The 72089-nt window shown below is 27.0% G+C and overlaps 3 protein-coding genes across 3 annotated transcripts; all 3 read right to left on the bottom strand.

The window, feature by feature from the left end:
* Nucleotides 1-11348: 11348 nt before the first annotated feature.
* Nucleotides 11349-14926, bottom strand: LOC134832368 (sodium channel protein Nach-like). The gene is made up of 7 exons (XM_063846363.1): nucleotides 14436-14926; nucleotides 14080-14379; nucleotides 13388-13794; nucleotides 13264-13329; nucleotides 12643-12761; nucleotides 12423-12564; nucleotides 11349-11440 (listed from the first exon to the last, which is right to left on the bottom strand). The coding sequence occupies exons 1-7, from the start codon at nucleotides 14924-14926 to the stop codon at nucleotides 11349-11351; spliced, it is 1617 nt and encodes a 538-aa protein (XP_063702433.1).
* A 4487-nt stretch (nucleotides 14927-19413) lies between these two features.
* Nucleotides 19414-31645, bottom strand: LOC134832367 (serine protease nudel). The gene is made up of 14 exons (XM_063846362.1): nucleotides 31606-31645; nucleotides 31443-31544; nucleotides 29573-31374; nucleotides 28046-28366; nucleotides 27186-27990; nucleotides 25670-26058; nucleotides 24871-25613; nucleotides 23903-24072; nucleotides 23058-23838; nucleotides 21585-21952; nucleotides 20595-21177; nucleotides 20068-20175; nucleotides 19740-20011; nucleotides 19414-19667 (listed from the first exon to the last, which is right to left on the bottom strand). The coding sequence occupies exons 1-14, from the start codon at nucleotides 31643-31645 to the stop codon at nucleotides 19414-19416; spliced, it is 6738 nt and encodes a 2245-aa protein (XP_063702432.1).
* A 2635-nt stretch (nucleotides 31646-34280) lies between these two features.
* LOC134830272 (zinc finger MIZ domain-containing protein 1) lies at nucleotides 34281-38865 on the bottom strand. The gene is made up of 8 exons (XM_063843693.1): nucleotides 37941-38865; nucleotides 36902-37248; nucleotides 36649-36837; nucleotides 36446-36588; nucleotides 35479-35784; nucleotides 35252-35414; nucleotides 34802-35191; nucleotides 34281-34734 (listed from the first exon to the last, which is right to left on the bottom strand). The coding sequence occupies exons 1-8, from the start codon at nucleotides 38851-38853 to the stop codon at nucleotides 34600-34602; spliced, it is 2586 nt and encodes an 861-aa protein (XP_063699763.1). The 5' UTR covers nucleotides 38854-38865; the 3' UTR covers nucleotides 34281-34599.
* Nucleotides 38866-72089: the final 33224 nt, after the last annotated feature.

Here is a 72089-nt window from a genome sequence, read left to right as displayed (position 1 = left end):
GTTTCGAGGTTGAATTTTAGAAAAAATGTTTCCATTCCCAACGTTTTTTTGTCAACTTCCTGAGAAAACCTTTTTCCAAAATTAAACCTGACACATCCCCATATCATGTCGCAAAACGGTCGTGTGAAATCGAGAACAAGTCCCAGATGTTCACGAAGATGGTAGGTAATTCATCATGTCGAGCTCCGCTTTCTTTGAAAAAAGCAGCAACAACAAAAAAAAATAATGACAACGAAGACATTGTAAATAATAATCCTGTTTTTATTAAAATGCGTAAGTAAACATGAGAAAATTGTCGTTTTGTTCGAAGGAAAAAATAATTCATGTGTTTATTTTGTTTTTGCTTCGTTGTGAATTTAACTCAAAGAGACTGTTCGAGACAATTTAATAAAGAAAGAGGACTGAGTCATTTGTCACGGTGCCCGAAAAAGAAGACAAATTGTGTCCGTTTTAATCAATTATTCCATTAAAAGCCTAGAAATAGCTGAAAATGTAATTAAAAGCTCTTGACAAGATTTTTTTTTGCTTTTTCAGGAGGATGATGATGATGACAGAGACAAGACGCGCATGTGATTTTTTAATATTGATCCTTCATGCCTTTGAGCAAATAACACAATCTGTCGAGAAATTTCCCTCATTTCCCTGAAGGAGTTTCTCGTCATGCCATGTTGTGTCTTTTAAAAGCCTCGTTCATCTTGTTTTGTCTTGTCTCCATGTCACTCGTTCTTCAAGCCAGGGAAAAAGTCACTTCTAATTCAAATTACGTCGAAATTTATCTAGATTCTAGGCAGAGAAAAGGATTAACTCGAGTATGGGTGGCGTACGTGTGTTTATCTTTGAGATTATTTCCGACATTCGTGATAATTTTCTGCCTTGATAACTCGCTCTCGTTATTCTCAAGTGATGCGCGCGATAAAAAGTAATAACAAAAACATCGTGGGAAGTAACAATTCATCGCAATTATCGCTTGTTTATGCACGAAACACGTATAAGACAAAAGAGGACTTGAGGGAATTGAATCCGTCATTTTGTTCAATTTAAAAGTCAGTAGATTTGTCGCAAAAACCACGTTTTTTTTTATCACTTTTGTCGTTTTTTTCGGGAAAGAAACGCCTTAAAATTCATCGCATGAACGATTCTTACAATTTTAAGATGATTTTCTTCTTTTTTTCTTCCGTACTTTTCTTCCTTTTTTTCTTTTTTTTTGTGTCGCTCATTTTTATTTATTTTTATCCGATTTTCTGTAAGTCTTTTACTTGGATAGAAATTTAGCGCGTCTTTGTAGATTTTTTTTCGTTTAAATTAAATATTCATCAAGTTCAAGTTTTCTCTTTGAAAAAAAAAATCAAGTTCTTAATAAAACTCTGTGAGTTTTTTTTTTTTTTTTGAAAAAAAAAAAAAATAAATAAATAAAAAAGTTAATAAAAAAAATAAAAATAAATAAATGGAAAAAATGACAAAAATAAGAAATGTATTCTGAATTTTCTTCCAGTAAAATTGAAATTTTTAACATATTATTAAAAATAAAAAAAATAAAAAATTCACAGTAAAAAATTTAAAAATTATAATAATTTTTATTATAACAAATTATTCTCCCAAAATTCATATTTTTACGAATATTTGAAATTTTTACTTAAAAAAAATTATTAAAAATTGGTTAAAAAGTGCAATTTTTTTATTTTTTGCCTCAATAATTTTTTTTCACTCTTGGAGAATCGAAAAAAAAAATTTGAGTTTCAATTCGACCCTAAAGTACATTAAAAATGTGACAAAAAAAATGAGAAATTTATTCTGAATTTTCTTCTAAAATTCCAGTAAAATTGAAATTTTTAAAAATTTTATTAATAATTATATTTTAAAAATAAAAAAAATTAAATAAAAAATTCAAATCAAAAATTTTAAAACAATTTTTTATTAAAACAAATTTTTCTTTTAAAATTAATTTTTTACGAATATTCGAAATTTTTACTTAAAAAAATTATAAAAATTTGTTAAAAAAGTGAAAAAATATAAAATTTTTAGTAAAATTTGGTAAATTTTTAAAATTTTTTTCTTAAAAAAAAATTTTTTTTACTCTTTGAACATCGTAAAAAAATATTAAATTTCAATTTGACCCTTAAAGTACAATAAAAATTTAATAATACGACAAAAAGCGACTTCAAAAAATTATTTTTCATAAAAATTGAATGAAATTCTCTTCAAAAAAAAATTTTTGTCGAATATCCTGGCCAAACAAAGCTTGGCATCACACACAAAAATATAAATTAAATTTCTCTCCATTTTGTCCCTTCTTGCATTAAATTCACAATTACCTGAGGAACTGTGTCACTTGTAAGCCAGTACAACGGAACACAATGGACAATGGTGGAAAGTAATAAAATTGAGTTAAATTGAAGTAGAAAGTGCAGAAAAAAAATGAATATACGAGAAAAGTTTACCTTTTCCTTCCCGTTTCATGTCACGACTTGGTAACATGATATCTGGCAATAATAACAATTGCTCGTGGAGCAAAATTTAGTCGGCAACTTGGGTAAATTACTCGATTCGTTTATTATGTTTATTACGGGTTTCCATTGCAATTTCGATGACATTTGAAATTTTTTTCGTTAATAAAAATAATTTTTCATTGAAAAAGTAAAAAACTCGAGCAATTTTAAATAATTCATGAGGAAAAAAAATTTGCACCTCTTCCATAAAAAAAATAAAATTTGCCTTCTAGCGAGAAAAAATGTTTTTTGTTCAAGCACTCTCTAGCAAGAGAAGCGAAAACATGAGTTACTTGTGACATACTTAAATCATAATCCAGTACTTCTACTTCTCCATCGTCTCCGGAATGAAAAAAACGTGTGTTGAGGAAAAAAACGAGGCACTTTTTATCATAAATTTACCACATAAATGAAATCAGAAAGGATAAGAAGTTACATTGCGAGACTAAAGGACTTGAAAACAATTCAGTTTGAGAGAGAAAAAGAGGAGAGACAGAGTTAAGAGCGGGACTTGGTTGTAGTACTACCAACAAAAGTAGATAAATGGGTCATTGTTAGGTCAAATTAATGACAAACTTTTTTGTTATTTTTAAAACTTTTTTTTTCTAGTTTTTTTTTTCGGGTTTTGCTTTCGGGTGAATGAGTAAGTTAAGGATTATGCCGGACTTTGTGAAATTTATATGGGAAGTAGCTAATTTATAATGCAAAGGGAGGGAACACGTGAAAAAGATTTTCATGGAATTTTATTTTATTTTCATATATTTTATGAATCTTTTTTGAATCGAATTTTGCCCGGCAGAAATAAGTTAGAGCAGACTATGAAAAGGTAAAAATTGATTTTTCAGTCAGGAATCAATAGATTTTGGGATTTTTTGTGAGGTAAAATATCATGTTGATTCTTTTTTCAATAAAATATAATCCAAAATTAAATTTTTAAGGTTTCTTTAGGAATGAAATTCTATTATTTGGTTCAACATTCGATGCCAATGGCCTTTTAGAGTATATGATATATCTTTTATTGTGAACGGGAGCTTGATTTTAAGAATTTGTTCTGTACCTGTGCAATGGCAAAATGTTTTTTGTATCCATGAAAAAACTCTAAAATCCAGGTTCCCATGATTGGTTTCGTTTTCGCTTATAACGCCGCCGTTAACACGTAACATCTTTAAAGCCTCAATATACGCTCTGGAGAAGACGGGTGGAAATTTGATTTTGTTTTTTCCATTCCAAACTCATTTCCTAAAATTAGATTTTTTTATCCCAAAATATTGAAAAAAAAATCATAAATTTAGTCAATTTTTATTATTTTTTTTAGAATTTCAATTTTCAAATTGTAAATTTTTCCAATTTTTTTCTTGAAAAATTTGAAATTTCGCTATGATTTTTGTAAATTACCTGGTAATAAGAATCTTAGGTTCCCGAATTTTTTCCTCGATTACCAAAGAAAATTTATTACTTTTAAAAAGACATTTTTAGAAAAAAATTCTTTGTTAAGATTTGGTAAGAAGTAAAATCAACTTTCAAACCAAGGGCTTTTGCCTTCTTTTCAGCTAAAGGTGTACTAAAAATACCAAAAATTTGTCAAAAAATATTTTTTTATTGATTTGCTCTTTCCCTCAAAGACTTCTGAAAGTCCTAAGGATTCAACCCTGACTCAATGCACAAAAAAAATTATTTTTTATCGTAGTTTTATTTTTACAACCGCAATTTAAATGAAAAGTAAAGCCATCAAATGTGACTTTTAAAACAATAAAATTGACATTTCATAAAAAAAATGAGAAAAAAATTATATTAGAAGAAAAATTTTGTATGTTTTGGCATTTTTATCGAAAATTTTTCAAAAATCATTAGAAATTGACTTTTTTATGAAAAATTATAAGAATTTTGAACATTTTTATTTCGACATATGTAATTTTAGACTCCGAGACTTATTTTCCAAAAACGGAATTTTAAGAAATTTTGTGTTCCAAAGCCTGTTTTTAATACAATTCGAGGGCCAAATCTTATTAAAAATCTCTAAAGGTCATAAAATTGAGTTCATGGACTCTTAAAAAGACAAAAAAAAAACATTTTAAATTTTATTTAAAATTTTTTTTTAATCATTGCTGAGAAAAAATCCTTAAAATGACATTTTCTAAATCAAAAATTTATGTTTAAATTATAAAATTTAATTTAAAAAAAAAATAAAATTTATTTTACAAATCCATGACATGACAAGCCAACTATAGACAACTTACCTTATTAATTAATAACTCCTAATTTTAATCCAAATATTTTGCTTGATTAATGAATATTTAAACTTTTATAATTATTATTTAATTAAACACTTATTATCCTATCTAAAACACTTTTTCAACTTCTTCAAATTTTTTGGTATTTCTTATAATTTATTTTTATTATTTTTGTCTTGTAACATCATTAATTTATCGACATTGAAAATATTTCTTCTTTTGATTCCGCAACATTTTCACTTATTTTTCATTTTCATTTCGACACAACAAACAATGGAGACGCCCGGCTCTTGCTATAAAATTTCTGCTATATTTTTCACACCCTCATGTGTCGTCGCTGTGTGTGTTACTTCATTCTCTCAAATCACTTTGGCACACAGCAATTTTTTTTTCTTCTTTTCACATCTAGATAAATTTTTATGATTTTTATTGCTATTAGACGACAAATTACTTTATCAATTTGATTAACACTTATTTTATTATTATTTTTATTTTAATTTTAGCTTTAAAATTTTCCAGGTTTTAAAATTCCAATTTTTATTTTTTTTTATTTTATATTAAAAATAAATTTTTATTTGACAGATGATAAAAATAACACTTTTTTGTTTAATTTTACTTTAGAATCTCTTGTTATTAGAATACTTTGACGAAGAATTCTTCGTATGTTGTTTTTATGTACATTTAATTTTTACAAGTTGTATACCCGTTGTTGGCAAAAATTTTTTTTCAAGGGAATTTTTGATGGAATTTTAACTTTGGCGTATCAAAACACAACAATTTTCGGAAATTTTTCTTCGTATGTGACTTTGTAAAGCAAAAGTTTCGCAATATTTTGTGTGTAAAAGTTCACATCGTCACACTTTTGTTTGTTTTTGCAAGAAAAATATATATTTTGGTGTGTGTGTAACATAAAATGTGTGTGTCGCGTGAACGCACGGAAGACGTCTAATTTCAACAGTCGCTCCTTAAGAACTGAAAAAATGTGAGATGTGAAATTTTCATCCAGCTACGATGGAACGTCTCGCGTGCATCGATGGATCTACGCGGTGAACTTGATTTTCGGTACGCAGATGAAAAATGTTGAGGATGTGCGAGAGAGAGAAAAGCGGAGAGAAAATTCAAATTAAAGAGAGAATTCAAGGAAAAAGGATTTGTGAGGAGAAAATGTTAATTTATAGCAATTTTTAGGATTTTGCTCTGAATAAATAAAATCCTTCGGTACGGAGACACGATGATGTTACTTAACAGCAGAGTGAATGCAATGTTGTAATATTTGGAAAAAGTACCTACCCTACACACAAAAAAATAGCAGAGAAATTGCGGTCTATGTTTGTCTAGTCATTATTATTTCTCGTGTGCTTTTTGTGCGGCGCGAGGCACGACAAACGACAACAAGAGGGAGATTATGAAAGTTTTATAGTTATTTCACCAATTTATACGATGTTTTTGTGCAAAAATTGAAACGTAGTTAGACGGATTTTCTTGTGGCGGATTGAGGGAAAAAACGAAGTACTTTAGGGTGAATTTTTAATTTTTAGCCTTAATTATATATTTTTAATTTGATACAAAATTTTTTGAAATGTTTCATATAAAAAATTTAAAAAAAAATAATTACCGAATTTATATGAAAAAGTTTCTTAATAAATTCAAATAATATAAAAGAATAATAATAAAATTTGATTATTTTTAACCACGTTTTTAATTTTATAACTAAATTTTATTAAAATTTTGAATTAAAAAATAATTTTTTTTAATTCTTGGACCTGAATTAGTTCAAAAATAAAAAATTAAATGAAAAAAATCAATTTAAAAAAAATTAAGAAATTTTATCGTTTAATTTTTTTTTAAATCGACATTGAAAATAAATTCATCCAACTTTAATTTTTTTATGATTTAAAAAAAAAAAATTCTTAAAAAACATATATCGTTTTTTTTTTAATCGTTGGAAAATAAATTTTCCAAAGCCTTTTTTTTTTGAAAAATTTTCAAAAAAAATTAAAAAATTAAATATTTCAAAAGTGGATATTTCAAAAGTTGTAAAAACTTTGAAAATTTCAACCACGTAACCAATAATTTTTTCTCTAGCTATCAATTAATATCTCAAAAGAAACTTATCAAAAAAGTTAAAATAAAATAATTTTTATAAAAAATGTAATAAAAACTTTTTTCGATAAATTTATTAATTTTAAAATTTATTACTGACATATTTTTATCAATAAACCAAATTCAATTTAATATTTATTTTTAAATTTTTTATATTATTTTTTAAATTATTTTTTTTTATTTTAAATGAACAAATTAAATTTGAATTATTGAACCAAAATTTATATTAAAAAAAATTTAAATCAAATAAATATAAATATAATTAAATTATTTATAAATTAAATTAAAATTTGAATTTAATTATTAGGTATTTAATTAAATTTATTTTTTTTCTTTTTATACAAAAGTTTTAAAAATATGATCAATAAATCCTTCATATTTTTGAAATATTTACTTCACTTCTTGACATTTACTTTCACTCACACCATAAATCATGACGCTTGTCAATACCTTACTTTCAAGCCCACAAAAACACTTGAATTTCAATTCCCCTCAAAAACTGCAAAAAAAAACTAATGTCGATCGTTACAAACAGTCATTTCCACTAAAAAGTACAAGTGCACTCTGAACAACACTTTTTCTAGTGTTGCCATATCATTTTCGCCCGAATTGGTTTCATTGTGCTGCTCTATTCCAATAACTAAGCAGGCAGCTTGCATCACCCTCAAACACAAAAAAGTCGCACACACAAATCAAGTTCAAAAATTTTGTTACACATTTCATTTCAATAGCAAGTGAGAATTCGCCAAAACTCAACCAAAAAAAAAAACGGGAGAGAGAGGGAAACTGAGAGAGTTATCTCACAATTTTTCCATGAATGTTGAGGAAACGCCCGGTTGTTTTTGTGATTCTGTTCACATCTTCCACTCCACTTGATCCGTACTCGCTCTGAATTCCGAATTAGATTACACAATATATTCCTGTCACAGTCGAGTATGCTGCTCGTTGCTCGAATGAGACAATTTATTGTTCCTTACAATATTTTGTCATGACACGACAACTTCTCTCTTCTTGTGTTCTTTTTCGTCTTCTTGTTCACGACAAAACCAGCATCATGTTCTTTTAAAAGCCCGTAAAAAATAAAAAAAAAGCAAAATAAAACAATACGCTCTCATTATTTTATATCGACACACTTCTTCTCCTCATATCGAGACTACTTCGGTGGGTAACATGGTTTCTCGTACGGCGCTCGTGCTTAATTTTATCTAGAACATCATTGTGTCATTGACCTACATTGCGGCGACCGACCGTAAAAAGGAGGAGAAATTCGGATGTCACGAAAAAAAAGGCGTTGAGTCAGCAGCTTTACGCGACGCATTTGACGAGCGAGATCAGGTGATGAAATGTAACAAGACTCGTGTGAAGTCATCAATCATCATAAAAAAAACAACAACGCAGAGCTTTTGTAAAAAACGAAAAAAAAAATTCATCGCATGATTTATTTTTGCTCATAAATTTCCTGTAATGCCGTTCCAATTTGTTGCAAACATTGAACGATGCCGTTTCCTCCTACTAGATTTTTTTTTTAATTTTTATGATATGAAAATGGGGTATTTTTTAAAACTCCTGGGCTAAAAATTAAATTAATTTAATTTAATTAATTTAATTTAATTTAATTTAAATAATTAATTTAATTAAATTAATTAATTTAATTTAATAAACTTTAATTATTTAAATTAATTAATTTTTTTTTTAAATTAAAAATTTTAAACTAAAAAAAATTAAATTAAAAAAAATCCCATGAAAATGAAGGCTTTTCAAATTTTTTCAAAATTTTTTATTAAAAATTTTTGAAAAATATTCAATACCTATTTTTCAATTTATTTTTTAAAAATTAAAATTAAAAAATTAAATTAATTAAAAATAATTTTTTTTTCAAAAAATTGATAAAAATTTAAAAAATCTAATGAAAATGAAAAATATTCAATATATTTTTTTATATTTGTAGGTATTATTTTTTGAAAGAAAATTAAGAAAATTTTTTTTTTAAATAAAAAAAAATTAAGTTTGTAAGCTTTCCAATTTTTTTTGTAAAAATTTTAAAAATCCATGAAAATTAAGGTTAAAAAAATTGAAAATTTTGAAATTGAAATTTTATTCTCGATTTTATTTGATTAATTAAAATTTTTAATTCTCTTAAAATGTTTAAATTTAAATTTTTATGGGAATTTTATTAATATTATTACTAATTTTTTGGTATAAAATTTTTAAATCGCCGAAAATAAAAAAAAAAAAATTTAAAAAATCTCTCATTTATAATTTTTCTAAATTTTTCATAATAAATCTTTCGAAAATTTTAAATTTTCTAAAAAATTAAAAAAAAATATTTAATTTCTTGTAAAAAAATCTGAAAATATTATATTTTTATTTAAATCCTTAGAGACTTAAAAAATTCTAATTTGAGCCACTGGGCTGCATTTGTTTGACGGTAATTTATGGTCAATTTAAAGGATCGCAATTGAATAATAATCAGGAGAAAAATTAAGTGAAAATTGTTGCATATACAAACATAAATTTTGGCACGAAAATCACCATTCGCCACAGAGAATTGCCTCGAACGAATTTCAATTGAATTTTTCTTGCTTGTATTCTTGGATTGACAACCCAATTTCTCCTTTTTTGTTGTCCCTCAGCCATAGAAAAATAGAATTTTTTCTATTAAATTTGCAAGAAATGCAAGAACAGCATTACAGTTCCACTCCATAATAAATGAGCCACAATCAACAAGATTATTTTATAATTATTTAATGAGAGGATTTTAAAGAAGAAAAATACGTTTTCACAAACTGAGGCCATTTTTAAAACTGAATTTCTTGCTTAAAAAAAATACGTTGGGAATTATTTATTGATTGTTCAAACTTTTACATTCATCTTTTTATCAGACTGTGAATTCAGACGTGAGTCGAGTAGAATTTCGTTTTTTTTTCTTTTCTGTTTTATTTTGCAGACAAATAACGAACAAAATACCTGTTAAACTTTTTTTTTGTGTGCCGAGAAATATTTTTGTTTTGCTTTTATCTCATTTTTCTTCTCCTTTCTTGGTCCATTCGAATTTCGAAGAAAAGTCGAAGCAGCAAAATTTATTTCTTTTTATTATTTTTCGTCGTTCAACTTACTAGCAAACTTAAGGAAAAACAACAACAACAACAAATTATTATTGTTATTATTGAAGCAAGTATGGAGGAAGGATGGAAAAAAGGAAGTTTTTGGCAGACGAAAATGTGATAAATAAATAAAAGTGGCAGCAATTGAAAATTGAATGAGAGTTGGGAGTTTTTTAGTGTCTTTTTAGCTTGTTTTATGATTCATTGGCCCAAAAAAAATTACATTTTCTCAGAAAAAAAAAATAATTTAATATTTTTAATCAATAAAAAAAATGTGTTTAAAATTAGTTAGCTTTAAAAAAAAATATTTTAAGCTGTTAATTTGAAAATTTATAAAAAAAAATATTTATTTTTAAATATTAATTAAAAAAATTAAATTTAATGAAACTATTTTTAAATTTTTACCATTGAAAAAATTCAATTATTTTTTTTTTAACTTTTAACTTTAATTTTTTTTGCAATTTTAGTGATTTTTTTTTTTCAATAAAATAAAATACATATTTCTTTAAGAGCCATAGATTAAAAAAATATTTTCAACTGAAAATATTTAAATTTTTCATATTTTTATGCATCAATTTTAAAAATTAAGAAGAAAAAATAATTTTTTTCACAAAATCGAACTTTTTCACTAAAAATTCGAAAAAAAAAATTAATAGACTTCCAAATTTTTTGTTTAAAATTGAATTTAAAAATAATTCAATCTAAAAATGTTTCCGTCAAGCCAAAAAATTGAATAAAAAAAATCCAGGTAAAACAATAACAATAAAAAATCATTTAGTTCCATCACCAAATCACCTCAATTACCATTGAATACTTACCGATAAAAGCAAAAAACAAATCAAGACATCTTTCTTCGTTCCCTTCGCATTCCGCCAAAAAATATACCTTTTGTAACAAATTTATTGCGGTCTCGATGAATGGTTTCACAACAAAAAAAACTTTGTGGTGTTGTAAAAAGCACCGTTCGATGCTAAAATATGAATATTGTTTCCAGTCACGTTCAGTTTCATTTGATCATGATTAAATTTATTATTGAGTTTGATGGGTTTTCTCCTGCCTTTTATTTTTTTCCTTCTTTTTTTTGCGTTGAGCATCATTATTAATAAACTTACTCCTTCTTACTTTTTAATGCACACCGAATGAGATATCGGGCTGATAAATAAATAAATGGGTTTTGGATTTGTGTGTGTTCATAACTTTTTCCCACTTTTTGTGCTTTTTATTTGAAAAGTTTTGCCAACAAACACTTTTCTCTTTTCCTCTTCAGTCAGTTCAGTAAAAAGTGACAATGAACTTGTGTTGATTAATTTTTGGGTTGCTTGTGCGGAAAGGAAGGCAAAGAGTGCGTAAAACTAATTAATCAAAATGTGGTTAAAATTTTCTTTGTAGCATCACGAGACGACCGATCGCTTTGAAGCGTAACCTCACAAATTGTTTGTGGAGCTGCGTGTAAAAGATGTAGGTCCAAAAGTAAATTGCTTCGAGAATGGAGATGGTAGAGCCGCCCAGACATAGGCTGAAAATGCCACCAAAAACACCTTTTTTGTTGACAGTGAATGAAAGGAAAAGTGATTTGTTTATGGCGAAATGTTGAGGAAGGTTGTCTTACGGACGAAAAATGGGTGAGATTGATTTACATTATTTACATTATTCTCTTAATCGACCCAAAAATTTAATTAAAAGGTCAATTTGACTCCTGAAAAGTCAATTTAATTCATTTTGAGGCGAAAATTTAACCTATTCATAGTCAAAATGACCCCTCAAGAGTCAAAAAGACCCCTTAATTGAATTTAATGATTCATTAAGAATTTTAAATAATCTCTTAAGGGATCATAAATTGGTCAACGACTATTATAGGGTAATTTTTGACTCTAAAGGGGTCAATTTTTGATCAAATTAAAAGATCATTTTTATTCCTTTTGAGATGAAAATTTGATCCATTAATGGTTAAATTGACTTCTTAGGAGTTAATATGACCTCTTAGAGGTCAAATTGACCCCTAAAGTAAATTTTATGATTCCTCAAAAAGATATATTAATCACTTTAAGGATTGTAAATAATCATAAAATTTAGTTTAAGGGTCTATTTGACTCCTGTTGGGTCAGTTTGACCTTAAAAAAGGGTACAATTAGGTTCCTAAGGGGTCATTTTCGGGTCAATTTAACTCTTAAAAGATCAATTTGATCTCTTATAGGAAACCAAATAGAACCAATAGAATCCAAATTGAACTCTTAGAAGTCAAAGTGACCCATAAAAGTTTATTTTCCCTCTTTGGAGTTAAATTGACCCCTGAGAAGTCAAAGTGACCCCTTACAAGTGAAAATGACCCCTTATGAGAATTTTATGATTACTCAAGAAGGTTAGCAAATCTGTCAAGGAATCATAAAATTTACTGAAGGGGTCAATAAAACTTCTAAGGGGTCAATTTGACTACAAGGAGGTCTCAAAAGGCAGCAATCTCACCCGTTTCTCGTCCTTAGGGTAAAAAAGAAACTTACTTAGCAACGTATCCCAAGTCATAAAAATATCACGACGGTATTTGATGCAAGTCAAGGCACTGAAGTAGACATGAACAATGGAGTGGTTGCCGAGAGTGGCGTGTCTCGTTATATTACCGGTGAAGCGTTCGACATCAAATGTCTGAGAGAAAGCGAAAGGAAGAAGAGAAAGATTGAGTCATAAAAAAACCCGAAGATGAGTAATAAAAATGTATCTTACGACAGACGAACAGGTGGGAGGACAATCACATTCCAGACCATTTTTACGAGTTGTGTTCCCGTTCTCCGCTTGTTGTCTCAGGAATTCCTCCGTTGACACTTGAATACTTTGAAAGAGTCCTAATGAAAAAAGAAAGTAAATCATTAAAATCTTACTTTTTTGTAAATTTTTACCGCATTTCGAAGAAAAAATCTCTAATTTATCATTTTTAATTATTTTACAACTCAAAACTGCCAAAAAATTGAAACTGAAAATTTTTTTTCCTTTGACACAGTTTTATTTTGAAAACTAAATCAAGAGCAAAACTAAATCAAAAACTGTGTCAAAGCCATTTTTGACAAATCTTGCTCCAAATGGATAAAAATTTGTCAGAGGGCTCTAATTTATCATTTTTAATCATTTTATAACTCAAAACTGCCAAAAAATTGAAACTGAAAAATTCCTTTGACATGGTTTTGTTTTGAAAGTGTATGAAATTGCAAAATGATCATGAGGAGTACGAAAATGTGACTTGAGGAGTACGATATTGTAAAATGAGGAGTAAAAAAAAGCGTAGATATATAACATCGAAATGCGGTATAGTATGTCGTTCTTTAGGCGACTACTTTCTCTATTTTTTACCTCTATTTTTGTGAAGGCAAGGCGAGTCTTTTAACTGACACATTGGAATTCGAGAAACATTTTCATCTACAAAAAAAAAAAAAAAATTAACGAAAAATAATTTTTTTAAAGAAAATTTTTTTACCGAACGTCGGATAGTAGAATGGAATGCAGCCACAAGTTTTGATCACAATATTCGCTCGACACTCGGACAAACAATTGGAGAAACTGTAATCGTCAGACATTTCTGTCTCACGTTCTTCTGGAAAAAGGCAGATTCGTTGACTAAGAGGCATGCGTTCAACATTTTCAGTGCTTTCAATGACAGTTGGTTCAACTGCGAGACGAACTTCTTGTCCGGGTTGAACGAGATCGATACTTTTCGAGAACTCGGGGTAATTTGAGGATTGATGGATGATTATGATAGTGCCATAAAACGGATAAGCAGGCGAAACATAGGCATCAGTTGAGGAGTTGATCTGAACAGTTAAACCTACGTACTTGCCAGCGCCCTCTAGTTTCATGTTGGTGTTCGAGACGCCAGTGGAGTTTCTAAGAAGTTAACGGAAGTTGTATTGAACGATATAAACGATGGAAGCCGATGAGTCAAAATAAAAACAATCCAATAAGGGTATTATGACGAGCTTTCGATCTTTATTTGAGGTCTTCCTCAAGGGCGAAATTTTTCTTTAACTTCGCCCTTGAAGAAGACCTCAAATAAAGATCGAAAGCTCGACCCAAAACAGGGTCCCAAACGGAAATTGGATTGTTTTTATTTTCAACTAATCGGCTTCCATCGTTTGTTCAAAAATTGGATTTGAATGGCATCCGACTCACAATTCCAAATGATCCCTCAAGGCATAATAATTAAAAGAACAGCAAAAACCCTCATACGTCGTAATTAAACGAAAAATTCTATTACAACGTACGACATCGCCACGAAGCTGACATCGCATCAACAGTCTATTACATGGCTGGGAAACAGTTTCCATAAGAGCCGCAATTGTCAAATTCGCTCCCAGTAACTTTTTTTCTACCTCGAGAATCGTTTTGTCAGTTTCCAGATCCAAAGTTGTCAATTTTGACAAAGATTTCAAAAAATTTGTGTAATTTTCGTGATTGATTCCTTCTTTTTCACTGAAAAAATTGATTTTTCAAGTAAATTTTTCTAATCAATAATTTTTTCTACTCACGCCAACTCTTGAATCATCCTCGTATTCGGTTTATAAACCTTGTTAATGCTGCAAAAGGTCACTGCTGGAAACGGAACTTCCGAAATTGGGTAGTTAATTGACTCAATTGAGGTTGTTGTGAGTATCTCAAAGTAATTATTGAGCGAAATTACCATGAGATACAAACAAAAAATGGCGCAACAAATTACGCTTGTGATCCAAATTATGTGACTTAGAAGCTTAAGATATTTTCCTTGCTTTCCACGCAATTCATTTTCCGCAAATGGCACGAAAAGATGTTTCAATCCGTGGATCGATGTCTCACGACAATATGGATGAAAAGTACTTGCCAAGGCACGACGACATGCAGTCTTGTTAATTAACAATTTCCACGTTATTCGCAAGCGATCTCTTAATTTTTCCCCATTTGAGGAATTAGAGCTGCTGCTACAAAGACGTTTTAATTGCTTGAAACGTGGAAAGAATGACTTGAGCTGATCCGATTTGAACATTTCCAAACGAGAAAAATTGACTGGGTGATTAAAGAGAAGAAGAACGAATGACGACGTTAATGAAGAAAAAGTATGAATTGACGACGGAAACTAAAAATATGCTTGATACAAGATGAATAATTTAGTTTGATAGGATTTTAATTAAGAAGTTTGTTTTTGTTATTAATTAGTTTACTTGCCAGACGTTTTGATGAAGTGTTGAAGGTCATTAACGATAAAAGTAGGTCAAGTGTACGAGAAAGAGCTTCCGTTAAGTTGCTTAGAAAATAAATAAAACTTTTTCTACAGAACTCAAACAGAAAAAAAACGATATCGGAGACATAAAAATTTTAGAATGTGAATTGGGACAGAGTTTCAGAATGTACATTAGGACAAAGTTTCAGAATATGCATTGGGTTAAATTTTTTGATAAAGTGGATGAAATGTTTATGCCTTGATGCACATTCTAGAATTAGGCTCCGATGCAAATTTTAAACTTTGCCCCAGTTCACATTTTAAAATTTTTCCAATGCAAATTCGGTAATTTAGACCTAATGCACATTCTAAAAAATTTTCCAAACAAATTTTTAAAATTTTCACCAACGTTTAAATGTTAAACTTTGTCCCAATGCATATTTTAAAAATTTGCTCAGTGCAAAATATGAAATTTTACCCTACTGCACAGTCTAAAACTTTTCCCCAATGCAAGTTTTTAAACTTTTCCCCAATTCAAATGTTAAACTTTGTCCCAATGCATATTTTAAAAATTTGCTCAGTGCAAAATATGAAATTTTACCCTAATGCACAGTCTAAAAATTTTCCCCAATGCAAATTTTTAAACTTTTCCCCAATTCAAATGTTAAACTTTGTCCCAATGCATATTTTAAAAATTTTCCCAGTGCAAAATATGAAATTTTACCCTACTGCACAGTCTAAAAATTTTCCCCAATGCAAATTTTTAAACTTTTCCCCAATTCAAATGTTAAACTTTGTCCCAATGCATATTTTAAAAATTTGCTCAGTGCAAAATATGAAATTTTACCCTAATGCACAGTCTAAAAATTTTCCCCAATGCAAATTTTTAAACTTTTCCCCAATTCAAATGTTAAACTTTGTCCCAATGCATATTTTAAAAATTTTCCCAGTGCGAAATATGAAATTTTGCCCTAATGCACATTCTAAAAATTTTCCCCAATGCAAATTTTTAAAATTTGCCCCAATTTAAATGTTAAACTTTGTCCCAATTCAAATTTTAAAAATTTGCCCAGTGCAAAATATGAAATTTTACCCTAATGTACATTCTAAAAATTTTCCCCAATGCAAATTTTTAAACTTTGCCCCAATAAAAATTTTAAACTTTGCCCCAGTCACAAAAAAAAAAATGAATAAAAAAAATCTAGAAAGAAATAGATTTTTTTTTGCTGCTTTAAAAACTTTGATATATTTCTGCCACTGGCAAAAAAAAAATAAAATTTATAATTTTCTTTTTGAAAAAAAAAATCCTCTTACCTCTCAAAGTCTTCATTTCGTCTTTGATCGTCGTCATCATCGTTATTATCATGAGAAAAACTGTTGACAGAAGCATCTGAGCAGCAACAAACAACAAAATTGTTGACACAGAAAATGTAATTCTCACACCCAAACACACATTCATCTTCCATCATCTGGTAGATTTCATCCACTACAATAAGTAAATAGAACAACAACGGAAAAAACTTTTGATTAAAGATACTAACAAGGACATGTCCTTTCCTTTCACTTTTCCTCGTAGGCGTGCGGCGGAAAAAAAAATATTTCTTTGAAATCCCTACTCACACACATTTTATTGTGTTGGTGATGTTTATTTTATTATTATTACGACATACAAAGAGATAATTCGTTTATTTACGGCAAAACGTGCTATTATTCTAATTCTTGCAATTAAATCTTCAAAATGGGGTCCTTCTCAAATCCTCCGCAAGACATAACGGAGACCGACAGATAATTTTAATTAATTAAAGATAACATGTCCAATTGTTCAACCACTAAATTCACTACAGCAAAACCACTTATCTGTTTGTCCCTTTTGCTGCCATCGACGTGTGTTGTCCCATTGTCACTTAATTGCTCACTTTTTTTTTCCTGTGTTCGCATTCATAAATTAAGTGGCGAAACGTGAGATAAGTGAAACTGTCTGGGAAATTGGAAGTGGAAAAAAGGGAAAGCACGGGAGATTTGGATCTTTGGTACTCGGAACGCAAAACAACAAAATAAGACAAAGATCGAGCATTTTATTCACCTCTGAAGGACGAGCAAAAAAAAACAGGGAAGGAAGAGAGAAACTTACATACAGAAATGAGATATTTTTGCTAGATTTTTGCATGCCGCAACTAGATAGAGGATGGAAATGGAGAATGAAGGTAAATAGAACTCGATAATGTTATTCAAACAAGAAAAAAAATGTTTGAATAAAATACGCAAACTTTTTACCTCAGCGTTACTTGTGGATTTTTTGGTGAAAAATTGCTTCCCATTAGTCATAAATGTCTGTTGATTTGATGAAAAATTAAAATATATTTTTTTATTAAAATATTTAATTTTTTTTATTTATTAAATTCATTGAATTTTTTGAATAAAAATCAATATTTCAATGGTTTGTCTGTCAAAAAAAATTAATTTATAAAAATGTTAAATATTTCTTCAAAATTAAAAATTTTAGAATTTTTTTCAACTTTTTTTAGAATTAAAAAAATAATTTATTCTCGGATTTTAAACAAATTTTTTTATATATTAAAAAAAAATTATAAATCTTTTTACTGATTTTGCCTTCTAAAATATGGATGTAAAAGATGATCTCAAAAATCATACGTTTCCGAGCATATGTTGCATAGAGAAAAATGATGGTCTTGATGCAAGGAAAGGTTAGTGAAAAAAATTTCAAAAATTTCTGAATTAAAAAAAATAAATTTCATAAAAAATTCTGATAAAAATACAAAAAAATTAGTATAAAAGACAAAATAATACTTTTTAAATTTGGTTTATTTTTACTTAAGAACAGTTCCAATTTTTTTCGATATTTTTGTCCCAAGAACTTTTTTTCAAAATAAGGGGTGCAAAAAATAAAGTTTTGAAATACTTTTTCATACAAAATGACAAAATTTTAACAATTTTTAATCATTAATGAATATTTTAGTTGTTTTAATGGTATCTATATTGAGATTTGATAATTTTAAAGTGATCTGAAAGTATTTCAAATTAAAAATTTAAACAAAAAAATTTCATAAAATTAAAAAAAAAAAATTTAAATATTTCTATAGAAAAAAATTCATGTTAACTTCGTTTTTCAGTACAAAAATTCTTAAAAATAGAAAATATTTTAAAAATTTTTTGAAAATGTATGGGAAAAGACCGAAAAACGATAAATTTGATTGTTCAACTTTTTTCTATATCTTGTCCCATTTAATTTTTGACTTTAAAAATTTGAAGCGGCTTAGTTTTCATTTTTTTAAAAATATTTTCTTAGAAAAAAAAAATATCAAAATTTTTTAATTTATCAATTTATTTTTTTAATTCTAAATTTTCAAAGGCATATTTTCTTATTCTTCCCCTGCTCAATTTTTCAAAAAGCCGAAAATCCTTTTGGGGATAAAAAAAAAAGTTAAAAATTTCATCAAAATTGACCATTTTTTGGTCAGTTTCAAAAATTTTTAAAAATTTTAAAAATATTTTAAAAATTTTTTGAAAATTTAATAAAAAAAAAACGATAAATTTGATTGAAATTTTACTTTTTTCAAAAATTTTGACGGTTATTTTTTAATTTTTTTTTAAAATTTTTAACTTAATACTTTTATCAATTTTAAAAATATTTTTTACCAAAAAAATCTAATATTTAACCAAATTTTATTTATTTTATTTTTATTTAATTTTTATTTTATTTTTTAATTTAATTAATTTTAAAAATTTTAAATTTTTTATAAAATTTAAAAAAAATGTTTTTAATTATTTTTTTAAAATTATTTTAATCTCTTGATTGACTTTTGTAGCAAAATTTCCTTCCAGAGCGTTTTTCCAAGAAACAAAAAAAAACGCTTTCATTCAGAAAAAAATCCTCCCATAACTTTCCCTTTGTCAACATTTTTTGAATATTTATCCAGGTTTTTGTGTGTTGTTCGTTGCTATCATTTTCCACACTCACTCGCACTGACTTGGGTCTTTGTTTGTACAAGAACGTGTCGTAAGAGAAAAAGTGTGTAACACGATAATGCATCTATTTATAACAAAAAAAAAAAAGAGAAAAGAAGAACAACAAAAAGATGGAAGATACCGAGACACAGACAGAAAAGAATCCTAATGATGCCATTTAGTCATATCATCATGAAAAGTTTTACGTTTTTCACGAAAAATTCGACTGACATGTATTTATTAGCCAAAAATGCCGAAAGGAAAAAACATTTTTTTCTCTTTCGACATCAAAAGGAATGAAAAATGGAGACGTCAGGTAAAAAAAATAACTTAATTTATTTTTACTTCTAATATTTCGCGCCACAATTGATTTCCACTCTAAAGCAGTTCTTTTCGTCATTTTTGTCCCATTCCACGAGACTCGCCAGCGGTCTGCTCGGCTTCACGTACAACTTGATGTCATCATTCACTTGCAACGTCGAGAATTTATTGCTGATAATTGCCTTCGTGGCTGGTGCCAGATCATGGGTGGTATTAAGTTTTCGTTCCTCTCTCACAAATTCCATCTGAGAATTATCGGAATTAGGGAGAATTGCCATCACTACGGAGAAAAAAAAGATGCAAAATTATTTAAATGAGCAAAATTTGTCTCGTAAAATGCCAAAATACGAACCTGTTTCATTGTCGACACGTGCCCTCGCCTTCGGATATTTCGGGTCAATGTATCCCATTTTGCGGCAAATCTCAATCAAGTCTGTCTGCGTGGGCGGCTTGGATTTGGGGAAACATTTTGTATGCCAAACGCCGAATTCCTGCTGCATTACTTCGTAATAGCCGTCGGACATGTGATTATTTTGGATGCCGTAGCAGTAGCTTTCGTCTTCGCCGCCGGGACAATCGTGATCGCCGTCGCATACAAAGTCATGCGGGATGCATTTTAACGTTCTGAAATGATTTTTTAATGAAAAAATTTAAAAATTTAATTTTTTAAAGGGACTTACTGTCCACAACGGAAACGATTTGGATGACAGCGACATTCTTCGTTATTTTCATCGGATTTGTCTAAGCAGTTTCGGATTCCGTCACAGATTTTATCGGGATCCGTTACCCTGAAAAAAAATATTTTTTTTAGTAAAAATTTTAATTTTTTTATCTTAAATTTTTTTAATTAATCTTTAAATTAATTTTAATTAATTTTTTTTAAAATTAATAAATTAATCTTAAAATAAAATTAAAATAAATTAAGGAGTAAAAAAAAAAAATTAAAAATAATGTTCAATAATTTTTAGAAAAATATTTTAAAATTTTATTTTATATTTTATTGTAAAAGTATTCTAAAATTATTTTTTTTTTCAAAAATAAAAAATTGTGAAAAAAATTAATTTTTATTTTTTAATAATTAAATTTTAATTTTTTATTTAATTAAATTAATTTAATTCATTTTATTTTATTTAATTTAATTTTTATATTTTTTAATTTTTAAAGAGCCAAGGGTTAAAAAATAAAGAAAAAAATTTTAAAAAATTACCTCAAATATTCGTAACACGAACAAACCCTCGGCTCATCCGTGTAATCGCCACAATCGTTAATTTGATTGCAAAACCGTGATTTTTCCACGCAATTCCCATTGCGACACGTGAGCTCGTGATGATTGCATTGGCGTTTCTTGCGACCCACACAAATTTCCGCCGCCTCGTCACTGGCATCGTGGCAATGAACGACGCCGTCACACACGTGCTTCTCCGCCAGACAAACGCCGAAGGGACAACGGTGCCCATTGCAGAGCGGCGATCCAAAGTACGGCTGACACTCGAGCGTTTCTAAAATATCAATGACATGTGATGGATCGTTCGTGTCATGATGGTGAAGGTGATCGGGATGGAAGTCATGCGGAAAGTCAATCGACATATTTTGGACAAGGGGATTTTTGATATTCAACGATTTTCGCTTACCGATCACGTTGAGGAGCGTAAAGTGCTTCGGGTTGAGCGTCAGGACCGTCAAGCGGTTGTCCGTGCCGCAAAGTGAATGCAAGTTGTGGTAGAAGCCAGTTGGGAACCAGGAGCTGGATTTTGTGCGACAAATCACGTAGCCAGGGCGATGAAGGAAATCTAAGAAAAAAAAATATTTAAATAAAAAAATTAAATTTTATTTTAAAAAATATTTAATTAAATGAAAAATTAAATTTAATTAATTTTAAATTTAATTTTTTTTTTTAAAGCTCAAAAGTAAAAAATTAAATTTAATTGAACAAAAATTTAAATTCAATCAAATAAAAAATTAAATCAATAAATTTTAGAAAAAAAATTAATTTTAAAATTTTAAAAACAAATTAAAATAAAATAAAATTTAATTAATTTTTTCATGTAAATTTTAATTAATTTTAATTAAATTTAATTAAAAAATTTAATTAATTTTGAGCATAATTTTTTAGTTGATTTAAATTTTATGATAAAATCGAAAACTTTTTAATAAAAAATTTAAAAACAAAATTTTAAAATCTAAAAATATTTCTTACCTTTCAGTTCGCACAACGTTTTATGTGAATGATGTGAATGATGCGAATGATGATCCTCGAAGCATTTGTACCCAGCTGGACAAGCATGCATCTTTTTTCTCACAGCCCAGGCACGTAAGCGACCAAATTTGTCAATTGACACCGTTTGACATTCTTCCGTTTCGACTTCGCGATCTGTGCTGTCAATCAGATAAGTGGGCAAGACGTAACGATTATAAACGACGGGATACTCGAGATGAAGTAACAAAACGTTCGATTGAGGAACTTCTCGGATGCAGTCGACTCTTGATACGACTTCGTACGGGCCTTGAATGTGAAGGAAGGAATTTGAACTGCCAAGGAGGACTGCAATGTGATCCGTTTCGAGTCTGAAAAAATATTTTTAAAATATTTAGTAATTTTTATCAATTTTTTAAAAATTAAATTAGGCCGCTCCAAATTTTTTTCGAACTTTTTGTCCCAAAAACTTTTTTTCAAAATGGGGGGGCAACAAAAAAAAAAAATTTGAAATACTTTTTCATACAAAATGACAAAATTTAAACAGTTTTTCGTTATTAATCAATATTTTAGTTGTTTTTAAGGTATCTACATTGAGAACTTCTTATTTAAAATTGATTTCAGAGAATTTCAACTTAAAAATTGAAAAAAAAAAATTTCATAAAATAAATTTTAAAAACTAAAATTTAATATTTTTCGAAAAAAAAATTAAAAGAAGAAAATTTTTGAAAATATATCATTTTCAATACAAAAGTTAAAAAAAAAAAACAAAAAAAAATTAAAATTTTTTAAAAATTCCTTGAAAAATTTTAAAATTCACAAAAAACGGTCATTTTTGATCAAATTTTTAACTTTTATTTTTATTTTAATCGGCTTTTGAAATGGGGCATGGGACAAAAAGTTCAAAAAAAATTTGGAGTGGCCTTAAATTTAATTTAATAAAATTAATTTAAATTTAAAATTTTTTAAGTTTTTCTATTTTTAAAATATAAAAAAAAATTAATTAAAAATTAAAATTAAATTGAAAATAAAAATAAACTAAAAGAATAAAATATTTTTTAAATGTTCAAAATTAATTTTAAATAATTTTTAAATAATGAAAAAATTATTTTTTTTAATACGAAAATATTTTTGAAATAAATTTTTAAGAAACTTCCTAAATTTTTGACGAATTTATAAGATTCTTAGCAAAAACGAGAAAGTTTAAATAAATTTTAAAAATATTTTCAAGAAATTATCAATTTTTTACAGACATTTAGTTAAAATAAGGGAATATTAGACTTTCAAAGATTTTTTAATTAATATTTTTATATATTTTTTTTAAATATTTTACGTAAATAGTCAAAATGAAGTAGTTTTTACTTAAATTCTTCTTAATTTGAGATATTTTTTCGGTTTTCTTTAGATTTTTAGTCAAAATGAGAATTTATTTAAACATTTGAAGCTTTTGATAAAAATTTAAAAAATTTTACTCACCTATGCAACTTCAAACACGATCCTTCGACCATTACCCACTGCCGTGCCAACAAAATTCCATTGCAAATTGGCTTTCCTTCGGCAAAAACAACCGCACTAAATGCCCATTGATGCTCACTCAGCCCAATTGTCTCATTCAACTTGTCTTTCAGATGCTTATGCGGCACCGGAACTACCACATGAGGCACAATACTCGGCTGAACTGTCGGTCTTTCGTAGTCATGCGGCCTCAAAAACGGCAACGGCTTCACAACGTTCGTCTTATTTGAACTTGTATGCGGCACACATTCGATCCAGAGAGCTACACAGTCACTTGCCATCGCCACCGACTCGATATCCAAGTTATTTTCTCGCATATTCACGAGGGAAACTTGCTCCTGCGCAATTGTTCGTCTCGCATCATGATGGGGATCTTCGACAATTTGAACGCCGAGTTCGTTTTTCTCCTTGCCAAAGTTGACGTGCTTGAAATCCGAGTAACCAGCAAAGCCGAGAGAAATGCAAGTTTGTCCAACGAGTTCAGCGACGCGATTTTCGTGATGATGATGCGTCGAACCGCAATGAATTGTCCATTTTCCGCGGTGATTGTGCGTTAAGTAGCCGCGGGACTTGAGAACCGGGTTGTTATCGGGCGTGACGAGCACTGTGACGCCATTTGTGAGCGAAATGCAGTCGAGTTCGTCTTCTTTGTGTTCACAATCGACGACGTTATTGCAACGATTCGCTAAATTTACGCAAGTTTTTGATAAGCGACACTTGAATTGGTCAGGTGAACAAAGTACTGTCGACAAAAAATAATAAAAATTAATAAATTTTGTTGGAAAAAGTTAATTTTAGGTACTTACAACACCCTTCCTCGTCAGTTAAATCCACGCAATCGACAATTCCATCACAAATTTTGTGCGGATGTTGATGAACGAGGAAATCGCGACAAGTGCAGTTTCGTTCGTCAGTTCCGTCTTCACAATCTAGCTGTTTGTCACAACGATGAACGCGATTAATTGACTGAGGGATACTGAAAAAATTAAAATTTTTAGTAAAATTCTCATGGAAGTTTCAAATTTATCAAAATTTTTGTCTCAAAAAAAATTTTTTTTAAGGAAATAATTTTTCAATATTTGTTGTTGCTTATGAAATTTGTTAAGGAATTCGAAAATTTTTTTTGACTAACTTGAAAACCTCAATTTAAACTTAAGCTTTAATGTTAAAAATATTTCTTAAAGTTAAGTTTATCGTTAAGTCAATAAGATTTTGGTTTAAAACAATTTTTCGAAAAAAAAAAATATTATTTTTTTACATTTTTTAAAAAAAAAAACTTAATTTATTTTTAAATTAAGTTTCGTAAAAAAATTTTGCCTTTTTTAAGGAACTTAAATTTTAAGGAAAATTCAAAATTTTTTTAATACAAAAATTTTTAAAAAAAATTAAAATTTAAAAATTAATTTTTTCATAAAAATTGTCAAAAAGTCAAAATTTAATTGATTTTTGACTTATTTTTTAACTTAATATTGAGTAAATTTAAGTAAAAATTTGAATTTTAAGATCAAGACAAACATAATTTCTGTCTTGATTGTCAAAAATTTTGTTCAATACCATTCTTGTAGAAAAATTTCATGTAAAAATTACGAATGCAATTAGAAAAATTTTTTGAAATCAAAAAGAAATCTTGAAAAATTGTAAAATTTAAAAAAAACTTTAATTTTTAATGAATTTTTTTTCTATTTTAGATAGCCTCGAAAAATTTTCGAATTTTTTTAAACTGAAAAAGGGACAAAAATTTCAAAATTAATTAAAAATCAAAGAAAAAACTCACTTTTGACAATGGAAAGTATCGCCATGCGGATCTAAAGTCAATCTTTTGTTAATAACCGGCTTCACAGTCGTCGCTGGCAAAACAGCTAACGGTAAAAATGGTCTTGTCGTAGGCACAGTTGGTGCAGTAGTTGCCGAAGTAGCGAAAATTGGGAACAAATGTCGCCCAGAATCATTTACTGGAGCCAAATCCGTTGTCGTTTGAACTGAAACCGTCGTTGATGGAAGAGTTGAGGTCATAAAATCAAGTTGACGCCCATCCCTGGAAGCTGTTGAAAGAGCAACTGTCGATGTTGACGTCGAAATTGTCGTTTCTTCTTGAGTTGTGCTTGAAACTGTCGTAGAAGGAGCTTCCGTTGTCGTAGTTGTTGTTGTTGTAGTTGAAGTCGAGGTCGTTTCTGGTACCGTTACTTCCGTTTTTGGCTCAGTTTTTGCTTCAGTGGTTGTTTCTGGCGTTGTTGTCACGGAAGCTGTACTAGAAGTTGCCTCAGAAGTTGTTTCTGGACTCGTTGGAAGTTCAGTAGGAGCCTCAGTTGTCGTTGATGTAGTCGAAGAAGTCGTTTCTACCGTTGTTTCAGCTGCAACTGTCGTACTTGAGGTCGTTGATGACGAAAAATCAGTCGTTTCTGCTTCAGAAGTTGTTTTGGGAACCACTGTTGTTGCTTCTTCGTCCCTAAATTGATTATCTTCCATGCTCCGAAGTTGCGAAGCAGTGAAAGGACAATCAACTTCATCTTCACCGCCCTAAAAAAATCAAAATTTTCTCAAAAATTACTCAAAAAATTAAATTTTTTTCATACCAAGCACTCGACAACTCCATTACAGCGACTATTTTTCGGCAAACATTTCCCTCCGCCCCAAATACATTTGAAGCCCGTACATTGCGTGATCGGATAACTGCCTGGCTCGCCATCCTCAGCCTCTGTTTTGTCCAGCCATATGAGATAATGTGAAACTCGAGTGTAAATTCCAGCAGTTCCCGCACGAGCACATCCTTCGCCATGAGAAACGACTCCAGCAAGATACCATTCTTCGGGATCGTGAAGACTTTTGCACAGCAAGGGGCCTCCACTGTCGCCTTGACAAGCATCACGCCCGCCAGAAAGCTCGCCGGCACAAATTGACTTGCCGCGATTGTTGTTTTTGCATGTTTCCAAGATGGGGAGATGGGTTTCTTTGAGACCGTCAGCTGGAAATTTAAAGGTAAAAATTTAAAATTTGTTTCAAAAGTTTAAAAATTAAAAAAGTTTAAATTTTAATAGGTATAAAAATAATTTTTTAAAAAATTTATTTTTTTTTTAATTTTTAAAGAATATTTTTTTATATTTTTCAATGCAGAAATAGCATATTAGCATTTTTAAATATTAGACAAGTATTAAATTTTTTAAGTGAAATTTATTTTCACATTTCAACTTAAAATTCAAGAAAATTCGTCAAAAAAAAATTTATTTCAATTTTGATCATGTGACAGATTTTTTTATTTAAATTTTAATAGAAAATCGGATTTTTTACCAATTTCTGTTAATTTTTATTATAGGTAATTTTAAAACAAATTTAGTCAAATTTAATTGACTTTTTTATGATTTTTTAATCAAAAATTTTAAAAAATATTTTTCTACTACCAAATATTTTTTTCTTGAATTTTTTCGACAAATTTAGGTATAAATCGATAAAAATATAATTAAAAATAATTAATTAAATTGCCTGATAGAAAAAATAAAATAAATTCGTAAAAAAATTAAAATTAAAAATGAAAAAAATAATTAATTAAAAAATTAAATTTAATTCTGTTTGAAAAAAATTATTCAAAATTAAACGAAAATTGGGAAAATTCGAAAAACTTAAAAAAAACTGTAATTTTTGATTTAAAAAAAAAACAAATTTATCTCGTTCGACTTTTCAAAATTTAAAATGAAAAATTAGAAAAATATTTTTTTTTTAATACCAAATAATTTTTTTCCATGATTTTTTTGCAAAAAATCTAGGTATAAAGTGATATAAATTAAAATACCTAAAAATTAATTTTTAAAAATTAAAATCGTAAAAAAATTAATTAAATAAAATATTAAAAATTTTAATTAAAAATCATATTTAATTTTAAATTATTTTAAAAATTTGAATGAAGAAAATAATTTTTTTAAGTCTTTTTATGCTATTTTTAAAAATTTGAAAAATAAATAAAAATTTGAAAAAACATAAAAAAAAAACTGTAATTTTTGATAAAATTAAAAAATTTTTTTTTTAAGTTTATCACAATGAAATCTCGAATTTCATAACAGAAAAAAGTGAGAAAATTAAAAAATAAAAATTTCTTACCATGAGGTCCATCTTCCGCCAACGTTCCCCATCCCATAACCGAGCAAACTTGCCCAACTGGCGGACCATTAACCCAATCTGCTTGCGTTCCACTCCTTCCGGGTGCCGGCAAACAAATTGGACGAACATATCTGTTAAAATTCAGTGGCGCCGCGATCTTAACGAGTGCAATATCCTCAACCATTGCCTTCTGATCGTACTTGGGATACACGAAAACCTTCACAATTGGCGAAATTTGCACTTCCGGGTTGTAACTGCGATGTCGCAAAGACCCCGCACGCACCTCATAGTAATTTTTGTGGTACGAATGGAAGCAATGCGCTGCCGTGATGATCCATTGAGCACTTTTAATGGCTCCGCCGCAGTGATGTCGACCATTTTTGAAGATCGAAACGATGAATGGCCATTGATGCGGAGCACAATCAGTGCCGCCAACAATACTAACGTGCTCTTTTTCGCGATTTTCGGTAATTGTGGTGTTCGTATGACGTCGCTTTTTCTTCGTATGAAGTGAATCGTGAACACTTTTCACGCGCCCGCACTTCATTTGGGGACAAACAACGTAAGTCGGGGCATTGCAGTGATCTTCGATGACGGGATCTCGCAAGGCGTCACCTTTGTTGCTGATAAATGGACCCACAACTGCCGCATTTTGATCGGAAGTGATACGAGGAGCTTCATCTGTTCGTCCTACTTCGGCATGACAAGCTTCACGAGCCCACAATGCGGGATTACGACACACTGGATACCATTTTCCTTTGAAATTGCGATATAAAAAGCCGTCCGAATAGGAAACTTGATGCGACTAAAAGAAATTTCTTGTTAAAATCAATTTTTTGAGGAAAATTTTAGCTACTCACGAGATACCCGCCAAGATTTTTAACGATAACATTGCAATCTCGTTCGTCTTTTCCATTGAAGCAGTTTCGGATGCCGTCACAGCGATCGTTTAGCGTGAAACACATCGAAGTTCCATGTCCATGCGAGGCAATGTACTCATCTTGGGAGGAATAACAAGTGAACGAGTATTTATCGCAACCGTTGCAGCCCAATTCGTCATCTCCCATCGGACAATCAGTTACTCCGTCACAAATTCGGTTGAACGGAAGGCGAGCTTTACAACTACAAGCCACTTCATCGCTGGAATCCAAGCAATTAATACGAGAATCGCACCATTTTGACTGAAAATGAAAAAAAAAAAAAAAAAAAAAGGAAATAATTTTTGTAAGTTAATTCGGAGGAAGTACGATTTTCGATGAAAATATCAACGAAAAAGGTAAAAAATTAAATTTTTAAACAATTTTTGGTTGATTTATTGTAAAAAGTGATGAAAAAAGAAAAAAAAAATTATTAGATCAAAAAATTTTTTTTAAAATAATTTTTTGATGATTTTTGGATAGTTTTTGGAAAAAAAGTTATTAAAATTTAAGAATATCTAATTTTTTTCTCCTTGAAATTTATATTTTTTTCATGATCAAATTTTCTGAAAAGAAATTTATTTTGGATTTTGGATGCTATTATAAGATTTTCTGGTGAAAATGTTTTAATGTTTAAAAAAAAAATTGATTGACTTTTGTAAAAAAAATTATAAAAAAATCATAAAATTTTTGTTACACGATTTCGGTATTTTAACGATATTTTATGAAAAATCTACCGAAAATAGAAAAAATCCAAGAATTCAAATTTTATACAATTTTTGCACAATTTCGTATAAAAAAAATAGAAAAGAGAAATTATAAAAATATAAGAAAAGTGTGAAAATATAAATTTTCAGTCGATCTTCAGCGGTTTATGGTCAAAAATTATAAAATTGGAAAAAAAATAAAAAAATAATTGTAATAAAAATTTCTCGTAAAGTTGAAGAAAAAAGCTAAAAATCCTAATTTTCAAAGACTTTAGTTGACTTTTGTAATTTTTTTTTGAATTAAATAATTAAATTAATTGAATTAAGTATTTTTTTTAATTAAAGATTTTTTCTAATAGATTCGGCAAAGTGACGATATCAACCGAAAATAGAAAGAAATTTCCAAGATTTAAATTATTAACAATTTTAACACATATTTTTATAAAAATTTTTGAAAAAAATGACAAAAAAGATCACAGAATCAAAAAAACTTATAAAAAATTTTAGAAAAAATCTTAAAAATAAAATCTTCAGTAATTTTCGGTTGAAAATTATAAAAATGGGCATAATTTTTTAAGTTAATTTAAACAAAATAGGATATCGACCAAAAAATGAAACAAAATGAGAAGAAAAATTTCAAAAATTGAATTTTTTGGACAAATTTTGTAGAAAAATTATAAAAAAGGAAATAATTTTTGTAAGTTAATTCAGAGGAAATGACCCAAAAAATGGATTCGCGAATAAAAAAAGTCAAAAAACTCACCGTTTCAATACATTGTCCAGTTCCAGCACACGCAATCGTCCCCGGCCTGCAACTCACACTCGCCCGTTCTTGGAACGCCGTCATATTCTTCACCGGCTTCGTCGTAAAACTCGCATAAATAATATCCGTCTCCGATGGCACATTCGACTTCTTCGTCGCGGCAATAATTTCCGAATTTCCTTCCGCCGCAATCGCTTCCGAAGTCCTAAACGCTCCGAATCCCATTGGAATCTGTTGATTCGCATTCGGCATAAAAGCACAATAATAATTTCCTCCTGGCGCGGATGGCGTCATCATACTCCTGCCAAAATTATTAAAAACTCCCGGGAAGGGCACTTGCGAAAACGGTCTATTCATCATTTGTGGCGCCGAATGCCCGAAAAAGCCGCCATAATTCCATTGGGGACTCATCTGCGGAGCCATATAACACAAAGGCATGCCCATTTGATTAAATCCGGGGTTGAGAAAAAGTTGCGCAGATGCTTTGCTACTTTGCCCCGTTTGGGGAACTTGAGTTCCGACACTGCTCGGTCGTTGTGCTTGGAAATTTCCGTTATTTGAGATAATCGTGCCGGAAGAATCGAGTTGGATGCCATGTTGTCGGGCGAATTGCTCACAAACACTCATAAAGGGACCCTGGGCGCCCATAATTTTGGGTTCTTCTGGCGCCGAAGTTGTTGTTGTAGTGGATTTTTCATTTTTGGAAGACGTTTCAGCTTGAATTACGGCTGGAAATTCAACATTTTCTTCGAGATTGTTGTGATCCATGAAATTTCCGCGGTGCGAATGGGGGAAACGCCAATAGAGATCGTCAACTTTTGCTTTGGGAAGCATGTCATTTGCTGGGTACGAGTCGAAATCCTCACTTGGAGGCGGATGGTGACCCATATAATGACCCTGACGATTCCGATATGATGGCGGCGGAGGGTCTTTTGTGAAAAGAGCGCGTGGTTTGGAGTCACTTTCCTCAATTTTGTCTTCCGGGAAGGGAGGAGTTGGCATTTCCGAAGTTGTTGTTGTTGGAGTTGTCGTTAAAATGGTCGTTGGCTCAAGAGAAATCGGTTCTGGCGCGATCGTGCTGGGTTTTGTGTAAATTTTGGTCTTTGTATGGATGATATTTGTTTCATTTTCGAAGACATCCTTCAATTTTATCGCACATCCCGTCGAATTTTTGCCATCTTGCTCCTCAGACGAACAATCTTGCAGTCCAAAATCTTTCATTTTTCGTTGTTGATCCTCTTTTAATCGCTTTTTGTCGTCTTTTTCGACGACATTTAGCACATCCAGCGTTTTTGTGTCGCTATTTGGGCGTAATTCGTTCACAATTGACTTCATCCGGGCGAAACGTTGATCAATTTCGTCCGTTAACACAGAAATTTGCTCGTAAATTTTTCCGCAGTCTCTTCCGGCGTTCTGGCGACACAATTTAAGCTCTTGTCGCAATTCCTCCAAAGCGCGACGTTTGGAACGGGTAACGACATCTTTTCCCGTGGGGATTAACGGAGCCTCGCGTTCCGTGTGTTGAATGGGATCTAAATTCATTGGAGCAAAATCCGACGAAAGATCCCTTTTTGGTCGTGAAATTCTCGAATTTTTCCATTTTTTCTTGAATTTCGAGGGTTTTATGCTGCGTTCACTTCGCACGAGACGCGCCACCATTTCGTTGACAATTTGAACGGTGTCATCGGCGATATCTTTCACTTGTGGCACAACTTTTTTCTTTATTTCAGTCTCCAATGAGCCTTCGACGTTGTACAGGTGTTGGAAACGTTTCACCGCAATCGGAGTCGGAGTTGGTTTGTCTAAGAAAAAAAAATTTTTTTTAAATACTTACGAAAAAAAAATCCATGGAATTGCAATTAAAACTCACTGAAAATACTCGCTGAATATAAACCTGACCCGATTCCGATCAAGAAAAATACAAAACAGCAAATAAAGACGATGAAGCAAGTTTTTGACAACTTCGATGAAGCTGAAATAATTTTTTGTTTAAAAATTGGCACAGAAAATTATTTTTTTATTCTTGAACGAACCTTTTGCCTTTACTTGAGATAATTTGACTTTTACTGACATTTTTTAATTATTCATTAATTTTTTTTTTATTTTTTGCAACATTTAACTTTGCACTTTTTTATGTAATTTGATTGAAATTTGACACTTTTTGCTTATTACATTAATAAATTTATTTTTTTTTATGTCTTGGAATTTTTTCAATAATTTTTTTTTCTTTAAATTTTAAATTTTCTTATTTTTTTAATAATTTATTTTAATAATTCACTTTTTTATTTTATTTTTTTTTTAATTTCACACTTAGAAATTTAAATTTTTTTTAATATCCACAAATTATTAATTATTTTTTTATTTTTTTTTTCAGGTGATTTCCGAACAGTTTCACGACTCGACAGCTACTGAAGCAATTTTTGTAACTCAAAAGTGACTCAAATATGGTAATAAATTATTATTTTGTATGAAATTTTGTTTAAATCAGCATTTTTTGTGTTTATGTGTGTTAATAAGTGACAATATTATTATTATTTAAAGTTAATTACAAACAAACTGATTGAAATGGGGCGTTTGATGATTTTTTATTACCGGTATTCAAACGTTTTTTATGAAAAAAATAATCGAAAATGGGATAAAAGTGCATAAAAAATATTAAAAATAATTTTGGTAATTTTAAAAAATAATAATTAAATTATTTTGAAAAAAGAATTTTGTCCATCATCTTTAAAAATATTAAAAAATAATAAATAAATGAATAAATAAATAATTAATTAATTAAAAAAAAATAAAAAATAAATAAATCTTAAAGTTGAAAATAATTTACACATAAAATTTTTAAAAAAATATAAAAATACATTTTCACGAAATAATTAATAAATTAATTTATTCGTTTAAAAATTAATTATTATTTAATTAATTCTTAAATTTTAAACTATAAAACTTAAAAAAAATTATGAATTAATTATTAAATAAATAAATTTAATAATTAATTAAAAAAAATTAAATTAATTATTTAATTAAATCTAAAATTAAAAAAAACTTACACACAAAATTTTATTAAAAAATCAAAAAAAAAATTCTTTTACACGAAATAATTATTAAATTAATTAAAACTAACTTCACATGAATGAAAATCAATACCACAATAATGATACAATCGGACATTAAGGAAATGAAATTCAATCCAAAGTTAAACAACAAAAATCATATTTTTATTTATTGTGGTTGTCAATAAATATTATATAAAAAAATTGTCAACAAACATTATCAATTTATTTTTTATTTACAATTTTTTATACGTTTTCGTACTTTTTTTTTACAAAAACAAATAAATTCCGAAAATGAGTTGTCAAAGAATGTGCGAGCGTTTGTTTTACGTTTTTCGTGTGTAATCATAATATTAATAATGAATTTTATACGAAAATGTAGGTGAATGTTATACAAACACTTGATTGACCCAAAAACCAATTGAAGAAAAAAAAATACTCACCAATATTTGGCAGTTTTCACAAAAAATTAAAGAAAATGAATAAAACACTTTTATTATTTTTCTCTATTATTTTTTCTGTTTATTTAAATTATAATTTTTTGTTTTATAATTTTTGCATGTTCAATTATAATTCTTTCAATTTTTATTTTTTCTCATAATAATAATCAATTATTTATTATTATTATGTATATTAATTGTTATTCTTTTTGCTTTTTTTATTTATTTCTTATTATCATATTCAATATAATATATATATATTTATATATAGAATAATAATTAATAATGATAATTTATTTAAATAATCGACTAATATTTATTCATTTATTTATATTTCTTACTTTTTATTTAGTTTTCTTTATTTTTTCATTATATATAATATATATTTATTGTTATTATTATAATAATAGGCTACAAACTACTAGGATGTTAAATACTTTTTTATTTAAATTTATTTAAGTAAATTTTTGTTTAGGTGTTTTTTCATATTAATTTTAATTTTTATCATTATTTAATATTAATATTTTAAATTTTTAAATAACTTTTGAACTATTTACAATATTTATAACTTTATGATAAAATTTTGTAGTTTTTTTGTATTTGTATGTACAAAATAATAATAATAATATAATTTATAATAATAATTAATAAAATACTTTTTAATAATTTTTCATGTAAAAAATTCATAAAAAATATAAAATTGGTGGTTTAAAAATGCATCGCGACATCCATCGAAAGTGTGTTGTGTATGTTTAAATTATTTTTTTATTTTTTAAATTTAAAAAAAGTTGTGTGTTCTCCATTTTTTATTTTTTTTTAAATATTTATTTATTTATTAGAGAGAAAGACAAGGGAAGTGATGTAAAAATTTAACTTTTTTTGTTGTAAATGTGATGCAACTTTGTAACATATTGCAACATTGTTGCAAATGAAAATAAGTTTCTTGGTCCATGCCACATATTTTTAATTTATTTTATATTATTTTTTTTAATTCAAAGTTATTTTTTTAATAAATTTTTTTTATAGAGTAGTAAAATACATTTATATTCACTAAAGTTATTAGTTTACTTTTTTTTTTATTAATTTTACTCAATTTAATGACATTTTTGAAACCTATTTTATGTATTTTTCTATTATTTTTTTATTTATTTTATTTTAATTGCATTTTTTAGGCTGTGCCCTGTTTGTTTGTTCATAGCTGAGGGAAATTAGGGGAAATTTTTTGGAGATTAAGGTTTCAACTACCACAAAAATCTATCTTTCTAATTAATTTTGAATGACATTTATGCTTTTTTTTTATTGTTTTTAGTGCCTTTTGTGCTATTTTACTGGTCAGAACATGAAATTTAATCACAATTTATTATTTTTAAATATTTTTTTTCGTTAGGAAAGGGGGAAATTTTGATGCATTTTTCGTGTCTAATAGTTGTTTGTTACATTTTATGAATAAGAATATTTTTTAAATATAATTTGCACATCATCACAATTAATTTCTTTGCAGTTTTTCGACGATTTCTGACGTTTCTTAGTGTTTCGATCAGTCAAAAAGGGCTGCCAAGATGTCGTCATTGTTGGGATTGTTGCTTGAGCCACTGGATGGCGGCGTATTCAAGTCTGGCGGATCAAGGAATGACAGTAATTCGGTTGGATCGACCACGCTATCCGGTAACAGCTGAAAAATTTCAAAAAATTTTTATTAAAAATTTATTTTTTGTGCGAAATTTCAGTAAAAAACTTACATTCAAGTCACCTCCTGCCTCGCCATCGATAACGGCAGCGGGATCAAAGTTCAAATCCGCATTCAGATCGACGTCCGTGAGTGTTCCCAAGCTGCTCATGAGATTTTGCTGCATGTTTGCGTTATTGCTGATGTTCTGCGAGTTGTTCATCGGCGAGTTCATCATGTTTTGCGGTGAGTTCATGAGGCTTTGCGGTGAATTCATTATGTTGGCTGCCGGATTCGATGAATTTAGCAGATTTGTGGAGGAATTATTCGTGCTAGATGTGTGCTGGGGCGAGCTATTTGTGACACTGCTGTTCGAATTCGGGTTTTGATTCGTTTGATCGTTCGCGGGAGGAACGCTTGGAGGACCGCCCGGCGTGTGAGGTGTGTGGGGAGTGTGAGGCATCTACAAAAAATCGTAAAAAATTAACAAAAAATCATTTTAAGACCAAAAAAATTAATTTACCTGATCATTCAAGGACTTTTCCATCGCATTTAACGGATCCAATGAATTGACAGAGTCATTTAGATGCGCCAGCGGATTGACCCCATACTCGCCAGTGGGTGTTCCAGGCTCCTGTTTGATTGGATTTCCAAAGTTGTCGAATTGTGGTCGTTGGTTGTTGAAGCTGAAACGGAAAAAAATCAAAATTTATTAAAAAATTCTTTAAAAATCAAAAATTTTCAACTCACTTTTGTCCCATCATGCTGCCAGAAGCAATAGAATTCATGTCGGGACTCATATAGGGACTCATTGCCTGCAAATTATCCCATGATGGTAGCGCAGTGCTGCCCGGTGACATCACCTTGTAGAATTGTTTCGAATCCAAGTCAGTTTCTTGCTTGATTCCGTTGCCAGACAAGCCCTTAGCGAGCGATTTCCAGTTTCCTTGTGAATCTATGGTAAATTCATCGATGTCAGCACCCGAAGCCTTTATCGTGTTCATGATGCCCCACATGTACTGATCGATTTCAACGCCCTCCGTTAATGCGGGTTTACTAAAAAAAATAATTAATTTTATTAAAAATTAATTTAAAAAAAAAACAAAATTTTAAATTAAAATTAAATTTAATTTTTTTAAATTAAATTAAATAATTTTTAAATTAATTGGATTTTAAGATGAATTTTTTTTTAATTAAAAAAATATATTTTTAAATTAAAAAAAATAATTATGATTCATTTCATTCGTTTTTGAAAATTTATTTTAATTAAAAAAAGTTTTTTGTAAATTTATTTTAAATTTTTTACTTTTTTTAGTTTAATTTTAGTGAAAAATCTTTTTAAAAAAAAAAGTGTTTTGAAAGTATTTAAGATTTTTTTCTAATTTTAAATAATTTTATTTTATTTATTTTTTATTTATTTTTATTATTATTTTAAAATTTAATTTTTTAAATTTTTTTTTTTAAATAATTTTAGCTAAAATTTAATTTTAATTTTCAATTCGTTTTTTTTTTCTTTTAAGATTTAATTTTTATTCAAAGCTTGAAAGCGAAAAATCTTTAAAAAAATATATAAAAGATTTTTTACTAATTTTAATGAAATTTAAATTTAAAAAATTAAAATAATATTTTTTTACTTTAAATAATTTTATTTTTAATTTTAATTTAATTTAAAAAATTAATCAAATTTAAATTAATCAAAATTTAATTTTTTACTTACTTGCAGATAGGACATCGCCAATTACCGCGTTCGCAATTCACCTGCAGATAAGTTTCGAGATCGAAGCATTGAATGTGCTTGCAATCGTGACCACGTGCCGGAAGAGTTATCCTCTTATGCGTACTGCCACATTTCAAATAAACCTGAAAAAATTAAATTAAATTAGATAAAAATGTCAAAAAATCACAAAAAAAGTCACTTACCCTCACTGACTTCGGTTCCTGCGTCGGATCCGATTCGTTCATGGCATTCGGAGGAATTGCGCCACTTGCGAAGAACCGTTTGATCTTGGCGACCGAATGTTCTGTCGGCAGGAGATTTCGCCGCAACAACGTATCAAGCACGTGTCGCACTGCTGGTCGATGCACCAATTGAAGTACGAATAAATGGGACTGAAAAATAATTTTTTGTTAATTTTAATCGAATTTTTTTTAATGAAAAGGTGTGAAAACTTACACAACAACACGTGCTAACGGTAATTTGGATGGTATTTCGACCGGGTTGGCACACTTGTTTGAGATAAAGCGGTCGATGCGAGTTCTTGTTCTCGCCACGATCGATCTCGAGCGGATTCGAATTGGCGGAAACTTGAACGCTTGCGGGCCAATTTGTGTTCATTTGACGATCCTCGTGATGGAAACACTTGAGTTGCAGTTCCAGGTCGGAGCGAGACATTACCGTATTATATACAGTGGGTTTCAGTTGAAACACGTGATTGCTAACGGCGAGGTTGTGTTCGAGACGGAATGGCGGTAGGATTATGCCATCGCGCACAGGAAAAGTTAAACGTAATTCATCTGGTTCTACGGCGGAAAGAAGAGAGGAGTTAGAAAATGTTGCGAGAAAAAGGTAAAAAGTGCGGTAAAAAATTAAATTTGTTCAGTTAAATGTTATAAACTTTTTAAAAAATTAAAATTTTTATTTTAAAAAAGTAATTTTGGGTAAAAAAAAATAAAATAATTTTTTTTTAATATTTAATTTAATTGTTTTTTTTTTGTAAAAAATTTAAAAAATTAAAATTTAAAAATTAAAATAGGAAATTTGATTGGATTTTTTTAAAAATTGAAATTGATTTTATTTTAATTAGGTATTAAATTAAATTTAAATTTAATTTTAAATTTTTTAATTATTTTTTTTTTATTTTATTTTGAATTATTTTTTGTTTTACTCAAATTTAATTGCCTTTTAAATTAAAAATTTCAATTTTTTTTTTTTTTAATTAAATTAAATTATTTTATAAATAAAAATATTTATTTTTTTTTTAGAAAAATTCGTAAAAAAAAATTTTAAAATTATTTAAAAATAAAAAAAAATATTGTTGCTTTTTTTTTCTAAGAATGTATTTATTTTGCAGTAAAAATAAATAGAATTTTTAGAAAAAATTCTCTAATAATTAAAAATTATTAAATAATAAAAAAAATATTATTTATTATTTTAAACTGAAAAACTCGAATACTGAACAAATTTAATTTATTTCTGATCAAAGGAAACTTACTTTGAATAATATTTGGCTTGATATCTGGATTAGGACTAATGTACGGGGTCATTGACGAGGCGGGCGTTAGCGGAGGCGTCGGATTGCCAGGAACAGGACTGTGCTGATAGTTCATGCGTGCCGGATCGGGTTGCATATTTTGAAATCCCTGCATATTCTGGTAGCCGCCAGCTGCAGTAGCGTTACCATAATACTGCTGCGGATTCATTGGTCCTCCATTAGCACCCGTTCCAGCGCCTCCATATGGCGGCATTGCATTTTGTCTCGCTTGCGGCATCATCTGATTCGGCCCGCGTCCATACATGGGCCCACCTCTGCCCGCATACGAATTTTGCATGCCCATAGGAACATTTGGTTGCGTTTGCCCAAACGGCATCCCGGCGACTTGATTTCCCATTCCGCCATACATGCCGGCGCGTTTTTGCGCCGCTGCCATTTGTGGATTGGGATACGGGGTCATGCGACGTCCCGAATACCCATTTGCCATGCCTTGCATTTTCGCCATGGGCCCAAGTTGGTTCATTCCGTTCATTTGCGGATTCATTTGGGGATTCATCATTTGTTGTTGCATGCCGCCGCCCGACATGCCCATTTGTTGCATTTGCTGCATCGGGTTCATTTGGGGATGGTGTCGGGTATTTGTCGGATATCCTCCCGTACCTGCCATGCCATTCATGCTTCCCATGGAATTGCCGCCCATTTGCATCTGGGACATGCCGTTCATGCCAGCGGTGCCCATTTGGTTCATTTGTTGCCCCGCGCCGGACATTTGTTGCGCATTTGCCCAACTCTGACCCCCATTTTGGCCCATCATGTTGCTGCCGGCATGCTGCATGCCACCCATGCCGTTGTTCATCTGATTGTTGTAACCCATGCCTTCGAGATTGTGTTGATTACCTGTGGCAGCTACCATATTTCCAACCACCCCGCCACTCGTCGTCGTCTGCGTACTATTCATATAATTTTGATTATTCGCGTATTGTTGCTGCTGCTGCTGCTGTTGACTGTAATTATTGTTATTGCTGCTGCCGTTTAGCCCGCTACTGTTGTTGTTGTTGGTGTTGCCGTTCTGCATTTGCTGCTCGTTTCTTAAATATCCAGTTGACATTCCGCCAGCATTATTGTTCGAAGAGTCGTAATATTTGTCGCCACTGGTTACAAATTGCTCATAATTCAAATTGTTATTCGAATGGGTGTGATTTTCGTGTAGTCTTTGTTGTCGAACATTATTTCTGTTGTTATCATAACCAATTAATTGTTGATCAATTCCGTGCTTCTTTTGTTGCTTACTCGGCTCCCGTGAATTGTTGTATCCGGATGCAAGCGGCGAGCCCGTTTGAATGTTCATAGCTCAAACATTTTTTCTGCAAAGAAAAAAAAATAAAAATTATTAATATTATTTTTTTTTTTAATTTTAATTTTTAAAAATTTTTTAAATTTTTTATAATTCTGTATTTTATTATTTATTTATTCAATTATTATTATTTTTAAATATTTTTTATTTTTAACTTTTTATAATTTTTTTAATTTTTTTTTTTATTTTATTTTTAAAATTAATATTTTATTAAACTTTTTAATTTATTTTTTTTAAATGCGGTAAAATTTTTTATTTTAAAATATTTCCTCTTAAAAAAAATTTTCTTAAAATTTTCACAAAGAAAAGTCAAGTGACACAAGATATCAAATTATCGATTTTCACGACGAAAAATAAACAAAAATTACTTCCACGTGCAATTTGTACGTTCACAGGTTCAAGTAACGAATAAAAAAAGAGTTATCATGACTTTTAGTAGAAAGCGCAGAATGAAAAGTTGGTAGAAAGCGGTGAAAAAGGATAAAATAACATCACGAGTGGGTGTTGAATACATTTTAAAAGGTTAATTTAATAAAGTGATCCAGAATTGAAAATTTGCGATAAATAATGTCAAGAGTTCTTTCCAGTTCATTTTTTTCGTTATAATCGCAAAAATATGTGGGATGAGAGATTTGACCAAAAAATCCATTAAAATTAGAGATTTTAATAGAAAATTTTCAATCATGAAGTTTTAGGTTTTTTTTTTGATAAAATAAATTTTATTTAAATAGATTTGTGGTCAAAAAATAACTTAAAAATTCATAAATATTAAAAATTAAGTCGAAAGTTAAATTTTGTCAGAAATTTTAAGTAAAAATATTTTTTTTTTTTTTGTAATTGATCATCTTAAAAAATTATTTTTTTATTTTTTTTTTTTAATTAAATTTTATTATTTATTTTAATTATTTTTTTTATTAAATTTTAATTTTTTTATTTTAAAATTAATTTTTTTTAGGCTTTTAAAGTATGTTTTATTTTTTTTTTTGTTAGGAAAAATTAATTAAAATTTAATTAAATTTAACTTTTAAAATAGATTTTTTACCAATTTTTGTACAAAATTTCACAAAAATTTAAAGTTTTAACAAAAATATTAAATTTTTAGTAAAAAACATCTAAATTTTTTAAAGTGAAAGCTATTATTTTTTTTTTTAATTTTCAACTTGAAAATTGTCAAAGCTACAAAACTTTAATAAATTTAAAAAAGAACGAATAAATTTTCGATGAATTCGCCTATAAATATTTTTTTGACTAAAATTATTTTTTTGTGAAATTTTAATTAATTTCTTAAAATTCTATCAAAAAAATTGCCAAAATTTCTTGATTTTGTCAAAATTTTATTTAAAAAGTAAAATTATTTTTTACTAATTTTAATTTCTCAAGTCCTTGAACTTTTTTCAACTCCATTCAAAATTTCCACAAAAAATCTTGAAATCCAATTTTCTGACTTCAATTTATCTGTCAAACTCCATAAAAGTCGAAAATTCGAGTTTTCTAAATTTTATTTCGCAGTCACTTGTTGAAACCAATCACTTTCACCCTTCAACACTAACAAATCCAACACAAAAATGAGCAGATTGAACACATGTAAAATCGGTTCATTGAAAGATAATCACATCTCTTCAATTTATTTTTCTTTTCTTTTGCTATTTTTCACAATCGATAGAAGAATTATAATCCGTTGATGCCATTTCCCTACGTTTTTTTTTGTTTGAACAACATATTCGCCATATATATTAATGTCCATCCCGGAAAATTGTCAAATTCAATTTTTTCGCAGAAAATTTATCGACATCGAAGAACATGCATCAAAATGGGGTTATAATACAATAGGATCAAAGTGATTGCCATTCGAATTTTTTTTTTGCGTCGTACGATGATGAAGAGCGTCTTGTTGTCATTTTCTGGCGAATTTTATCGACAAATAAAAGAAAACACAGTATTAATGCGACGAAAAAATAGGGTGCGAGTGAAATGGGGTTTTCCGGATGACAACAGAGGAGAAAAAAGGACAATTCCCTTTTTTTTTGATAATATTTTTCCTCATTTTGCTATTTTTTGCCGCTTTCATGGCCTAGACAAACACACGACGCACAAAAGAAACTGTTTGCTCAATTTTATTCGGCTCGATTTCTGAATGAATGATGATGATGTTGTGCGTTTGCTGCGTAAATCATGATGATATGTCTCTCCGCAACATAATTTTTTGCCGTATTTTTCGGCAACAATAGAATTTTTTTTACGTGTCCCGAATGAAAAGCCGATAAAAAGTGTTGTCGGTGACGCCATCATTGAAAAAAAAAATCTCGTTCGTCAAGATTTATCGTAGGTGGATTTTTTTTTCTTTGTAAGTAGGCGACAAAAGGCGTTGATATTGCCTCCCGAGGTGCCGAGACGCCTTCAATAATATAATTATTTGCTTATAAATTAACCACGGACGACATGCAAATCCCTCCATATTTCACAATAATTCTCATTAAATAAAAATAAGAAAAAAATTTCTTACTAATAATGGACCGCCAATATCGGAATTACTCCGTTTGCTCATTAATTCGGAAAAATTTAACGCAAAAAAAAAATATTAATTCACGGAAGACGAGGACGACGACGTTGGTAATTAAAATTAACATTCTGGTTCATTTCACGGGTGGCGGCAACTCCCACCCAGAAAAGGAACCTGTTGTAACTCACACCGTAATTGTAAACACAAGCAGGTCATAAAAATTAAAAGGAAAAACCGAAGTAATTTTCGTCGCCGAAGATGATGAGAAAAAAAGAAGGAGAAAAAAATAGAGACGAAAAAAAATCTCATAAAAAGACAAAGAAAGTTGCCTATTCTACACTCAATCGCTCGTAGGTAAAAGGTAAATGAAATGTAACAAAGGTAGTTGTGGCAACATTTCGCTACTTTTTTTGCTTTTTTTCCTTTTAGATACAAAAAATTTTTCATGCCAATAAAAAAAGCATTTCAGACGATCATCAGTGAGATGAGACGACAGTGGAATGGAAAAAGTTTACAAATTTTATGTCAGGAATTATTTTTTTTCGGTTTGAAGAGGATTTCTTCGAACATCAGAAGGTCTAAAAGTCTCTCCGTAAAAAATAATTAATTTTTTTTCATGAAGATTTAATTTTCCCTTTTTTTCTATGATTTTTTTGATTAATTTCCATCAACAATCCTATTTTTTTTATCGCGTTCCAGAAAAAAAAAATTATTTTGAAATGTCTTCCTTAAAATGAAATTTTGAAAAAAATTTAAAAAAAAAATCGGAAAATTTAATATTTATTAAAAATTTTAATAAATTAATATTTTTATTAAATTTATAATTTTTTTAAAAGTTTTTGAAAAATTAAAAATTCATTCGGAAGTCATACTCAAAATAAAATTTTTAAAAAAATTAAAAAAAAAATGGATAATTTAATGTTTATTAAAAAAATTATTATTAAATTTATTTATTTAAATTTAATTTTTATTAAATTTTTGAATATTTTTCAAATTAAAAAAAATTAAAAAATTATTTAAATATTAAAAAAAAAATTATGACGAAAAATCATTGAAAACTCTAAAATCAAGTCAAGTCTTTCGAATCTGATCTTTAAAAATTATCATTTTAAAAAAATTTCTGAAAATCTTAAAAATAATTTAAAATTTTTGCCAATTTGGACATTAATGTGAAAAATTCATGGAAAATTCACAAAATTATAAAAAAGGAAAAAAGGAAGAATTTAAAAAATTCTAAAAAATAGAAAATTTATTTGAGTGAATTTATTAACTTAATTTTTCTAAAATTTTTAAAATGTAAAAATTAATGAAAAATTCGGAAATTCTTTAAAAATTTTGAAAAATAAAAAAAAATTGAAAAACTTGGAAAATTTATTTTATAAATTATTTTTTTACTAATTGATTTTAGAAAAAAAAAATTAATAGAAAATTTGCTGAAAATTTATTTTATTAAATTTTATTTTAAAAATTTGAAAAATCTTGAAAATTTAATTAAAAAAAATTATTACAATTGAATTTGTAAAAATTTTTCTAAAAAAATCTTAAATTTATGCTAAATAAAAAATTACTGAAAATGTTAGAAAATCTTAAAATTTAATAAAAATTCGACGAATATTTGAGTTAACATTAAAATCCATTAAAATTATTAAAAATACGACAAAACTCGACTATTAATTTTTTAAAACCTTCAACTTCATTTCAACTTTCCATCATTCTTTCCACAATATTTTTTGCTACTTTTTTTTGTTGCTTCATCTCATGCCACACACCACTTTCCTCATATATTTATTAAGTTCACCATTCTTCGCAATGACTTTTTTGCTTCTCCACAGAACTTTTTAGCAGCAACAAAAAACATGAAAAATTTATATAAATGACACACGAAGCAGGCAGGCAAACGGGAGCGCACTGTGGTAACGTTTAGAAAATATAATCGGACCAACATTGTCGTGAACATGGGACCACAATAAATGGAAAAAATGACAAAGAAGCGACATTACGACAACGAACCCGACAACGAGAGCGACACAACGAAGAAACAGAAGAAGAAGAAGAAGAAGCAAAAAAAAAAGGAAAATGTGGAAAATTGTACCTGATGCGGACCAAAACATTCATGGATATATTGGATATATATTGCGACAACACACAATTTTTTTTCTACAATTTTCCTTTTTTTTATATATTTATTTTTTTTTGTTCTCTCGTTATGTGGAAAAAATGCCCATCCACCCAACTCGGAGCTCTGCTCTGTAAAATAATGTTGGAAAATGTATAATAATGTCCATATTATTCGCAAAAGAGAACTTTTTTTGTGTGTTGTATAAAATAATAAAAATGCCGTAAGCCGTAATAATGGAAAATAGAACACAGACTCACTCTGACGGTGAAGTTTTCAGTTTTTATTTTTTTTTTTGTTTATTTCGCAAGTACTTCGTGTGCAATGATTATCATTTTTTGTGTTGATATTTATTTTTTTTAAGTATTTTTCGCAGCGATAAAAAAAAATATGGAAAAATATTAACTCGAGAGGAAAACATCTTCGCGTCAAATCAGGTCAAAAGTTCCACACAGAGAAAAAAAAGTTTAGTGAACCGTCCTTCCAGTATCACGTCGGTTCGATCAAAAAAGGGGTCAAACTACTTCAAGGAAAAAAATTCGTAACAATGGCAAAATCAAAAGAATTATTCCAGTAAAGTACCGAGAAGAAGGTGAATAAGTGGTCTAGACATGTTTTTGTGTGTGTGTTTGCTTTTGATTTTGACGTGGCGCGGAAAGGAATGAAGGAACAAACGGAAGTCGATACTTGAGTGATTGTCCCTCATGTGTGTGAACCCTCGAGTTAGTTGTAACGGTACAAGGAAGCGATCGATGGAGTGGAAGAATAATTGTGGTAGTAGTTGATGAGATGCTCATTAACTAATGACGGATTAAAGAAGATATTTGAGAAGTTGATTTGAGAGTTTTTGATCAAGGTTTAAGGGAAAGTGGGATTAATTTTATTAACAATTGAGTGAAATTTTTATTTGAAGTCAATTTTTGTATATTTTTTTTGTTCAATTGAATGGAAAAATCAAAATTAATTTTAAACAATTATTTTAATGATTTTTTTATTTAATTAATGTAAAATGAATTTTATGAATTCTAATAAAATTTATTAATATTAAATAAAATTTTTTTAATAAAAATTTTAAAAAAATTATTTTTCAGTTTAAATTTAAGAAAATTCTTATCTTAAAAAATTTTAATAAAATATTTTTTAACATTATTAATTTTTTAATTTTATTATTTTATTTTTAGCAAAATTTAAAATATATCAAAAAATATTTTTTTTAATTAATTCAATTTTTAAATTAATTTTTTTCAATTAAAAAATTCATTATTAATTTAATTTTTTTTAAATTTTTTATTTAATTTTTTTTGAGACAATTAAATTTTTTTTTTAATTTAATTAATTTTTTAGTTTTATTTTACTTTTTGATTTTTTTTAGCTATTTATTTATTTATTATATCGAAAATATTTTTTAAATTTTCAGAAAATTCAATTAATGTGAATTTTATTAAATTTTCAATTTTAATTTTTATTTAAAATTGATTAATTATTTATTTATTAAAATTTAATTTATTTCTGTTTTTTAATTTTTAAAAATTTTTAGCTTTTTATTATTATGATTTTATGATTTTTATTTTATTTTATTTATTTTTATTTTCTAATCCCCTTAAAATCTTTTTCAATTTCTCACGATTTTAAGAAAAAAAATTTTTATATTGAAAAATTATTTAAAAATATTTTAAGCTCAAAATTAAATTTAAAATATTCTTTTTTAAATTAAAATAATTTTCTTTATTTTATTTTACTTTAAAATTAAATTAAATTATCAAAAATTAATTAATTTGCTCTTTTAAAATAATTTTAATTAAAAAAATTACTTTTTGACAAAATCCCGACCAAATTTTAATTAAACGGAATTTCGAGGGGTAGAAAAATCCGCTGGCATGTCATTGCCGCTTTATTAAGTTCACAATTTCAAAAACAAATCTGCAATAAAAAGAGACACCTTTCATCACATTTTAATCAAACACAAGATTAAAATTTGTGTAAATACATTAAAACCTGCCTCCTGCTGCTTCATTACAATGTACTCCTCGACATTTTATTCAAAATAGCAGCAAAAATGCCAGAAACTGGTTTCCATATGCAAAATTTGCATCATGACGACGACAATCCAGCCAAATCAAAATTAATCCAGAACAATTAGGGAGTGGATTGGACCATTTGTCGCCGAAACGCTCATATATTGCGACCTCCTTCGGTGCCGTGTCGTCACTAACGGTTATTAATAAATTTTTCCGGCCGCAATTTCACAACTACATCAATCATTGAGCAACTTTCACTCGTGTTTTCTTCGATTTACAACAAAAAAAATTAAAAATTATCGCGTGGGATGAGAAATCACTCAAATTTTCCTGTTTTATTAACCCCATGATGTCATTCATAATGAAATTTGAAACTGAAGACTCTCGTATGGGTGCGATTATGATTTTCATTTCACAATATTTCATTTTATTATTACGATAATCCGATGTCGCATACAGGAGCAAGTACTTATATAACAACAAAAAAGCAGTCCCCTGTTTTTCTTTTTTTTTTACACAAACACATGACAGACCGAAAAAAATTGTTGCGTTTGTCGTGTAAATAAATATCATTTTGCATGCAATGACGACGACGACGCCGAACAACGAAATGAAATGCAAAATCAATGAAAAATCCCTTGTTGCCATTTAAAGGGGACAGTTTTCATGCAAAAAAGCGAGAGAACGAGAGAATGGGGACGCTTTGAAAAATCGAATCGGAATCGAGTGATGACGCAAAAAAAATGTATTTCTTCCCTTCTTAATACACTGTTGCATTTGTTTGCAGATTCTTTTGTTATATAACGAAAGCGACGCGACTTTGGGTTTTTTCTCATTTTTTTCAAAGAGATAAGGGTGCTACTGACTTTTTTTTCTGTAGGTGAAGGCAAATTCAATTTTAGAAAATATTTTTCAATATTTTTGTTTACAAATAAATTTTTGTTGAAAAATTTTTATTTAATTTTTTTTTGTAACTTAACAATTTAAAAATAATTTAATTTAAATTAATTAATTAGTCATTTTTGATGGAAAAAAATTAGAAAAAAAAATTTTGAATAAATTTTATCGATTTTTTCGTACTCTTTTAGTTATATTTAATCAATTAAAAAATATTGACGCTGTCCCAATTTTTCTATTTTAATTTTTATCTATTGCCCAATTTGAAAAATATGTGGATAAAACATGAAAAATTCAAAAAAAATTACAATTGTTATTTTTATTTTAAAAATGTTTAAGAATTTTTTTATAAGTTTTTTAATTTTTATAAAAATATAATTTAAAAAAATTAGTATTTAAACGTAAGTTTTCTTCGTTAAAATATATTTCCTCATTAAAAAATTAAATATTAAACATTAATTATGATTTTATTTAAATTTTATTAAAAAAATTAATATTAGTTATAATAAAAATTTGCATTAAATAATAATTAAATTATTAAAAATATTAAAATGTAAAAAAAAAATAAAAACGATAAAAAATAATAAAAAAAAATTAAATAACTCAAAATGTATAAAATAATATCAAATTTTAAGAAATTCTCCAGATTTTTTTTTGTTTTTTTTTTTAAAAGATATTTATAACGAAAGCGACGCGTTTTTTAGATATTTTTAATAAATATTTTTATTTATTTACACTTTTTTTGAAAAATTTATTAGAATTGTTCAGAATTAATAACTGTAAGGATTTTTTTAATTTTTTTTAATTAAATAAATTTTAATAAAATTAAAATTAAAATTTTTTTTAATTAAAATTTTTAATTAATTATTTTTTTTAATTGTAAAATATTTTTAAAAATATTAAACAGGTTACAAATTAATTTTTTCTAAAGGTTGTTTTTAATTTTTAACTATAAAAAGTGAATAAATTGCCAAAATTTGAAATATTTTGAAAAATTGCATTTGCCTAAATAAGAACAAAGTAAGCTAAATTCAGCAGTAATCTCACAAACAAAGAAAAATAGAATAAAAAAAAGAAATTGAAAAATTCTAATAAATTATTATTTTATTACCAAATTCGAATAGAAAAATGGGAAAAATAGTGAAAGGGGTGCAAATCGACTCCATTTGTCACAAAAACGCGACTAAAACGAGGTTTTTTATGAACTTCTCGATCCCATAAAAAAACTGCGTCATCATTGGAAGCGAGTGCGTGGGTGAATCATTTTCATAAATTCATTGACAGGTCAATAATTTTCCATGTTTTTTTTTGCAGCCCATCACCACCCCCTCACACACGATGACGACGACAACCGTACGTCGAATAAATAGGTTATTTTTGCATCAAACAATATCATTATTGCTATTATTATTAGCATTGATGCCCACTAGAGTGAAAACTGGAAAGGCAGAATTGCAATTGTTTCATTGGCCTCCTACACACCGTACGACGAGCCGGAATAATCGATATAAATAACGAGAGGAGATGCATGGCAAAAACATAAATGGACATAATTCAATAAATTGTGTATCAATTGTATTTGATTAACTTACATCTGTGTGCGGAGCGGAGTTTCTATGGATGGACGTTTGCAATTGTTCGGCGCTGTCTATGCGGCACAACGGTAGGTCTCTCTATTTAAAATAATATTTTGTGGTGCATTTATGGCATTTAGCATCCCTTTCATTGTTGCTCAGCATATTTCTGAAGTACATGAAAGCAAGGGTGCAAAATGTAACGTTGCAACGGAGAGTGAGAAGTAATGAATAGAAAGTGAGTTAAGTAGTTTTGGTTGATATAGGAACATAATGGAGTGTGGATTTACAAGAGTTATTTGGACTCTTGAAAGGAATTTCTTTGGATTTTTGTCATTTTTGTGGAAAATTTTATTCGGCAAGTCAATTTTTTGTGAGAAAGTGAGCAGTTTTTTGGCAATTGAAGGAAATTTCAATAAAAATTTAATAAAATTTTGAATTTCTGCAAGAATTTTAATCAATTTCAATTTTTTTTTGGGAAAGTTTTAGTCAGTTTATAAGAATTTTTAAACAATTTTTGTATATTTTTAACTTTAAAAAATTTTTCAAAAAATTTTTTTTTTAATTTTTGACAATATTAAATAAAAACCTCCAACTTTCATGTTTTGGGAGGCAAAATTAATATAAAAATTGTAACAAAAAAAAAAAATTTCTACAATTAAAAAAATTAAAATTTTCTACAATTTTTTAATAAATATTTTTAGTCGATAAAAATCCTTTTTCTATAAAAAAAAATGTGAAATTCGAAATTTTTACTAATTTTTGGGAAATTTTTTAAATTTTTATAGGAAAATTTTTAAAAATTTACAAAAAAATTCAATGAACTTTTAATTTTTTTTAAATTAAATTTTGCTCAATAGATTTTAATTTTTTTTTTGCGATTTGTCGACTTTTAGTAAGTTTTTAATTTTGTCTCCTTAAAATATTTTGACTCCATTAATTAATTTTTTTTAATTAATTTAATAATTTTTGACTAAAAAATCATAAATTTTTATCATTTTAATTTAAATTTTCTTTGCTTTTTGATATTTCAATTTGATTTTTTAACCAAAATTTGCATTTTTTTAAAATCGTTTTAAAGGAAATTAAATTTTATTTTTAAAGTTTTCAAATAAATTTTACGAAATTTTAAGCTTTAAAAATTAATTTTTGATCAAATTTTATAATTTTCATCAAAAATTCATTTTTTTTTGCTTGCAATTCTTAAAAAAAAAAATTGAAAAAAATATATTTTTATCTAATTTTCCCTAAGTTTCTAATTTTTTAATTAAAAAATTTTTTTAATAATAAAAATTTTATATTTTGCATTTTTAAATGATTTTGTTGAAGAAAAACTGAACTTTTAAATTTTTTTTATAAATTTTTGTTCAATTTTTAAACAATAATTATAATTTTAATCGAATAATTTTACTTTGAAGTCAATCAAAAAAATTTTTTTTTTTTAAATTTAGAAAAAAAAATCGACTAAAATTTATTTAAATATCCCCCAAATTGCCATTTTTCAGCCTTATTCACAAAAAAAAAGAAAAATCTCTCACCGAAAAAACCGGAAGCTTTCCCACTTAATGAAACACCATCCATTTCAACCTTAATAAAGTTCTAGCCGAGTCGCATGAAATCTACCAGTAACGAGTGACCACCTTCCGTGACACGCCAACCTTGGTTTACACACTCCATTCATTCCATTTAAATGTGATACGCTTTGCCATGCTTTGCTTGTTTTTGTGTGTGTTGAAATCATTCGGTCCCTTGATGATTATACGAAAACGCACACAGGACCCAACCGAACAGAGAACAGGCAAATAATAATGATTTTAATTACAAATATAACAAATGTTTTACAAACAGTACGTTGTTGTCAAATAATATAATCACACATAAAGAGACAATTGCCAATGACTCCTCTCGCTAGGAGGGAGTTTTCGTCGCCGTATGTGAATTTCATAATAATAATTTTTGATTATCTGTCGGAGGGAGTGGGAGAAGCTCGTTTTCAAAACCGACACCGAACTATATTTTATCATCATTTCATTGTTTAAATTGATTTGATAAATGGTCTATGATCTACTCTTCGCAATCGTCTCGTTCCCCGGTCTGTCATCATCCGAGTCGTCTCTATTTGTTTAGAAAAAAAAATTCTTCGGCGTAATAATAATAATCATCGCCATCAAAATTCCCCTCTCTCTCTTGAAAAATAAATTTTTGAAAAATTTTATGGACTCGATTTAAACTCGTTCGTCGTCGTCGCTTGAAACCGATTAATAAATGTCATTGTACAGTTTCCCTTTTTAATGAACACAAAACAAGGGGGCTTTCTCGTCGTCTCACGTCTTTTTTCTTGCGTCGTGACCTTTTTTGTTCCGTAAAACGCTTTGAATAAAAAAAAATCGTTTCTTTTGACGAACGAAGGAGCGAGATGCGATGAAAAAAAGTCATTTGTCATGATGAGCGCAAAGACGACGGGATCTGAATAGAAACGAACAAAAAATGTTTATTTTGTTTATTGGTGAAGAGCGTAAGGAGATGAGGTTGCTGCCTTGCTTGGATGAGAGTAAAGGGAGATGAACAAATGCGTAAGTTTTTGATTTATTTTTACACGAATTTGTGATAATTATGCGGAAAGATAAGTGGAGAAGGGAGCGTTTTTTCTTCATTTGTTCGCCTTTTTTGTGCTGTTTTTATGAAGATGTGAGTTGAATGGAACCAACAAATTTGGGTTTGAACAATTTAATTTAAACTTTGATGTCTTTGTATTTATTTTTTGTGAGGTAAAAGTTTTTCGTTGTCCTTAAGTTTTATTTTTGGATCATTAAAAATATGCTTTTAATTAATTTTAAATGAAAATTTACTTATTTTTTTATTATTTAAAAATTTGTCGTTTTTTTTATTAAAATTTAATTATTTTTTTGAGCTTTATGATTTAAACGTGGATTTAAAATTTTTTTAGTTTAAATTAAAATAATTTTATTAAAAAATTTAAAATAATTAAAAATAAAATAAATTAAAAATTATTTGATAAAATTTATGTTAGAAAGTCAAAATTTGTGATGAAAAACATCCTTATTTTTATGAATAAAAAGGGTAAAAATAAAAAAAGTCAATATTAATTTTAACATTTTTAATAAATTAAAAAATTTCAAAAAATTTAATTTTAATTTAATTTTTAATTAAATTTTAATTAATTTAATTTAATTAATTTTTATTAATAATTAATTTAATAATTAATTTCATATTTAAAATAATAATTTATTTAAATATTTTAATAATTAAATTTTTAATATTAAATTATTTATTAATTAAATTTTATTTTATTAAAAAAATTTTTAATAAATTTTTTAATTTTTTTATTTTAATTAATAAATTTTTAAACCAATAAATTAAATCATTTTTATTTTAATTAATTAATTAATTATTTTTATTATTTTAATTTTCTAAAAATAAATAATATTTATTTAAATATAACAAATTATTTATTAATTATGAGATATTTCAAGTAATTTTTAAGAAATTTTTAGAAATTTATTCAAATTATTTGCTTCAAAAATTATTTTTGAGCCTTTAGAACATTTTTAAAAATCAAAAAAAAATAAAATTATTAATTTAGACCTCAAAAAATTTAAAATCCAATTTTTCATGCCTCAAGTCCTCAAAAACACAAAAAATCCCCTTAAAAATCTCCTTAATTGACCTAAAACCCCTCACTTGATCCCATAAACCACTCCTCAAACACGACTCAACAATGCCTCAAAATTCGTCTCGAACACATCATTTACATATTCAAATAGGTATGTAATGAAATCCGGAGACGAGACTTATTTAATATTGTTACACTTAACTTCACAAAACTCAACCACAAAAATTAATTCGTCATAATGTGTCAGAGATTCCATTTAACCCGACATTAAACGCTATTTCTCTTCAACTTCTAATAAAGTAAATAAAAAATTAAATAGAAATTCCTTCCTTTCTTCTTCTTCTTTCGTCGTTCCTTGAGACGTAGAATATTTAAATTTTTAAACATTTTTTTGAATAATAGTATATGTCAAGTTTCAACCCTTTTTAATTTTGTATTCATGAGATTCTTAAGTACTCCGAGACACAAAAAAAAAAGATTTATTTCATTATAAATAACAACAATCATCATTCAAATCAGATCAAAATCTAAGTAAGGAATCAAGCGTAACGAATTACTATTAATCAACAAGGTAAATACTCATTTTGTCGGATATTATCTGGTTTTTACCTCCTCATGTGTTATGTGTGTGTGTCGTTGTCAACATTGTCACCGTATAAATCACAAAAGGTGCAAATATGGGGTGAAATATGAGTTCAACTGACTTTTTGATCGGAATCTCTTTTTTTTAAAGGTCATGATGTTTGTTTCGCAAACATTTTGAAATTTGAGCTTTTTTTTAATTTAAAAAATAAATTTTTAATTGATCAGATCGCACGGAATCAACCAAACAGTTTTCCAGTTTATTAAAAAGCATAAGGTACATTTAACGCATAAGTACTTCAATTAACACATAGTGTAATCTGTTCATCTGTGTTCGCTCGGTGAAGCTGCATGTCTGCCATGCATGAACTGCACATGAATCGGAAATAATTTTCCGCGCATACGCTTTCGGTACGTAACCGATTCGGCTGTACGGTATGTATGGTATACGTATACGGTACGTACGTAGAGTCAGATGTTTCGTTCATTTTGTCGCTACGACGGGATTTCAACACCTTTCTATAGCAGCTATACGGTATGGTACGATGAGAGAGTTTGAGAGAGCCTCTCTCTCTCGTGAAAATCGGTAAAAAGGGAGCAATCATAACATATGTCTGTATTATCAGTACAGGCTCTAGCTTATGATATTGTAATAATAATCGTTCGCTCACACCAAACCAAATAAAAAGTTCATGACATAATCGTAATTTTCTCACAGATTATTATACTAGTGGTTTGGGTATAGATACTGCCGTATAGCCGTACTCCCCGTAGGTGTATGGTACGGTACGTGTATATGCGGTATGTACTGTAGGGTAAATTGTTGGTAGGTATGAAAAAAGGTTCTGTATGCTTCTGATTTTTTTTTGCGCTGTACTTGGGGGGGTTTTGGTGCTGCTTCTATTCTTCGTTCTTCTTCTTGTTTTATTTTTTTTTTACCTTCGTTGTCTTTCTTCTTCATCTCTTTTTCTGTATCGTACCGTACATACCGTATATGTGTGTTTACTTTTTTTTTGCACATTTACATTTTTTTATTTTGCCATTCTGTTCGTATCGATGCCATGCCATGCCATATCTATCCATGTTAACAGAGGCAGTTGTTGTTGTCGTCTTCTTTATTTTATTATATTGTTGTACAAATGGCAACGAGCGAATACGGTATACGTGATATTCATGTCAAAGTACTCTTCTTCGCTTCTTTTTCCATTCTCGCCAAATATCCTGTGAGCCAACGTACGACGAAAAAAATGTTATAAGGTTAGACGACTCGAAGGCAAAAGCAAACACAAGCACTTGTTAATAAATTATTGTCTTCTATGTCGTACCGTAACTGTACCGAAGGACGTTCGACGACGTTCATTTTCAGGAAAATTGCTTTTTCCTCCATCGTTGAATTTTTCGCTGCTGCCGCCGCCACATTGCGGATCAATTAATTAAAAGTCAATTAAACAGAGTTAAAAAAAAAAAAGTAGCGTGACATGACACAACATGCTTAGTTGCGACTTTAAGCAGATTATACCCCTCGGATCGTCCGTAACAACAACAAACATGCGAAAGGTGTCAATTTTCCATCATATACACGTCTTTAGATATTATTTGATCAGTCAATCGCATGCTTAATCGGATCATTGTCAACACTCACTTTACGACTCGCGTGCTGTGCGAGTTGCTCTTTAAACGTTAAAACAAACATTTTTAGAAAGAGAGACACGAGATATGGAATAATAATAGATTTTTTTCTCGATCCGATTTGACTGTTATGAATGAAGCGATATTGATATTCAATATTTGATAGTTTTAACAGATATGAGACACAAAATTTATTCAATCGATTAATTTGATTAACTTGTTTTTTTTTTGGTTTTGTGATTTTAACATGATGATTCGGAGATAGCGGATGGAGAAATGATGAAAAGAAGCCACTGGATGTCACTTCAATTAACCTTTTTATAGGTAAGGCATTCACTTTTATTGCTTTTTTAACGTTTTGTTGTCACTTGTGAGTCGTTGAAGGTGTCAAGTTGCTTAATTTTGAGCGATTTTTTGGGTGATTGATTATTTTTGATTGATTTTTAGATCTTTTTTTGGGTGAAGTTTAGTTTTTGTGGTTGATTTGAAGCTTTGAAATGGATTTCAAATTTATTTAAAATGAAATTTAGAAATTTTATAATTCTTTTAAAAAGCTTAAAATTTATCATGAGCAAATTTTTTGAATTTATAATGAAATATTTTCAGTTTGAAAATTATTTTTTGTAGAAAATTTGGGATATTTTTTGGTTTTATTAAAAATGGTAAATTAAGCTAAAAAAAAATAAATAAGTTTGATTTTCAAATTTTAGTATTAAGGAAATAAAAAAAAATAAAAATATTTAATAAATGACTTTCATTCTCCAAATTTTTGTCAAAAAATAAAAAAAAAATTTTTAATTAATTATTCAAAATAATTTTAAATTTTTTTTTAACATTTTTTAAAAAATATATTTTATTTAATTGATAAAAAAATATAAAAATCTATTTTTAATTAATTAAAAATAATTAAAATTTATAAAAAAAAAATAAATTATTTTTCTCACTAAAAATAGTAAAAAAAAATGATAAAATCTATTGATTTCATAAAAAAAACTAAAATTTATGATTTTTTATATTTTTTTTATCAAAATTTTATTCAAAACTTAAAAAAATATCAAATTTAATCCGAAAATCTTATAAAAATTAATTTAAAAAAATTTAGCGCACGAAATCGAAAAATATTAATTAAAAAATAATAATTAATTATTTAAAAAAATATTAAAAATTTATTTTAAAATATTTTTTTATTGATATTGTAAAATTTTTAATTAATTTTTTAAATATTTTTCATTAATAAAAAAAGGAAAAATTTGTTAATTTCATGAAAAAAATTAATTTTTTTAATATTTTATCTTTAAACATATTTTTTTCATTTTATTCAAAATTTCGAAAAATATTTAATTAATCTGAAAAAATTTAATAAAAAAATTAAGCGCAGTGAATTAATCAAAAAATATTTATTAATTAAAAAAAATAATTAAATAAATTAATTAAAAATCTTTAAAAATTTCATAATTCAACGAACAAAATTTAAAAAGGTCTATGAACGCCATTGAGCATCATCATCACCATCAGCATTGCGTCTCCATAAAGACGACACTCGACAACAATATAATCGATCAATATCATTTTTGACCATGTCTGACTTCAACTTTACTCTCGCACTGCACACTCGTTCCCGTCTGAGTGCTTTTCAATAAAACATTGATTGCTGTTAATTACGCACAGACTCTCGCTCACGTTTGGCTGTACACAAAATTTATTAATCCATTTATTAATAAAAATACACAAAAAGTCGTCTCTGTCGACAAATAAAATTAATATTTAATTCATAACTGATGACGAAAATGAAACGAAAATTGTCCAAGCGATGCCACCAACAAACAAACAACTGAGGGACAAAGCAGCAGAAAAAGTGTTTAATTGAAATTTTTATTTGATTTAATTTCATCATCCGATCATTTCACTCGATTAAGTGCATCGACTGGGCGCCTCCATCAATCATGCTCGGTCTTCACTCGGCTGTTGTTGCGTCTGCCCTTCGACAATAATCTGATGTGATCTGTTTAACAACCACAATTATCTAGATGATTTATCATCAAATGTTTATTGAATTATTACATTCCGTGTCGTCGTCGTCGTGGTCGTCGTGCAAACAAAACGGACAGAAAACGAACAGAACGAGAAGTAAATAAAACTCCTACTTGTTGTGCCTGAAACGGACTTGAAACATACAAAAGAGAGACATTAATTACATGTTGCAAGTACGACGCAGTGCAGCGAAGTGACAAATGCAAGACCTTCCTCGAGAGAGATTTCTTCGCAACTTTTTATTATTATTACGCGTTTCGCAACATTTTTTTCTTTCGTTTTTTTTTTATTTTTCGTTAACAATATTAATAATTTTTATGTAAATACCGATGAATTTTATGAATTTGCTGGCAAACGAAAAAAAATAAAAGAAAAGACACGAAAACGGATAAAAAAAAGTGAGTGTACGTAATGTTGCTGTAAGTTAACAGCAGCGGAGACACATCATAAATAATTTTTTTTTTCGGTCAATGTCCCGCGTTTCTTCCTCATTTTCGTCGTTCCTTATTTACAAAAAAATCAGTGACGGGTTTAATTTATTTTTTCTTTGAAAATATTAATTTTTTATTTAATTATATTTCTTTAAATGCAAAAAAAAAAAAATTCATGTTTAAAAAAAATTTCACAAATTAAAATTAAATTTAAATTAAAATAAATAAATAAAATATAATTTATTTAAAAATTATTATGTTATAAAATTTAAAAAGATTTTCGAAAATTTCTCTAAAAATAATCAATTAAAAAATAAATTTAAAAAATGTTTTTATTTAAATTTGTGTTTATGATATTAAATGAAAATAAAAAAAAAATAATTTTAAAAATATAAAAAAAATTTTTTAGAATTAATAATTTCTATCCAATCGAAATTTAATTTTGGCGCCCCTTATTTTTTACCCCGTTTTTATTATTTTTTTTAAACGAGCATAAAAAATAATTTAAAACAAGTTATTTATGACATAAAATAAGTCTTGAAAATTTTTAAAATTAAAACTTAAAAAAAAAAAATAAATCAAAATAGTAAAAAGACAATTTTTGCAAGATTTTTTTTTTTAATATTTAATTATTTTTTGACAATAAAAAATAAAATATAGAAGAAATTTTAAAAATTATTGATTTTTTTACAATAAAATAAAATAAAATATTTTTTTTACCTTGTATTTTTTATATTGTATTTTTTTATTAATTAATATAAAAATATATATTTTATAAATCAATATAAAATATTTTTAAAATATTTGAATTAAATAAAATATTTTTTATTGATTTTTCAATTTTTTCTCTACTAAAAATTAATGATTTTCGCTCATTTAAAAAAAATAATAAAAAGAAATAAATTTTTTAAGCTAAGAAAAAAATCTTTTAAATTTTTACTAAATTAAAATTTATCTTAAATTAAATTATATTGATTTATTTTATTTATTGAATTATTTTTTTTTTATTTATTAAACAATTTTTTTAAGAACCAGAAAAAAATTATTTCCACGAAAAAAATTTTTTTCCTAATATTTCTATCAAAAAATTATTAATGTCAAGTAATTTTCCGTTCTCATGGGTAAAACGACACCCGTCACTGCCATCAATAAGACAATCTATAGTAAAATAATGAGATTTCCCCGTGTAAAAAAGGGACTCAAACGCGTCATGAATAAGTTATTTCGTTATTTATCGGTGAATATATCGATTAATAAAAGTTTTTCCGATAAACAATGCAATGGAGAGAGTGAGATAGTGAGGGAATTGCTCGTACAAAGGGACGTAAATTAATTTAATACGCATCATGATTGATATTTATTCCCCATTCCTTATAATTTTCTTCTAGAAAAAAAAAAAAATAATAAAAATAGAACGCAACTGGGGTCATGTTAGCGCGCGTCTTTTTACACACAAAAAAAAATCAACGAAGACAAAGCGTGAATACAAAAGCACTTCCAATCACCCGATTTACCGTTTCTTTTGCTTGCTTAACAACCATGAAAATCTTATTATTATTAACGATCATGTTGCTCTTTTTATTTTAACATTTTTTTTTGTTCCATACACAAATAATCTTCTTGATCTCACAACTTTTGTTTCATTTTGCACTCAATTTCGTTACAAATTATCGACGAACGGGAGTAACGGATTATTTTTGTGTCGATATTTTTTTTTGTTGTTTATGAAATCTTCATAATATAATTTAGTCGTCAGATATTTTACTCACTGTTTCCTTTCAACTTTTCATTGCACATCATCACATGACTTGACTTCGTAGCAACTTCTTATGTTACATACCTGCAAAGAGAAATACAAAAAAAAAACAGGATTTAGTGATTTTTTACACAAAAAAAAAATTATAAAAATTTTTAAAATTGAAATACGGAACGGAACTCGTTGAATATAAATAATGTGTGACCTTCTTATGACCAAATTTGAGAATGTTCAACATCGTTAAAGACATAAAAAGAACAACTTTTAAAAAAATTGTGATTTTTAGACTAAAATCTCGAATTTCAGCAACTTCGATACGTGAATGACCTTTCTTTCTCACTATCCCCTACTCCCAAAAAATAATAATAAAACTTTCGAAACCCAAAAAAGTATTAGAGTACTAAAAAAAATAACAAATATGCTGACACGTTCAATTGTCTTTTTTTTTATTCGTGAAAAGTGAGGCCGTAAGTGTTATTACCGACTATTGTTGTTTATTTATTTACATTCACATCTAAATTTATTTTTTTTTTGCTCTCTCTCTCGCTTACATTCGATCTTTTTACTGCGATTTTAAAATTTCACTGAAGCTTAGAAACTTTTGTTATTATTTATTTATTGTGTTTATAATAAAAAAAAAATATAAAAAATCGTTAATCAAGATAAATATGCGTCCAACTTGGCCGACAAATGATTTTTTTTTTGAGTAATAATAAGTTTTTAATTGTAAAAAATTTGAATGATAATTGTTTTTTTTCTACAGAGAAAAATATGAAGTAAGAGGTCGAGCAAGTGGATATAGGAGTGAAGGTGATTTTGACACATTGTTTGAACTTTTGAACTGAAATTTGTTGAATTTGTTTTAATTTAATGATTAATTTAATTTAATTTTGTTTAAATAATTTTTATTTTTTTTTCAAACATTTTATTAATTATTTTTTAATTTAAACCTAATAATTTTTTTTTAATTTAAAAATTTAATAAAAACATTTTTTTTAACTGGCAGAAATTTAAAATAAATAAAAATTTAAAAATAAAAATTAATAAATTAATTAATACCTTTAAATTAAAAATGAATAAATTATTAAAAATAAAATTAAAACTTAGAAAAATACAATAATTTTATTAAAAATGTTTTTTTTTATCAATTAAATTAGTTGAATAAATTGCTTGATTATTTTTTTTTTATTCAAAATGAAGTTATTTTTATTCATAAATTTAATTTTTAAATTAACAAAATATTTAAAATTTTTGAATTTTAAATTTGATTTTTTTTTTTTACTAAAATGACAAAAATTTGACTCTATTTAATAAAAAAAATTGAAAGTTAATAAAATTAAATTAACAAAATTATTATAATTAAAAAATAAATAAATAAAAATATTTTAATAAAATATTAATATTTATTTTTAATTTTTTTTTTTATTTAAAATTAAATTATTTTTATTCATATATTTAATTTTTATAGCTAAAACATTAAAAATATATTAAATTTGTTAATATTAAAATTTAATTATTTTTTGTTACCACAAAAATTTTAAAAATTTACCATAAAAATAATTAAAATTAATAAAATTAATTTAATTAAAAATAAAATATTCATTAAAATACTACAAAAAAAAAATTAAAAGAAAAAAAAATTTTAATAAAAATTTGTTTAAATTAGGCAGATTGATTTTTAAATAATTTTAATCCAATTTTTCATATAAAATACATTAAAATTTTATCAATAGATTTTTATGAATATTTTTAAATAAAAATTTTCGTCTTTTTTGCTTTAAAAACGTAAAAACCAGTCAAATTTCTAAAAATTTTCCCAAAAAATCACAATTTCACCCCAAAGCACGTATTTTTTTTTGTTAAAAAATCCATAAAATTCACTCATATCTACAAATTTTCCATCACCTCCTCGCAAAAAAGTGACAAATTTCCATCAGACATTCAAAAAATAAATAAAAATCAAGTGAAAACAAGTTCATAAAATTTGATGATGTCTTTGACTCGCCTCATATCTACTTTTTGCACAAACTATTTATTCGCAAAAAAAAAGTTTCAACTCTCTTCTTGTACATTCATTGTCTATGAAATTTTTTTTTGTCTGTTGTGTGATTTTGCAAAGTAAGTTTTACATATTTATTTGAACGACACACACGAGCCTCACACACACACACACTAAAAATGGGTGTTATTTAGCTTCTATGCAACAAAAAGGCAACGTTTTAAAAAGAAAGGCAATTTTTTCGAAATGGTTATTGCTTTAAACACTCTCGAATCGCACAAAAGTTGTTGCTGTTATATAAACCGAGAGACAAATGAATGACGACGACGACATCGACAATAGAAAACAAACAAATTTTTTTTTGTCTATTTAATGGCACAAAAAGCAAATGAACGAACGAGAGACATGTCGGATGGGACAAAATCGTCATTTTCATCTTCGGGTGGATGTACAATGAACTCAACATGTGTCCCATGAAATTAGCATACAAAGTTGTTGCTTGCTGCGTTAACTCGGTGTGCCCCGAACTGAAAAAGACTGCGAATTATGGTCACTTTTAAATATTTTTTTTGAGTCGTGCGCGCGATTGAAGCAAAAAAAAGTAACAATGTTAAAATTTTAACGGTAATTTATGTAGGCAGGCAGTGTTTTGTAACCTAATAATAATAATATACTTCATACATTTAATTTTTTTTTTGTATTTATTGAAAAGAATTTGCCAACGCCGCCGCTGCCGCCGTATGGACGTCGATTCAAGTAAAAGTGAAAGGGATGCTTGTGCACTGCACATAGCTCAATGTGTGTGTAGACACGAGACACGAACACACAGAGGTGAAACATTTTTTTTTCGAGAGTGTAACTGTAACATTTACAAATTTTTCAACTCTAAACATTTATTATTTCACAAGTAAATCACCGATGAATGTAAATTTTATTTTTTTTTTTTGTGATTTCATAAAGTTGAATGAACCTCCAGTATTTTTATTTTTGGATTTGGAAAACAAACAAGGGGGAAACAAAAAAAAATCTCTTCGCCTCCTGGATTTTCTCTCGCCTCTTGCGACATCGATAGGGATCATCAATTACATGCCGATGCAGATGACAAAAAAAAAGAAGAAATTTTAGAAGAAGGAACTCACATATGTTACGTTCCATCCGTTTGTGTTCATGAAGTTGGGTGAGTAAACATTCATATCCTTCCTTTTGACGTTTTTTTTTCTCGGTGTTGGTTGGTTATTTAATGGTTTTTGTTTACGACTATTATTTTTTTTTTGGAAAGATGATTTATTGAACTTTTAATGATCGGAATTGGAGTTTAATGTCAGAGAAATGATATGTTTTTTTTTGTGATGTGAAATTTTTGTGATAAAAGAAGATTTTTTTGGTCAAATTTGTGGTTTTTAAGAGATTTTTGTTTAAATTAAATTTATAAATAATTTAATAATAATTTAATTAATTTTATTAAATTTATAAATCTTTATATAAAAATATATTTCTAGATGAAAAAAGTAAGATTTTTCTTTTAAAATCCCTCAGAATTATTTCTTTTAATTTTTCTGACAAAAAATCAAATTAAATTAAAATAAATTAAATTATTTTGAAAATTGCATTTGAACGAATTTTGACTAAAAATTGCACTGTCAAAATTAACTATTGAGTTAATATTTGGTAAAATGTTATTCCTTTAGTTTTTAATTTTTACAGTTTATGCAGTTATTAAAAAAAAATAATTAATTTATTATTTTTAATAATTATATATTATTATAATTATTTTAAATATTTATATATTTTTATTTAAAAATTTAAGAGCTCTTTTAATTTCAAAAAAATCGATTTTTTCTTAAAAAAAAAATTTTTTTTTTATTAGAAAAAAAAAATTTTTTTACTTAAAATATTTTTTAAATCCCAAAAAAAAATTTAAGGCGAGAATTTGTTTCAAATTCATAAAAAATAAAATTTTTATTAAAAAAATAAAATTAAATAAATAATTAAAAAAAAAAACTGCCAAAAATTATAAAAATTGTTAAAATTTTAATTTATATTTTTTTTTAATTTTTTTAATTCCAAAAAAACTTTAGAAAAATTAAACTAAATAAAAAAAATAAATAATTAAAATTTTAAATAAATTGCCCAAAAACTTCTAAAAAATATTTTAAAAAATTTAAATTAATTTTCACGCTTAAAAAAATTAATTTTACATACAAAAATCTTGACCTTCATCAACATACAAAAAAAAACTTTCCTTCCTAGACTCTATCACGAAACGTAAAAAATGCTCCCCTTTTTTCACACATTTGACAAACAACTGATAATTATATGGCCCAGTCATGCATTCACCCACCCAACCGCTCTCGACAAACAAACAACTTCACTGATACGTGGTAATTATGCTAAAATAAGTAATTAATTTGATTGTCAGCTACTGTTTCTACTCTTTCTTCGCACACACACAACATGCGTGTCTCGCAAGGCGAAAAGGCAAAACATTCACTTTATTCAATTTTATTTACCTCCACGCGCGTGGGACCTGATCTCTTTTTTTTTCGTCGTTGTTGTTTAATTTTATTTGCAAAACGTTTGATTTGTCATCGCTGCCCTTTTCGCTTAATTATCATTTTTTCAAAGAGAGCGAGAGAAACCGACAAGTGTGGCGACTGTTGGTAATTAATTTGATTTATCGGCGCTTTTTAATGATTTTTTTGTGCCTCTTAAAGTAACAAGGGCTTTAATTGCATTTTTTGTGGTTTTTAATGATTCGCTGACAGTTTTTGGATACACGGAGCGTAATTGAGAGGCACATGGGTGTCTCTTGTCTCATGCGATAATTAAATAAAAATTAAAAAAAAATACAAACAGGCGTAACCACGAATCGTATCATGTTTTAAACAGCCATGAAAAGTAATACAAGCTGAACGCCCTTTTCAACCGCAAACTTTTTTTTTCAACTCAGATAAAAATATTTTTTTTTTCAATGCATGAAAAATATGAACAACCTTATCATCGTCTAACAATCAAAACTTACAAACGTACGGACTGCACTTTGGTTCGGTGCTCATTCATCCTGTCCCGATGTGGCGTCGGTACGATAACCCAAATTCAACAAGGCGCGACCGAAGAACGAAGACAGGAAGGACGGATGTATATCAATTTATATTAATAATATAATTTTTTTCTCTCTCTCCTCTTCACGTGTATTTAATTTAGTTTACACTTATGGAGTTCTGCTGTTGTTTTACGCTGCTCTGTGTGTAAAAGTCTGCACCTGCATGGAGAGTGCATGCGTCTGGGAAGGCTGTTGTTGTGTTTTTGTTGAAGACAGATGTCCGTGTCGATGTTTACAAAGATATTTTTATGCCACTTACCGAGTGCATTTCAATAATTTGCTACTAATTTGATGCATGTGACCCGGAGTGAGAGGTCTATTGCATGAGAATTGAAAGAAATTGGGTTGAAAATGTTTCAATCTGGTTGAAATTCGATACAAATGTTGTTTTTTTTCGTATCAGAGGTGTAAGTTTTTATCTTTTAAAGCACTTGACTTAATTTTTTTCTGAAAAATTTTTGTATCTTAAAAGATTATTTTACGTCATAGAATTAAAAAATTGAAGAAAATTAAATTTTAAATAATAAATTTGTAAAATTTTTCTTAATTTGTATAAAAAATATAAATTTTAATTTTTTTTTTTGTAGCTAATCAAAAAATTTTAAATCTTAAAAATTATTTTCACACAAAATTTCTGCTTTTTAGCTTTATTTTTTCAATGTAGCCGTACTATAACTATTTTTTCAATTTCTTTCTAGATAACAAAGGTATGTAAAATAAAATTCTAATTAATCCAAACCAAGCAAATTTTTGTACCAAAGAATTGAAAACACATCAAAAGATTTAAAATTCTTGAAAAAAAATTTTCTTAAATAATTCATAAAAATTCAAAGAAAATTGATAATAAAAATTAATTTTAAACCAAAAATTAAATTTAATATTTTTGAAATTTTAAAAATTATTTTTTTTAATATTTTTTTTAATTTAATAAATTTTTTTTTATTAATTATTTAAAATTTATATATAAAAACCTTTTTTGTTAAATTTTTTAATTAATAAAATATTTTTATTAAATAATAATTTTATTTAAATAATTAATAATAATAATTTTTTTTTTTTTTTATTAAATTTTTTTTTTATTAAAAACTTTTAAATAATTTTAATATTTTAATCAAAAATAAGTTTTCGTCAAAAATCTTTGAGTTTTCTTTAAAATTTTAATTTAAATTTTTTTTAAATTTTCAAAATTATTGAAAAATTTTTCCTTTGACCAACTTTACATCAAAATTTCATATAAAAATCCACTTTTGACCATCTCATGCAAGATTTTTATCACAAATTGCGCATAAATTACTCCAAACCGATCAAAATCAACAAATTTTCTAATAAATCGTTCTTCGTTTAATTCGAGACACAAATAACAACAAGAAAAAAAATCCTCCGAGACAGGCGCTTTCTTGTCGCCGCGCCATCCACAACTTGCAACGCGATGATTTACTGCCACGATCTGAGGTGATTTGAATTATGTGGTAATGATTGACATCGTCGACCTCATATTAAGCGAAGAGGAAGGCGAATACACGAGCAAAAGTGTGTGGGCGCTCATCATCGTCGATTTGAACTACAAAATGCGAGTAAGTACTGGAGAATCGCTAAAATTAGCACGAATACTGTTATTTTTATTTATTTATAAATTATTGTTCCATGCGAGTTGAGTGTGTAGTACGTCGCTTTATAAAATTCAAAAAAGAAAAAAAAAATGAAATGAAACAATTTCTTTCTCTTTATACGATTTTCTAAAAATATTTGTTTAAACATATCTCATCTATAAATTTCTACATGTTCTATGGAATGGCAGCGGAAAAAAAAGAAATGGAATGGAATATAATAATAACAAATAATATACAAAGCGCTTGATCAACTAGAGTAACAGTAGGTGTAAGAAGAGAAGATTTTAATAAAGACTCGACTACGAGTCCACGAAGTAAAAGCAAAAGATGGAAGAGAAGACTATTGTTTTGAGGTTATTCGTCTATCTCGTCGTCTATTATTGTTATTATTATTCATTCATTTAGTTACACACATCTAAATATAATATTATATCATTTTAGATTTATTTTGTGTGTGAGATCGACTTCAACTCCAACTTACGAGAGCGGTTGAGTGGCCTTTTGTAATATTTTAATATATATAACAATAAAAAAAATTAATGTTATGTTTCAAAGAATGTTCGTTGTTCGTCGTCGTTCGCTTTAAATAATATGCTAATTGTCATTTCCGTCAATCACGTGTGTGTGAGTGAAACTGTAAAACTGTTACTTATTTGGAAGCTCCCATCAAGGTGAACAAACTATCTCTCTATTTCGTCTTCTTCGCGCTTCATAACACCACACACCGAAAAAAAAATCATGTTTTGGTCTGACTTTACATTATTTTTATTATTTATAACTATTATTATATGAAAATAGTAATAATATAATTTTCAATTAAAATCAATGAAGCATAAAACATCATATTGCGCACTTATCATGCACCGTGTTGTTCATTATTATTATGATTTTTATTACCAATAACAGGGACAAAAAAAAATATTTTAACAAAAAAAATAATTTTTAAAATATTTTATTTTAATTTTTAATAATTTCAATTCATTTATTTATTTTAATTAAATTAAATATTTTTTTTTTTAATTTTTTATTTTATGAAAAAAAAAATAATTTATATTTTTAAGTAAAAAATTGATATTTTAACAATAAAATAATTTTTATATATGATCAAATATTATGATAAAAAATATTTAAAAAATTAAATTTAAAAAAATAATAAATTTTGAATTTAAAAATTACTTCAAAAGTCGACAGAATTATTTTTTTAAATTAATTAAATTTTTTTAAATTTTATTTTAAGGAATTATTTAATAATTTTAATATTTTTAATTATTTGATTATTTTTTAAAATTATAAAAATATTATTTTTTTAAATTATTTAATAATTAATAAAATTAAATTATTTTTTTAATAATAATAAATTTAATTTTAATTTATTGAGACGATAAAAATTAACAATTTTAAAAATTTTTAAAAATATTTTTTAAAATCATTAAAAAATATAAAAAAAAGTTTCAAGAAGAAAAAAATATTTTTTAGCGAAGTTCTTTAATATAATTTTTTTTTAATTTTTATTAAATATTTTAAAATTTTTAAATAAATATTTTTCTCATCCCTGGTTACCCACCAAAAAAAAACTAAAATTTAATAAAATGTGACACGTCGTGCCTATTTTTCATTCAACTACTCCAAATATGTGAATCTAAATCGAATGTAAGGTCACCACCGCATTATTATTATTACAAATTAACAAAACAAACAAAGACACATTTTTCGATGCAAACAATGAGCAGTTAAGATATTTATTTCTTTTATGACTAAATTATTATTGGGCAAGAATTTCGAGCTACCTGACTTGATTTCGACTTTTAATATTGAAAAATTTACGAACAAAGGATTAGAATAACAATAAATTGTCGATGGCCGATGCCGATGATGATGGCAAATGGCGATCAAGATCAAAAAATAACAACACATGATATGAAAAATGATATAAAGACAAAAGAAAGACACAATATGAAAAAAAACAAGAAAAATGAAACGAAACGAAAGAGAGATGAAAAGAATTTTTTTTTGTTCAATAATAATAATAAAATAATAAAAATATCGACAAATATGTGTGATGATGATGATGCTCTCTCGGTATATAAAATAAATATATCTCTTGCAATCGGCTGCCGATTCCTTTTTTTTTTTGCTGCTGCCCGTATACCTTCGGTTGCTTACAATGTGACGACGACACACAACAAAACATGCATTAAAAATTTATAACAATCGTCTGGGTGGTCTGCGTGCTCTCGAGTCGGGTTGAGACGAGTCTTCGAACTTTTTTTTTGTATTTCTTGTAAATTTTAAAGTAAGTTGATACTAAACAACAACAAGAAACATCAAAAAACACGAAAAAAATTTACCTAAAAATATAATAAATTTTGATCGTCAAACATTTTTTTTTTGGTTTGATTCGATTGATTAAACTGTTGTTTGTTGATGTTGTTAAATTAATACATATATTGGTAAAGTTTAACATTTTTTTGTGGTCTTTTATATTTTTTTTAAGGAGATGAAGAGACGAGACCTGTCTCGACTGTCAGCGATGACATGATGGAATCTGAGCAGTTATTGGAATGTTGTGCGCGGTGAGGTATGTTAATGATGAAATATTGGATATTGGTCGATTTTATTTAAGTGGTGCTCCAGAGAACGTTAGAAATATTTTAGAAGCTAAACAGGAGGAATTTAGGATGTTGATGGAATTTGGTCACAGTTGGTGGGAAAATTGTAAGGTAATATTTTGACTTATTTTTTTATTATTTTGACTAAATTTTATCAAAATATTTGGAAAAAAAATTAACAGCTAAATATTTGAATTGACAGGTGCCATTTAAAATAATATTTTTTATATAAACATGAAATTTTTAAAGAAAATTACTGAATTTAAAAAAAAATGTAAAAATTTTATTTTTTTTTATCATTTTCTTCGTTGATATAATTTATTTTGATATAAATTTCAATTACTGAATTTAAATTTCTAATAATTAAAAATAAATCAAATAAAAAATAAATTAATTAAAAAAATTTATAAATAAAAAATAATTTAATTAATTAATTAAAAATAAATAAAATTTTAAAATTAAATAAATCAAAAGGATTCTTATTATTTCAAAATATAAATTTATTAATTTTTTTTTATTTATTAATTATTTGATTTTATTATTTATTATTTTTATCAAAGTTAAAAAAATAAAATATTTTAGTTGAATAAAATAAATTGAATTAATTTTAAATTTTTATTTATTTATTAACAAATTATATTTAATTGATTTAAAAATATTATTAAGATTTTCAGTCTTAGAATTTTTTAAATTGGTTTAATTTTTTTTTAATTTATAAATATTTTATTTTTTATATATTTAAATAATTCATTATTATTTATTTAAATAATTAAAATTTAAATTTTATTGATTTAAATAATTAATTATTAAATAATTTTAAATAATTAATTAATTAATTTTTGTTAGTATTTAAATTCATTTAAATAAAAAAATATTTCTTTATTTATTATTTTTTAAATACAATTTAACTAATTTTTTAATTATTTTTTTATTTTATTATTTATTTTAATCATTAATATTTTAATTATTATTTTTTTTTATTTATTTATTTATTTTTTTTTTTATTATTTTTTGAAAAATATAAATTTTTTAACTAATTAACAAATTAAAAACAATCTCAAAATTCAACAAAAAAAAATCACAAATAAAAATCTTATCTTCTGTTTTATTTTCAACACTACTCTAAATATTAAACGCACCACACCATGCAACGACGGCGATCATATCTCACACAAGGCATTTTTATTGAGTCCCACCACTTATATTATTATTATTTTATTATTAGTAAGAATGTAACGCGTATACACGTTTAAATAAAAATAAAAATAATAATAAAGCAGAAATGAAGAAAAAGATCTAACTAAAAACCCGAACATCATCATCTTATTAAAATCTCTTTATAAAATAATTCTTGGAACTGCATTTCGTTTTGTCTGTTGCCAATAACATTCTCTCCTATATAAATATATAAATCTGAAAAATAAAATAAATACATTGATTTTTTTCGTGTATATTTCTTCGCAGAGTGCATGCAGACACACATGACGATGTCTGCGAGTTTGCTGCGTCGTCGTCTGTGTTCGAGACTTGAGTATGCTGCATATTGGGGGACATGAGCAGACATACAAAAAATATTTTTTTAATCCAAACTGAGCAAATTTATAAAAATGCATCAATTGTCACCGAAAATTTGTCGATAAATTGACCTCCATCTGTTATTTTTTTGTATAAAAAGTTAAGTATTTCTGTCGCCTGTCATATAAAAACCGGAAAAACGCAAAAGTTATGATGACCATATTTCACGCACGAGTACTTTGTATCCGAAACGACAAAAAAAAAGACAAAACTAGACAATAATAACTTGTTTTATTTGTGTGTCTCTGGAAAAAAAACACAAAAAAAATAATAAAATAGCCAAAAAAATTGCGATCTCATTTCAATTCAAGGGCAATTCAATTATCAATGTTACGTGACAAAAAGTTTTTTTTTCTTTGTGTTCATCTCTTTATCGTTCGCCAAGAGTCATACGACTATCGACTCTGCATTATCTTGTCTCTTGTCAGGCCGAACGAACTCCCGTGCGATAACAAGCTGCTTATCTGATGTCGTTCAGTTTTGTCCCTAATTAGCGACTGTGACTGACTGACAGACTTTCTTTCAAGTATTTCGAAAAAAAAAATCGTCGTTTTTTCTGCTGATAACAACATATCTCAACAACCTCGGACGCAACAACAACAAAAAAAACTGTAAAAAAACACTAAAAGTGTCGTTTATTTACTTATCAGTTGACGGAATTTTTCGTACGAAAAAAAATCTCGAACATGATATGAGACGAGTGAACAACGGCGACACATGACTAATTATTATTATGATTATTATTGAGAATTTGTGATTTGTGACAGTAATTAAACACGATTTTGCAACTTTGTAGCGCAGGTCAGAGCAGGTCGGACACTGAATCAGGTGCATTTTGGATGATGCGGATGATTATATCGTGAGAATTGTTACTTTTAATCAATCTCATCACAAATTTGTTTCTGTTCTGCTTTTCTCATGTTGTTGTTGATGAATGCACAAAAATATTTGAAACGTTCACAAATGACGAAGATTTACACACAAAAAAGCAACAACAAAAAGGATAAAAAGCCGATACAAAACGAAAAAAAAGGGAAAGAGAAAAAAATTCAATTTTTTTTTTTTTTTGAGAGGCGATGCATTTTTTGTTATGCTTATTTTTTTGTGTTTTGGTTCGGGAGAAGAAGTAAAAAAAATCGACACAAAAGAATCGGTAAAAAAAATCTTTTTAAAATTATCCCATCAAAAAATCTTTTGTGCTCCTGAATTGAAATGAGTTTATAAAAGTATAAGAAAAGGTAAATGCATTCGGCGGAAACAATGTTGTGTCAGGCGGGCATGACGTGAAGCACTCAAATCAAGTCATTTGAAGGGCCTTTGAGGGATTTATTGCGTTATTTCTGTCAATTAGGGGTCAATTTGACAATTTTGAATGGAAATGTTGAGGTTTTTGTTCAATTAATGATGGGTTTTGGTTAAAATTTAGAAATTTTTTACTTGAAAATTTTTAATAAAATATTTAAGTAATTTCATAGCAAATTTTTATATGAATTTTATTTTATTTAATTTTTATTTTAATTTTTTTTTATTATTTTAAAATATTTTTTGTTAATAAAAAAAAATTAAAATAATAAAAAATTAAATAATAATTTAAAAAAAAAAAAAAAAAATATTTATAAGAATTATTTTAAATAAATATTTTAGAATAATTAAAATTTTAAAAAAATTGTCGAAAAGCAATGTTTTTGTTCAAAAAAATTAAATAATAAAATAGTTAAATAATAATTTAAAAAAAATAAAAAATATTTATATGAATTATTTTAAATAAATATTTTAGGATAATTAAATTTTTTTTTAAAAAATAGCAGAAAAGCAAAAAAAAAAAAAAATAATAAAAAAATTAAATAATAATTAAAAAAAAAAATAATAAAAAATATCTATAAGAATTATTTTAAATGAATATTTTAGAATAATTAAAATTTTAAAAAAATATTGTAGAAAAGCAAAAATTAAAATTTAATAAATAAAAATTATAAATTTAAAATAATTTTTGTTTTTCTAAAATGTTTTAAATAGTTTTAATTATTCTAAAATGTGTATTTAAAATAAATCTTATTAATTTTTTTTTATTAATTTTATGATTTTTTTAATAATCAAATATTATTTAAAATTTTTATTTTTTTTTATTTTTAACAACCTTTTAAAAAAAAACTTAAAAAATTTTAACAATTTTTTTTTTTGTTAAAAAAACTCAAACATCAAAAAATCTCAAGAGACTTTTTCTAACAAAAAAAATCTAAAAAGTAAATTTTACCACAACAATTGACCATAACATTACAACAACTCTATCTCCACACTCAACAGGATTATCATAATCCCGTATAGTCCAGTATTGATGATGACCTGCATCTTCACATACCCACTTTCACACACTCTCAACATTTTTTTTTATCGTCATCCTGTCATTTCTACTGTTCTCTTTCTTTCTTGTCTCGTTTTTTTAAATACAAACATTTTTTTGTGAATCCATCCTGTTGTTAATAAGTTGTTTTCTTTTATTTGTTCGAAAACATGAATGAATTTCAACTAAAATTGAATTTGAATGAAATTCTATTTAATTTTTTTTTTTTTATTGTCACAAAAAAAAATATTTTTAGTGAATTTCAATTTTTTTTTTTTTGGTTAACAAGGACCTGTCGATATTTTTTCAGGCTAATTACAGACCTGAAGGCTAGCAATTTGTATAAATAATAACAAGTGACTTATCTCGTGATGAAATCAACAGCAAAAA

This window comes from Culicoides brevitarsis, chromosome 2 (assembly GCF_036172545.1).
Source record: "Culicoides brevitarsis isolate CSIRO-B50_1 chromosome 2, AGI_CSIRO_Cbre_v1, whole genome shotgun sequence".
NCBI classification, from domain to species: Eukaryota; Metazoa; Arthropoda; class Insecta; order Diptera; family Ceratopogonidae; genus Culicoides; species Culicoides brevitarsis.
The sequence above is the reverse complement of the archived record's forward strand: the minus strand, read 5'-3'. Positions and strand labels throughout refer to the sequence as shown.

Coding starts and splice junctions, on each gene's coding strand:
- LOC134830272 (XM_063843693.1), bottom strand. CDS start 38,853: ATGGTAGCTGCCACAGGTAATCAACACAATCTCGAAGGCATGGGTTAC. Junction 35,192..35,251: donor AAAAGTCCTTGAATGATCAG/GTAAATTAATTT, acceptor GATTTTTTGTAG/ATGCCTCACACTCCCCACAC. Junction 34,735..34,801: donor AGGCAGGAGGTGACTTGAAT/GTAAGTTTTTTA, acceptor GAAATTTTTCAG/CTGTTACCGGATAGCGTGGT.
- LOC134832367 (XM_063846362.1), bottom strand. CDS start 31,645: ATGTCAGTAAAAGTCAAATTATCTCAAGTAAAGGCAAAAG. Junction 31,545..31,605: donor ATCTCAAGTAAAGGCAAAAG/GTTCGTTCAAGA, acceptor AAATTATTTCAG/CTTCATCGAAGTTGTCAAAA. Junction 28,367..29,572: donor CTGGACAATGTATTGAAACG/GTGAGTTTTTTG, acceptor TTTCATTTTCAG/TCAAAATGGTGCGATTCTCG.
- LOC134832368 (XM_063846363.1), bottom strand. CDS start 14,926: ATGTTCAAATCGGATCAGCTCAAGTCATTCTTTCCACGTTTCAAGCAA. Junction 14,380..14,435: donor AGGATGATTCAAGAGTTGGC/GTGAGTAGAAAA, acceptor CAATTTTTTCAG/TGAAAAAGAAGGAATCAATC. Junction 13,795..14,079: donor TTGAGGGATCATTTGGAATT/GTGAGTCGGATG, acceptor TTAACTTCTTAG/AAACTCCACTGGCGTCTCGA.